Genomic DNA, 72,089 nt, shown 5'->3' with positions numbered 1-72,089 from the left:
TTCTTTTACAATCTTTCTCCAAAAAAATATGACAAAATGTGTTTTTCTTACCCCGATGATAGCCATGGCGTTTTAACGAAACTGAAATGCAAGCTAATCGGTTGAGAAAGGTTTGCCAGATTGCTTCCTTCCCTTGAACAAAAGTTTTCTGCTGTGTACCACGTGACTGCTTCAGTGTACAGCGTAGCGTTCAGAGCTTCTGTTTTAATTATAAAATGAACAGTTTTTAGATATTGTAATAAGCAAGTAAAGTAGACTTTTTTAATTCATCTAACAATAATATTTATTGCTGTGTATCTAAATGATACAAAATATACAATAACTGCAAGAACTACAAATCCATCCTGTCCGAACCGCATAACTTGTCTCATTGTAGCATGATCGTATCGAACGAGAGATCGGGGGTCCGAACCCCGGACATGTCAAACCAAAACTTTAAATTAAGTAGTTAATGCTTCTCCGTTTAGCACGCAGGATAAAGAGTCAGATTAGATTGGAGTAGGGAAAATGCCCCCGTGTAGGTTTAATGTCTTCCAGCGGATAGTTATCTTGTGAACAAGCACGTTAAACATCCGGCTCAGCGTGTCGGTCTTGTTCAAAGCAGTATTAATAATCCTATGACATTAACAAGATCTCGTTTTCAATATGCATTTAATTGTCCGCTGGATGTTAAACAGCCATCCACATCATAATCAACATACTGTCAGAAAATCGAGAAATAAATTCAACAAATTGTCAATGAATTCTTTTAGTTTCAAAGATCGAGGTATGTGTGATATCCGATAACCATTCAATTGTTTACTTTTTTCTGCTCTTCAATTTCGTACTTTATATGACCTTTTAGCTTTTTTGATTCAAGTCTTTTGTAGACGAAACGTGCGTCTGGCGAACACAATTTGAATCCTAGTTTATTTACTTATAATAAGAGTTGATTCGTCGTATCACAGTTTATTGATATACTGTAATAATTTTGGATGAAACTCGTCTTCTGATTGGCTGACGTTATTTTGTTATCAGCCCATAGACATAATTTAGTCATGTGACCGTGACGTCATCAACGTATTTATATGGTTTTGTACGGTTGACAATGGAATTTAGAATTTAAATTATAAGAAATGACTGTAATATTTTTTCTGTCTATTCGAAATAACATAAAAAATGTAGTAACACTGTTAAAAAACTCGTTACGCACTTTATTCAGTGTGCACCAAAGTTTTTATGTTATTTCTTCATAGACAGAAAAATTACTACAATCATTACTTAAATGTTGTAAACGTTAACGGTAAAATGAATACTTGAATACTAGATTTTTTCACGATCCGATTCATATAACGATCTCATTTCATAAATCATATAAAAAAAGATCTGGTATGATTGGCTATGAGACAACTATCCACAAAAGTCTAAATGTCATGGATTTCTGGATGCATCTTTTTGATTATCGTATGACAATACTCAAATAGTAATAAACCTAATTCAGCTATATATAAGGCCTGATTTATGACAAACAAACAATAAACGAGACATCAATAGTAGTTTGACAGACAGAACCAACGACAACTACTAAATTCAAGTTTACAGACTAAAACCACTGCAGGTAATGGTCCGAGAACACAATTAATTCGTATTGCATTTCTTTTAGAACATAAATGAAAATTAAGAAAATCCCACCTGCGCTTTCTCAATGAAATATTCACAATGTGTTGTACTATTTTTGGGACAAATTATATCAAAATTATAGAAAACTTTATCGCCTCTAACTCAAAATATGAATAATTTTGTGTTTAGGGTGTCTTGAAATCTTTTGACAGCTTCTGAAGTGCTAATGTTTAACCTTTTTCAGCTGGGTCAAATCACTACTTTCCTGTAAAATTCTGGACCCAATTTTTTTTACAGTGTAATTTCACCCCCCTTCTTACAATTTGAGGCATTAAACATGGAGAAATAAATTTAAAAAGGATATAAAAATTGTTGGCAAGTAAAACGAAAATCAAGGGACGACAATGATTAGTTCAGTAATAAAAAGTGACAGGAGATAATGAAATGTTTTAGAATAAAAATAGATAGTTACCTATATTCGCTTTTGCAATATAACAACAATCAACGGATTTTATGTAGTTGTCATTGCAGTCTGACGGAACCCATCCAACAGTATCATTGTTAAGATAAAAAATAGCATAAATACAGAAGATAGACTCTTCATAAAAAGGAACTTCATCACTGAAAGGAAATTCGCTGAAGTATATGTTCCCTTCATCAAAGAACTCTCTTTTGACATGATGATTTGTCCATGATGACACTTGGCTAAAAAATAAACATTTTAGAAAGTTTATTCGTTCTTGAGGTGTATTCTTTTTTTTATTTTGAAATTATGGCATATTTATTCTTGAGATCACTTCTCTTAAAGCTTATTAGTGCCACATCATTTCTCTCAAATTAAGGCCAGTGTGTGTACTAAAATTCTAAGAACACGCACACCACCTTTATCCGACCTTACTGGTTACTGGAACTTTGAATACACCAAACCAGGTACTTCATATCTGAGAAACAGGCTATAGATGCCCTCTATTTTATAATTAATTTATAATTACAGTTATAATCCATAACGTTAAAACACAAAATCCCTGATGTTAGTTCTTAAAATATCTATCCGAATTATTTTTGCAAAGAATTCCGCTCAAGCCGGTGCTAGGGTCCATTTCAAACTTGCATTGAGATGAGAATTGATTTGCTCCGTGTTGAAGGTCTCGCTATGATTTTAAAATGAAGAACAGAAAGTTTGTTTGTGTGTTATTTTGTGGTACATGTACCAATGTTGTGTCATGGATGAATACTCATATCCATTGTTTTTCTATTTTATTTGTGTGAACAATTTTTGATTTACCGAAGTAAAGATACACGTACCTTTTAAAAGTAACAGATAATTAATAACATGCAAGTGAATAGCTTTCGGACAAAATCAAGTTCTTATCATTTACTCTTTTATTTCAAATGTATGGATATCAATTTTAAGTTTTACAACTACGCATCGTAAAGGGAGGCGGTATGTGGCGATGCACATGTCATTATGTAGGTCTGCTTGTCACACAAGTATTGTTTCCGATGATAATTGGGTACACCTTGACCAAATCCTTTAATTTAAAAAAAATGTTTTGAAAAACAAGATTCAGGTCAAGTTTGAAGTTGATGGCTTTGATATCTATCATTAAAGAGCTAAAGTTTAATTTTAGTTACTTTAAAAATTGGGTTGTCTTCGATTCCCACACAATACTGATAATATTGCTGGACCTTATGTTTTATATCTTGTCCATCATCTTTTCAGATGAAAATTAAAGTACCGCTTCATCAAACCTTTCTATATTTCAAAACAGATCAAGATCATAAAATGAACAGAATACAGGTGTGATTTCGGTTTGGTTGGTTCAGACATTTACGGTTCTAGAGTTGTACATTGTATTCCTAAGTTCCATTCATCATTTGACTTTATCAATTTTTGGCAGATTACCACGCAACCAAATCTTTTGAAATTTGAATAAAAAGGCCTAAAGTACAGGTCAACTTCAATTTTGGAAAATTAATGTTTTGACTTTTTACCGTTCAAGTGTTATTCCCTTAGTTTGGTTTATTTTATTTCCAGATAATAATGATAGTAAAATTATCATCTTTCAAAACTTTTGGAAATTTCAACACAAAGTGTTTAAACAAAAATGCAGGTCATAATTATTCATAATTACGGATTTTGCATTTATGATTTGAGAGTGTATATTTTAAACATTTAATATAGTTTCTTGTTCAATACTTTCAATTGTACTCAAAGTATTTGACTTATAAAAGAAAGCAAAATATGAAAAAGTTTCAATAAATTCAAATAAACATTATCATTTCCTTTTCGGTAAATGATTTTAAACTGATTTGTAGCATATGTTTAAAAAACATAATTAAGAAAATAATAAAACATCAAATTGATAATAAACTTATAATTACTCATTTTCTGAAAGGCTTTTGGTTTGAAAGTGATTCGAAAGGGTCTTCTGCATACCAACTGTCATATAAAGTAAAGAGCTGTTTATTGCAGAGCAAAACTGTCGTGTCTCTTCACCTGATGTCGGGTCCTCTGGCCAACATAGAATGTTCCCGTTGACATCTAAAAAAAAAAATGGGAGAATCAAAAGATGACAAAAAAATACAAAATAATCGTTCATCGAAATTCCTTGACGAAAAACGCAAATATAAGTTTTCAAAATAATCTAACAAAGAACTAGCATTTAAGGAACCCGTGCACACAAAACAAGTACAACACATGTGCTATGGAAGGTAAATTAGTTATAGTTCCTGTAGCAGTCAGTAATGGTATAAGTAAAACCTTTTTCAAAGGTACACTTATATAATACAAGTGGTCTCATAAGATATGTGTCTTTTAAAACAAGTTCAATCTATATGAAAAACGCTACGTCTTATACGTTTTTGTTGCTAAATATAGTATACAGTCTTAAGGTTCATCATAACAAACGAACAAATATGGCTGTATTTACATGCCAAAACTTACTCTGAGTACAGTCTTACCTGTGAAGTTGGAAAAGTTTTAATGCCTGGCATCCACTAGATATTAAAAAGTTAATTGCATTTTGTGTTTCAGAAAGATGAAATATCTTTTGGATTTTGATGGGCATTTTTTTTCCCTTTCACGCAAAAGGTGTGAAAATCAACTAAGTTGTGGTATAACTATGAGATGCTCCCTCAGATAAAATAAAACAGGTTTGTATTGTTTTGATTGTCATTAATTGACATGAACAAGAGGTACCTTCACAACTATAGGTGAGTTAAAGAGTGTATCTGAGTCAGTGAGTGAACAGTTTCAAAGTAATACAGGTATTTCTTTATTTTTACATCTTCTGCAGAAAGGGAAAAAAATGCCCATCAAAAACAAAGAAAGAATATATCTTTCTTAAACACAAAAAGCATTTAACTTTTTTTTATATCTAGTGGATGTTAGGCATTAAAACTTTCAAAACAGCACAGGTAAGTCTGTACACAGAGACGTTTTTCTAGGTTAAAATATGGCCATATTTGTCCATTTGTTATGATGAACCTTAAATTATTACAAAAAATAGTTATAAAGGTATAAGAAGATGTTATATGGAGGACAAGTCACAATTTGTAAAAGACGTAAAAGATCCTGCATAATATTTTTAGGTTTATTATATCATATTAATTCATAAATTTACCATAACAATGTTATGTGCACCTGGGATGAAAAGGAACATAACTGTGATGTTACACTTTTATTTCAGATACGGGTGAAAGTTAGATGCCTGTTAAAACACTTAACCTCGCTTCATTTGTTGTTGGTTCATGTCTGGCATATGGGTTTTTCGTAAATTGTTATGTTATAAAATAGGCCGTATATTTTTTTCATCTGAATTGTTTCACATTTTTCATTTCGATGCCTTTTACAGCTGACCATTGCTTTGTTGGTTATTCTCATTGTTGAATGCCGTACTGGGGACTATATAATTACTTACTGCCACTTCATTTTAACTAGAATAGTTGTCTCATTTTAGTCATGCCACATTTTTCTTATTAAGCTAGTTATATAAAGTAGAAAAATCAAATGCAAACGCAAAGCCGGCGATACACGCCAATTGTTGTTATCAAATTAGTGGCAACGGTAGTTAACTGACATTCACATGTCAGTTATCTATTCAGAAGATATGAACAGAAAAAGTAAAAAACCAGAAATGAGAAAACTCAAAAACGAACAAGACTGTTTGCGTCAATATTAACACAGACATGCCTTTGGGTCCAGCGAGCCAACAAAACTGTACATTGGTTCCATTTTGAAAATTGTTTGCTTTTAAAACACCCTCAGTCAAATAGAAAGTGACCGAAACTGATATTAAATACAAGATTTGATTATTGACAATGTATTTGTTACGGTTCGAATCATGTTTTAAACTGAAGATCGGTATGCCTATAGGAGTGAACTGTGTCGACTTGTTTCGATATTATTATGAGGCTTACAGAACCGTGTAAAGATCGATAAAAAGAAGCATGCACTATTTCTTAATGTCCTCTTTCTCTATATAGATAATGTCATTTTGTTGTATTCTTCAAAGTTTTATGTTTATGTTTTATTTATTCAACTAATTGAACTTAACATAAAGGATACATGAAATACAGTTAAATCTACCTTAAATCTGACTTTTATCTACAACTTGACAATGCGGATCGGTTAACAACTATAATAAACTTTCATATAGTTGTTAACTCCGTTTTCATTTGGTCTACGGTAGAGAGTTGCCTCATCATACTACATCTACTTATTTTTATATTTAAGACAAAAGAAGTGATTCAATTTTTTGCAACTATAAACTTTTCATTTTTTTTGTGAAAGAACATTCCAGTAGCGCTAGAATATAAATATATATTCGGGGGGCTACTAATGAACAATTGCATCAAGGGTTCATATATAATAAGTTGAAGTCATTTCGTCTGATATATGTCGTAAACGGGTAACATCCGACCACGGATATTGTACGGTTTCACAATGGATGTCACATTTCGAGCAATAACCGAGTTTAACAGTGTTTTTTTCTGATGGGTTCGAATTGCTCAGTTTCTAGTCTTTTATTAAGGTTTTCTAAGTGTTGTTTGTTTTTTCGTCGTTTTTGTTCATGGTATGTTATTGTTTCTTGTTTGTTAAACTTCTGATTTGCGACTATCCCCTGTGTTCTACAGTAACCCAAATATAAAAAAAAAAAATTAAAAAAAATAGTCAGTATTATTGTTATTATTATATGAGATGAAGCTCTTTCACTGGCAATTCCTAATTAAGCTAGGCGTACTTTTTTCTTTTTTTTTCTTTTTTAAAGTTCACGAATGAATAATAATTCTTCAAAATCTAAATGATAAACTATAATAATGATATATTACCGATAACAATACAAAGAAGGAATAGAAGTATTAACCAAGTATGTGTAACCTGCAAATAAAGAAAAAAAACATATGTTGATGACTTTAGCCTTAACTGCAAATAAATCGAACGGACGAAATTAAGTAAAATACAATTGAATCTTACTCTTTGAAATAAATATATTTATAAAATTTTCCTTTTTCATGAGTGATGCCTGTTTAGCAGAGAATGCTTATCTTGAAGACACACATCGTCCAGCTCCTTACATTACTTCGCTAAGTTGTTTTCATTTTGTTTGTATATGTTGTAAATTAGATTGAACACCTTCTGGTGGTGTTGGCTGAATGTTTAGGAATATGTTAGAAATGCGCATATAAAACATAGAGATGTTAGAAAAGACACAAGGACAAAAACAAACGTTACATATATTATATAGTTGGAGGGTGTCTGTTCTAAAAATAATTAATCACCAACTTACAAACTTTTAGGCAATCTGATGTTTCTTAAGAAGGTTTATGTTATTTTACAGTTGTTATTTTTCAGACCAACGATTTGTAGTTGAAGGTTTGTTAGGTTTATGATTAAGATGAAGATTTGTTCCATGAAAAGTTAAAAAAAACTTTGTTTTGTTGGTAACAACCTCTAGATATTAGAGATCAAAATTAGAATACCTGATAATAACATAACCAAAAACATATTTTGTATTTGGTTGCGAGTAATAAACCTGGTAAAGATTTTGAAAGACATCAAAGTAAAAATATTTTAGTAGAAATTTACCAAATACCTAATTGAAATAAAAACAATTGAGCTATCAATTCTCATTAATGTCTGTTTTTTTTTATCATCTATATACGTTTAGTTGTAAAAACAACTCCAAGGAAAAAAACAAACGGGAAGTCTATTGTTAAATGGCACTTCAAACAAATTGAATAGCAACTGCCATATTTCTGTTTTGGTACAGGCATTTCCTTATGTGGAAAATGGGTGATTAAACCTGGTTTTATAGGCAGCCAAACCTCTCATTTGTATAACAGTCGCTTCGATTTCCATTATATTGACAACAATGTGTGACTTGCATACGTTTAATTGATCAATAGTTGTTTGTGTAAAAATCTAAGATAAATATGTCATGTATTTTCAGTACAAAAATAAATTAAAAGTTAATTCAGTTTGAAGGTTCACCAAATGGTTTGTTTAGAATTCGGATCTACCCTGCAAAACAGAGAACAGGTTGGATACTAACAAAAAATGCAAGACATTTTCTGTTTGTGATATAGTTGACAGATGTAAAAGCTTTATTGTATTTCGTTAATATGTTTATAAACGATTACAACAAAAACACCGAATTACACCTAAAATCTAAACTTTTCAATAGACGTTTAAGTACATGTAACATCCGAATCCACGAGTACTCGCGAGTATCATGACCGAGTATCCAAGTATTAAATTTCAGTTATTTTAACATCCCTGTCATATACATATATACATACAATAATAAACCGTAAACCATCCTTTATTTAATATAAATAACACTTACGAAAGCAGTCGAAATTTTACTGTTCTGTTCCATATTTCTTTTAGAGTTGTAAAAAAAATTGTATTATCTGCAGAGTTAATGTGAATAATAAATGTGTATTGTGGTCTCTTTTGTATGATGTTTCATCACATGGTTTACAAAAAATATCGAATTGATTTCATTGTTATCGTACTTTGATGAAAATGTATATTTTCATCTCCCCAAAAAAATTGTTCAAGGTTAAATGGATTGATCAATTATTCAATAAACATGTTTTTTCTGTGTTTTCTCTTTTGTTTTGTTAATCTGATCAATGCATAAAAAGCTAAGTCATAAAAACGGTATTATAAAACTGAATAAGGTTTAAAACAAAATTCCTCAAAACATTTTCCAGTACATAACTGTTATTGGGTATTATAGTACGTTTAACTGACACTTATTGGTTTAAAGTATGCATCTACTTTAGACGCATCAAATATCGGAAACTCGGGCCCATTATCATCTGAATTGAGTTAAAACCGGAGTCTTGATACATATACGGTCCTTTAATGATTGCATAAAACATCATTAATTTACAAGGCTAACAATTTAATACGCTGGACGCGGGTTTCGATCCATGAGACTCACCATTGATGCTCAAATCAAAACATTTGGAATGGATAAATCACAGACAACGTTTGAAAGTATAACACAACCTAAAAGTTAAAATCAAATGTTCTATCTTAGACGATCATTATGCATAGGGTAAACCATCTTAGTGTTTCAAACTATTTTAACAATTTATGAACATTAAATGAACATTAAATGAAAACAAGACCGTGATATTCTGTAGCACGAAACATCCATTAGCAGTGGCATCTACCCAGTGATTAACAAAGCCCTTCACATATGTTTCCTCCAAGGCATAGTTGAACTTGTCAATTGTAATTTTTTTTATAAAATTCTGCAGTTTTAATGCTCTTTGACTTTGTTATTGATTTTCCTCTCAACTGCTATGATTTGAGTACTACTGTGAGGACTACTGAAGACGAAAAGTGCATATTAAATTATAAGACTGGTATATTTGAGAACTATTTAAAATAGCTAATTCTTATTTTCTATATAGGATTTCGTTAAAAAAGAAAATCTCTACATGAACTTAATCATATAATTAATAGGGGAAAAATGGGTCGCCTCTATTTCTCCTATTAGTTCAACAGAAAAAAAGTACCTTAACAAAGCTCACAATCTTCCTTAAAAAGAAGCATGTATTTTTGTTAAGGTACTTTTTTCTGATAAACTAATAGGAGAAATAGAGGTAATATCGAAATGAAAAAGAACTTTATTACAGAAATTGCTTGAATTTGACAATTGTTTAGCTAAAGTACAGCTCATTATTTGAAAAAGGGAATAAACAATTTAGGTCACCAAAGAGTTAAAAAGATATTTCAATTTGAATGCCAAAAAAATGGCATTTTGCTCCAAAGGGAGATAATTTGGAGCTTTTTCTATGATATTAACATTTTAAAAGTCACTTTTGGCCCAAAAAGGAATTGACTTTTTGGTTGATTTTTGTACCATATCATTAAGTATCAACTAAATAATAGGGTGAAAAACTAAAATTTTGCTGACATTTGTGTACCCTCCAGCCCCTCTTAATAAGACCTGAAGAACAAAAACTCAGTATCTTCAAAGATCGATGGGGATAATGGACGTTATCGAATTTAATGAATCTTCTGAATAGTTGTAAATCTCGATCTTTTTCTGACATAAGTTCTATCAAAACTTTTAATTTTTCAACCCTACATACCCCCATTCCCCATGAGAAATAAACAAAATCGAATAAGGCAGCAACCATTTGATTTTCTGGGGGGGCAATGTTTTTTTTGGAAAAAAAAGTTTGTTTCCAGTTTTTGGTGAAAAAAATAATTTGTTTTGGACCCTCAGAAGGCGAAACAAAAAGTTTGCACAGAAAAAAAATCATAGCCCCCCCCCCCCCCCCCCCATCCCCCCCCCCTGAAAATCAAATGTTTGCTGCCTAAACAGTCCTCAATGCTTCGGTTATCAACACAAACATTGTAGCATACGCTATATATTTATTCCTTTGGGACACCATATTTTGTTAACTAAACGTCAACAGTGTCTAAGCAGAAAGTTGATGAACCAGGGATATGTCAAAGAACGTCTCGTCCTTTTTTCTAAAAAGTTCATTGGAAGATGACAAGAACTTGTTTATAAATACCTCGTGTCAATTTCACAAATGATACACGACGGACTTGAAGTTTAGATTCCGGGAACAGACGTTGGTTATCATCTTAATAACATGTTAAAGTATTATTTTATGTGTCTTTTTGAATATTACTTTTACTGTTTCAATAGTGCATGTTTTGTGATATTCATTTGACGTGGTTCAGAACTTGTACATCTCGTCATTGTGTTATTGAGCTATGGTAAAACTTTGCTTTTTTGTCTTTCATTTCTGCTTACTAGTACGGGCTTTGTTTATATACACTTTTTTACAGAAGTTCCTACAAAGGATGTCAACCTCTCATTGAAAGGTAGAGACAATATTTGCCATCAATTCTTTCATAAAAATCATACAGTTTCTTCGTTTATTTGTAAAGCAAAGTTTGTCCCACAAGAAATCGTTTAAAAGTAAATATTATCAATTGATTTACCATAGACAGAATGTGTAAAGTGAAATTCAAAATGACGTTACAATCTTAACACTGGTCCGAAAGGTTCCAAATTTGCAGTGTGTTGTTTTCATATCCAAAAAAAATGATTTGATTTTGAAGATTTAAAAAAAAACCACTTTTTTACCAAAAACTTGAAAAAAAATTATTTCAACCCATTATTTGCAACATGAACATAACTTGATTATCATATTGATTATTTCTAAACACATTTGAAAATTCCTTTTGTACTTAGAAAATTGTGCGTCGATTTTTTATCGAACTTTCCGCATAAATAATTTGCACCCTATGATTGTTAAGTGCCAGTTTGCCTAAGAATCAGGCAGTGGTGAAAACATGACAAAAAAAAACACACCCAAATTGCCATTGATTTCAGTTCATAAGATGTAGTTATGCACAAAAATAACATTCATTTCCATTTTCTGTTCTGGTAATAGAAGATACAAGTTAGTTGAAATTCACTAAAAATTAACGAATGAGGGGAGATAACTTTGTAATTCGCTATCATTCTAACTAAGTTATTTGATATTACCAGACACACACAAACGAAAGACTAATACTGTTTAACTCAGGATGAAGGTTAGTATTAAATAGCATGATTTGCTCGGTGGATTTTTGTTTTATTATCGTGTTTTCATTTTTACCTACATTGCCTGATTCGTACAAATGGAACTTAACACGGAATTTAGTTACTTTTCGACAGGTTTTGATTTTGATTTTCATAAGTGCATACCTTCATTGCAAATGAAAGCTTTTTAAAATAGTGTATCTCTTTTTGTTTTATATTTAATACTTCTTGATAAATTTTATTCCAAAGTCGTGGATCGTTTCTTTAGTTGACTAGTAGACATAAACTTATAAACCGTAAATCATCTTGTAATCAATATAAAACATACTTACGAAAGCAGTCGAAATTTGACCGTTCTGTTCCATATTTCTTTTAGAGTGAGGTTGTATTGTAGAAGGTAAAATAGAAGTAGGTTTTATATATCGGGTATAAAAAAAACCATTGTATTATCTGCAGTGTTAATGTGAATAATAAATGTGTATTGTGGTCTTTTTTTATGATATTTCATCACACGATTTACAAAAAATATCGAATTGATTTCATTGTTATCTTATCCTAATGACAAATGTATATTGCATCTCCCTAAAAAAATGTTCAAGGTTAAATGAATTGATCAATTATTCAATGTACAAGTTTTTTTGGTGGTTTTTTTTTCTTTCTTTTTAAATCTGATCAATTCATAAAAAGCTAAGTCACACAAATGGTATTATAAAACTGAATTTAGTTTAAAACAAAGTTCCCGGTCAAAACATTTTCAATTCAAAATTGTTATACCGGTAATTGTTATCGGATATTATATATATAGGAAACTGAGGTTTAACTGGAAGATGTGAAAGATACCAGAGGAACTGTACAGTCAAACTCATAAATTATAAATAAACTGACAACGCCATGGCTAAAAATGAAACAAGACAAACAGACAAATAATAGTACACAAGAAACAACATAGAAAACTAAAGACTGAGCAACACGAACCCGACCAAAATCTGGGGGTGATCTCAAGTTCTCCGAAAGGGTAAACAGATCCTGCTCAAACGTATTGGTTTAAAGTGTGCATCTACTTTAGAAGCATCAAATATGTGAACACAGAAGGAACTATCGGAAACTTGGGACACACTATTACCTGAATGGAGTTAAAACCGGCGTCTTGATACATTTACGGTCCTTTAATGATTGCATAAAACATCATTAATTTACCAGGTATACAATTTAGTACGCTAGACGCGGGTTTTGTTTGCATGAGAATCACCATTGAAGCTCAAATGAAAAAAGTTTGAGAGTATAACGCAACCTTAAAGTATAAAAAGGCACCTTCTATCTAAGACAACCATTATGCATACTAGGGTCTACCATCTTAGTGTTGAACCATTTTAACAATTTATGAACATTTTATGAACATAAATGTACATTAAATGTAAATCAACTTGGTGATAATCTGTAGCACGAAACGTGCATTAGCAGTTTCGAATTACTACCTCATACTTTAACTTATTAAAGATCCCCCCAAAAAATGTGTGAAGATAAATTTGTATCACTGAAAGTTAGCCGCCTCCATCGATTACATTTGAATTGTTGTTTAGCATGGAAGTGAATGTTGAAATAAAATAATAATACATTAATAAAATATTCACGAATTAATTCGGTTTATTTGTTACTTTCAAATTGCAAAGAATATTATTAATGGATGACTAATAACGCTATTTATAAGGGGGTTCATGTTAATAAAGTATAAATAAAGCGCTATGCAATCGGAAAATTCATCTAGAATCGTTGCTGTCGAGGAATATTAAAATGAAGCCACCCTGTTAAAAGCATTTCGTTTTCGTAGTTCATTTCTTAGGTTCGTGTTACTTTTGTTAAGTCTTCTGTACATGTGTTATTATTTTTTATTCGTTTGGTGTGTTTGAGCGTTTTATTTTACCATTTGATAAGGGAATTTCCGTTTTGAATTTTCCTTGGAGTTAGGTGTATCTGTTATTTTACTTTTGTTGTTATAACAATGTATCAAAATTTTAAAAATTCTGCTTTGTTTTTATCCATCTAAATCGAATTCATTGGGTTTTTTTTATACAATTTGTTTTCTTTCTTACTATTTCACACTCGGTCATTTTATGAGGGGTCGAAATTACATGTAAAAGTAAATAATTATAGTAAAATGTTATGATCATGTAAACTTTACCAGTCCTCTATTTTTTAATGCTTTACGACTTATTATAAATAGACGTTGCATATTTTTTTTAAATACATGAGTGTAAAGTTGGATGACTATCGATGCTGGAACTGCTTCCCTTCAAGATCACTTTCATCATTCCAGTTTCAAAGGCAATCTAATTTTACTGTTTTGAAGACATGTTGGTCTTTCCACTATTTTCCCCTCAGAATGCCCCTTTTCGATTCATGAGTTTTTATGGCTTCCGTGGTATCTTTGATTTTTTAGCAATATCCATCAGTGTTTTTTTTTTTCTCATAAATTATAGATGAACCTCTCCAGCTGTGAAGTTTGTCTCTTTTGTGTTATATTCTTCACGTGGTCAAAAATTAATTAAAAAAAAAGAATGACTATTTTCCCTTTAAAGAAGTTTGTCTAATAAATTATAAATAATAAATTAAAATGTTTAACCATCTAATTAACGTATTCAACAACCTCTTCAAAATAACCCTGCTGAGAAATAATTACATTCAATTTGATTATAATTGCCCACCTCTTTCTTTTGACCACATGAATCATGATTTTTAAAACGTCAATGAGCATCTGTAACACTGAACAGTACAGTATATGTAAATGTACAAAAGATAAATAATTTTTCTTCACGCAAACTACAACTGATATCTATCATTGTTGTATCCAGTTTGTTTTGCGGATAAAAAACCATGACCAAATAAGCTATACATTATATTTATTTACTTTATATGATATCTGTACAAAGTATAAGAATTTAGACATTTAAATTTGTAACCAAGACTCGCTGTTCGTTAACCCAAACACATTTAAATTTGATAACAATCAAGAAAATATATTGCACATTTTATAAATTCTTTCCCCGGTACATATGATATATCTATCGATCATTAGATACAAATTAACAAAGATAAGCAGTGAACAATCAATGTCAAATATAGCCCTGAATTCTGCGGTAAAGATGGCGCAGACGATATGGAGTTTGATGTCAGCTGACTGGCCGATCGGTCGTCTGTTGGGATGTGCTTGTTACAATATGACTCAGTACAACAGGAGGTACATTCCTAAAAAAAAAAAACAGCATTGAATTATGTTTACATCTCCTTTATAAATGCTCACTCGTTATATTATGTTAGTTGGATCTTCCCGTGGGAGAGGGATTGTGTTCTCTGTTAGTGTTCCCTGATCTGACCATATTCGCTGCGGAGCCCGAATAACATTTATATTGTATTGGAGTAACCCGATTTCAAGATTAATTACCTTAAAGTTTGTAACCGTCGTTGTTGTTCACAGAGGATATGGACTGTGATATACCCTATCAAAGTAACCAATATAATAACATGCCAGTTCGAAAAAAGAGAGCTATGCAAATGCTTATATAATTATGGCCAAAAAAACACCAAGAGACTTATTTACTTTGAATATAATGAAAATAAGTGAATATTTAAACTTTAAAACGACTTTACATTTTTGCCAACAAGTAAATGTATGTATTAAATTCGATTGTCCTTTCCTATTGTTAGTGAACAAATACAGAACTTATAGGATTGTATGGGGGGAAATAAGGAAATACAACAATGACAACAAAGAGTTGATTCTTTTTTTGGAACACCGATATTATACGAAAAAATATGTTTATATAAAAAGCAACACGAATATTTAAAAGAAACAATATACAAGATCTGAAATTCAAAAAATCAAACTTCTATTGCCATAACCAAATACCTTTCACGACATGTCACCGGCGCTGCAACATTATTCAAAAAGACCATGAGCTATAAAACCATTTAACATAATGTATATCAAATGTGTGCGTGCACTTGGTAACAGTTGACTCAGGTGAGCATAAAGTGCTTACCCTGTCGGAGAATCTGAGTTTAACCGCGGATTTGGTGTGGTCCGTCTTGCCAAATCTTTCATTTTCTTTGCATGTTTTTGTCTGTTGTTGGAATTTTTGTTTTTGCTATCTGTTTTTATAAAACGTAAGGTTTGTGGTTCCTCCTTTCTCTTTTATACTTATGTTTTGTAGTTCCTCTCTCTGTCTCTTAATTTAGATAGTATTGTAAGCGTTTAATTTAGTATTATTGAATGCCATGCATTTCTGACATATTGACTGTACCAGATTTCCAAAAAAGATTATTTTGATTTAGTACGTTTTTTTCTACCATGACAAGTCATGTATCCCAACACACATTTCGAACTATTTGAGTATAATAAACCAGGGTCACATAAAAAGTTCCAATTTCAATTAAATAATGATTTATTGTTGAAATATCAATCGATCAAATGTAACATACAATATTTTGTCAATCAACAAATCCAGCAAAAAGATGTGGTATGAGTGCCAATGACCCAACTGTCCATCCACTTTATAATGTATAAAAAAATAACAGTTATAGGTCAAAGAACATGTAAGGCCTTCAATACAAAGTCTTGACTCACACCGAACAGAACGCTATAAATAGGGCCAAAAAATTACTAGTGTAAAACAAGACGAAAAGGAAAACAAATGGTTTAATCTATAAAACAAAAAAGAGAAACGAGAAACATAAGCAGACGACAACTACTGAACAATAGTCTTCTGACTTAGGACCAATAGGATACACAAACGCAGTGTGTTTAAACGTTTAAACAGGTGACAGCCATTTCCCATGAAAGAAGTGTAGCATTCAATCTACATCATGAAAAGTTATACAATGTACTATAAAATATCAATTGTAATGGCATAACTCGTTCTACAAGACATTTTATACACAAAAAAAAAGTAAACATTCATACACTGAACGAATAAGTTTAATATATGATTGACACCTTTGAATTCATTTATTGTAAAACTAGACATATACATTACCACCCGTTATAATGTATCATAAATTTATAGATGCCGAATTTATGTTATTTACATGATGCCAATTTTGTTCAAGTGAACGTTTGATTGTTGTTTACGGCTACACATTTAAGTGTTACTAGAACTTACCCATGGTATCGCAGGTCCGTGACTGAATTAAAGTATATAACTATGCGCAAGCCTTATTTTAATATTAGTTTTGTCTTCTGATAAAGTCGTGCCGATTATAAGATACACAGTTTTCTCTGCTTTCAAATCTTTCTGTTTTTACCCGTCGAACTGGAACTTATCAATTATTGGTAATATAAATTATTTGGAAAACAAAAGGTCCTGGAACGAAGTATTTTTCCATCAAAACCATTGTCCTATATTTGTTATAAATAAATTTGAATTCTTTGATTCGCTGTTTTACGCCATGGCCTCTTACAAATTGAAAACTGTACCTATACGCCTTATTTCTAGTCAAGATTTTTAGTATTCGTATTGTTATCTTAGAGAGTCTTGCTGATTAAAATACTACAATAGGTAACAATTTGACAATTTAGTAGTGTCAACCCTGTGATTATGACCCGTGTATATAGCATATTAATCCTGAATACACCGTTTGGTGGTGCGCCTGTCAGATGCGGAACGTACAGATAAGGTATTAGGTAACATGTGAATATACTATTGGTATCGGTATCGGACTCGACCCGGAACTTCTTAATTATTGTCAATATAAGTTACCTGGAAAACAAAAGGGCCTGGAGTGGTGTAATTTTTAATCTACACCTTTGTACTATATTAGTTATGTATAAAGTTGAATTCTTTGATTCGTTGTTTTTAAGTGATGACGGCTGACAAATTGGACCTCGTCATTTTAGTATTATAGAAGATATGTAGCATTCATCCTAAAACAATTGACCCTAAGGGAGTTTGCTTCTCAGTTTCAAAATAACTTACTTTTCAAATGACTAGTTGATATTGATAGGGGATTTATAAAGTAGTAGAAAGAGCAAAAAAGTATATAGGCCAATTTGCTTGTTTTCGAGATATTAGTCATTGACATTTTGGCGGGAAAATATTCTCTCTTGACTTTTCATGGCTTTATAATCGACAAGTTTATGTTCTCAAAAACTATAAAATAATCAAATTTTTATAAGACTTTTAGATATTGCTTATCATTATAGATGTAAAAGATTTATAAAAAGAAAAATGGAAGTCAATGGTTCAATTTTTTAAAGGCATTTAAATGGATAAAACCAGAGGACTCCGAAAAATCTGACAAAAATCCCAAAACATGACAAGCGAACTTCTTAAGGCTAGGTGGCAAATGTTTATAATATATGTCTTTCTTGATGTATTCTTAGAAGAGAGAGTGGTGAATTTTTATGGCGGTTAGAATATGAAACTAAAATTCTTACAGATTATTATAAATCAATGCCTCGATATATATTTGACCTAGTATTATAAGACAGCTAGATCGCGGGCAACGATTAAAGTCTACATTATTAGACAGGAATCAATCGTTGATTATAATTTATTAATTATTAATTAATTTATCCTTAATATTGTTTATGTCGTACCGTGGCGCCATCTCTTGTGATGCATCCAACAACCGACTCATCACAATCCAATGGAAACACACATGATTTGGTTACTCTTATGCTGACTTTGCTACTTGTATTAAATCTATGAAGTGTTGCACATGTTGTTTTATCTACAAATAAATAAACATAAATAAAAAGTAAAATAAAATGCTGTAACAAATGTGAAGAAAACAATTAACAATTCGTTCAATCGTTTTCGTAAAACTTTAGTCTCAGACTTTTATGATACAAGGGGTTTCCGCATTAAATAGAATATTTCAGGTTTTATATCAGAAGTAGAATTATAATAATTTATTGTGTAAATCAAACATAACACCATACTCTAATGAAAAACTTGTACATATAATATATCTGAAAATATTTGAATTTGACTGAACAAAATTATATTAACCACAGAGGAATTTGATATAAAGTGCTGACAATATTTACTATACTATATATAAAAATATTAATTTTCGCGAACCATTTAGGTCACGGAAATTCCAAAATATGGCATCAGTAAGGAGAGTTGTGCAAATAATGTGAATACACAGAACCCCCATCCAAATTATCTTTAGCTAAAAGTATTCATCATTTTCTATTTTATATGTACCAGCAACATTCCATTTTTCTATAATTTCGATTGAAATATTCCAAAATCTGAGTTAAAATCGATCGAATGCCCCAAATAAACATTGTCTGATTGGTTGAAGTACTGTTGCGTCAATCATTAGCATAATATAAGCCTCGATGTAAAGAATAAGCCTCGATGTAAAGAATAAGCCTCGATGTAAAGCACACGCTTCACATGAATAAGGAGAGTTTTACAAATTATGTGAATACACAGATCCTCCATCCTATTTATATTTTGCTGGAAATGTTGCAGTGTTCATCATTTCTGTTTTGATTCTGCTCACAACATTCCATTTTTTCTATAATTCCGATTTGAATATGTGGAACCCGCAATAAAAATAGATGGCCTCAATGATCTAATAGCAACGCAAAAAAATTCCGTTAACCTGAGTTCTACGATGTTACATTAGCCTGGGATCCGGCCCAATCTAGCTGCGCGTCGTAAGGTCAAGATAAGCCAGGATCCCAGTATAAATTATGTTACATAAACCAACCAAATCACACATGCATACAGAACTTTGCGTTCAAATGTAATTCTTGGTGAAGTATACGGGGCGGGTAACTTCGTTTACGAAAAATTATACACACTTTATCATTAACATATTACCTGGCTTTTGCATATTCACGTTTTTTTTATTCTGAACTGTCGAATTCAATTCTATACATTTTTTTTTACATGAAGCAATAGGAGTAAGGATATTTATTTAGCGCCAATTTAACCAGCATCACAACAAAATTATTTACCGGTATTTTTGTGAAATTTCAGTTCTATAGGTTATCAATTAGAGAAATGTTGGTAAGTATTACTTATTTAAGGTTCTACTGATGTGCTTCTCTAGACCTTTTTGACGGTCCGTTTTATCCCATTTTTCTCAATACTATCTCCGATGACAGGAATGTCAACTCGACCTATTCGTGTCGAAAGTGAAAATCCAATCTGTTTGATGAAATAATTTCTTCTTCAACGGTTCATGCATTATTTTTGTATTAATTGATAACCAATCACATTCACGTTGCATGTTTGCATGAAAATGGTTATGTACATGTATTATTGAATTGTAAGGGCGATGCAGCATGCGAGGTCAGTACGCGATCACGTGACATTATTATTTGTAAACAAACATGCTCCCCGTGTAACACGTGTCTGAATTATCCTTTGAAAGTGTTATGAATCTTTCAATCACTATTTTATGATATTTTTCTTTTTGTTTTTAGGTTTGCATATCAGTAGTCCAAGTGAATTAGAAATAGTTCCGCGTTGTGTGTGGTTTTTTTTTTAATAGTCTATAGTCTACAGAATTAATAGAAGGTAAGTCTACATAAGTTATATTTACATGTAACTAAAGTCCAAAAAGATGACTCCACTTTCCCTCTATATTTAAAACCCGCTTCCCAATTTAAACAGCATTTGCTCCCCTTGAAAGCTAATTTGCCCCTTCCCCGTCATTTCCCTTTAAATTTGCTCAAAAGTCATACTTATAGTCCATTTACCTTAACGGCTGATTTGTGATTTTACCATCTTAACTGAAATTTTCATATTGAACACATTTGACCATTCAGTATGAGTTCCCATGTTTTTTGTCTTATATGAAGGAGGTTTTAGGTCATGTTTTCCTAAACACCTTATTGCTATTTGTCTGTCTGGATTGTTAAAACCACAAAATCAGATAGTGATGAATATGCAAGTTTTCAACAATCCCGGAAATTACACTTTATTTAATTTATATCGCTATTTAGTCCAATCTGGGAAAAACAGTCATACACTGTATGTACAACTTTCTGTTTGGGTCATGCGACTGAAAATAAAGGTTTTTTACTAGAGAGCTGAGGGAGGAAAAACTTTAGAAAGCGATCATCAAGAAACTTGAATAGAGTATGATCCACTATTTTTCGAAATTGAAAATTGAAGTAAAAAATTATTTTGTTTAAAGTATTTACAATAAGTTAAAACGGGTCTCATTAAAAAGTATTGTGCATGGTGAATTGTTTCAACGGCCCCCAGATAGCTTCAACTGTATGAAAAAGTTGTGTAATTTTAGAATTTATCCGGTATGGAATAAATAGGGATTAGGTGTATTGACATCCATGAAAAAATATAGGAAGTAAGATACATGTAACTCCCCTTTAGGTTTTGATAAATATTGGATATGACATTAAGAAGTTATAAAACTTTATTCTTTGAATATGTTTCTAGCGTAACATGCACGCTTAGTACTGCTTTTTATACGTCCGTCAAAGACGGGACGTATTATGGTATACAAATGTCAGGTGTCCGTCTGTCTGTCCAGCGTAAACATGTGGCACCGTAACTTGAGAACGACTTATCCAAATTTCATAAAACTTAATATAGTTGTTTCTTATGATGGTCACATGATCTGTATACTTTTTGGTGAAAATAAGATTAAAACTTTTTGAGTTACGGTACATTGTAACTTAAACAGGGGGGTGTTTTTTTCATATGTCACACCGTATCTCAAAAACAATTCTTGATTATGGCTTAAAACTTTAAACACGTCTTAGTTACATTGTTCTTAATATCTGTATACTTTTTGGTGATGATTCAAAATTTCATATTTGAGTTATTGGGTATTTATCATGTTTTTTCCAAGTCCGGATCCATAATTAGTTTCAAAAACAGGAAGTGTGCCATTTGGCCACAGACCACAATTAATTTCTCTATCATTTCTTAAGAACATTTTGTATCATTAAAAAAATTGCACCATACACTTTTGTCAAATTTTTTGTGTGTCTTATGTATAGCACTAGTCCAAAAATACATCCAAAATTCAGAAAGATTGAAGCAATCACTTTTACAAATTTAGCCAATATACATCCATACCCCTATGGACAAGTCAAGAGATGTTCCGAAAACTGTAAATATGACCTTTTTGCACTTGGCCTAATCACTCATTCCATATCAAAATGAGTTTAAATACAACATCCAAAAAATTATTTTACCTCTCATCTTTCATTTCCACCCAATAAAATCTAAGAAATGAGTGGGGAAGGGAAAGAAAAAAAATGAAGGAAAAATACACTCTAATTAAAAGGAACTACATTCGTCCATTTGCAATGTTTTTGAAGCACCTGCTGTGCAAATTTCTTAGATTTTAACCTATTTGGAATACCTTTTGACATTAATAAAATGTTTTACTGGCTTTCTATGCAAGAGGAAGCAAGAGAGAAAAAAATATTATGTCATTTATCAGAAGCCGTGTCAAAAACAGGGTCGGTTGATAATTATTATTTTTTTTTTTTTTTGAAAGATCCAATAAAAAAGTTAGGGTCGGGGCTAAAAAACAGGGTCGGTCAGGTTACCTGAAACACGAATCTTTTTTTTCTCGGCCCAAGGAGAGTTGTTCAAATAATGTGAATACACAGAACCCCCATCCAATTACGGTTATTTTTGGAAAACAAATAGTGTGATTTGTCAAATTCAGCTGATTTTTTAATCGTCTTGAAAAAAGTGTACATTTTATGAGGGGGGATAATCCCGAGCTTAAAAACACCCGATGCCGGAGTCCCGATAAAGGTCCTATCCCCCCTCTTTATGGTCATGTCTAAGAATTACTGTTTAATCTTCATTTGGCAAGAATACTTCAATAAGATACCCCCATTTCTACCCTCATACATGTATATATTTAGAGATCATATGTTATCCTATGTCATTTGAAATTGTGACGCCAGAATGCATCCCCCCCTTCTTCATAACCAGAATGCACCCCCCCCCCCCTTCTTCATAACCACCATCTTGACCATCTTTTCTTGACCATCTTAAATGAAAAAAAAGTTGAGACGTAAAACTATGCTTGAAACACGTGTCACTCAAACGACTTTAAAGTAGTCTCCCTGATCAATTACTTACATCAAAGTCAAAGGATAATTCAAGTTTTAAATCCGAGATTTTTCTTGCCCTTTAACATTTATTGTCACAACAACAGCTTTCTTTTCTAAACTATCTTTACATGGAGAGGAGACGTCAAAAGAGTTCTTCAAACACGCGAGTCGAAAAGTGGTAAATAACTCCTGTATGTGACATTTAGTGGAAGCCATTCAACCATATCATTTTGTCAAACAATTCAATCAACACCTTTATTAATTAGTCCTTTGTTGTCGATAGTTGTAAATTGCAATCAGCTGATAATTGATTTTCTGTCAAAATCTTAATGAGGTCAAGGTGAATTCCGAATATTGTCTGATACATGTAAGTTAAAGTCCGAGAAACTCGAAAAAAGTAAATAAACAAGAAGGAGGAAAATAAATCTTTCTATATAATTCTTTCGCCAAATTCTTTAGCAACTGACGAATTTTTATCACCACAAGTATTATTTTTTCGCAAATTGGGAAAATGGGGACTGCCAGCTGAAACCCTGTGTGGGGACACCCTATCAAGCTTGTGCTCGTGTTGTGTTATAGCGAACCCTATTGAACCTTTCTATAGATTCACCTGCAAGTTACCTGTCCATTTAAACTTTTGGCAGTTCTATTGTCCCATCTAACAAATACAACAGGTATTGTTCTCTGTATAGTTTATTCACTCAGACCTTTAAATTTCTTTTAAGAGAAATATATCACTCATTGATTAATCTACCTCAGTAGAAAATTTATCTGCTAAATTGATAGAAATTACATGTTTCACATAAAAAAAAATGCCTGTGATTTCGTGTTTATTAAACATTTATAATATTTTTTTCAATATGTTCAAAATAAATAATAACTTAATCATAAACAGTTTGTTTTTAAAATAAAAAGTATTGTTCGTATGAAAATTTGCATTTTTTAGTTTTTGTTTAGTTATAGAATACTTTTAAGAAGGCCTTAATATGTAAACATCAACATTTTTAGGTTTTTTTTATCAATTTGTTTTTTGAAATAGGAATAATGTTAATTTTTTTTAGGAATCAACTTTTATTAATGTTTGAATCAGTGTTTACATTCAACAGATTGAAAATATAATACATTTAAACTCATATACAGTTTTTTAAAGGCAGTGCTTTAAGGCCTGACTTTTAAGTCATGAGGTTCATCTTTTCATACGCAATCTTTGCAGGGGGTCTTTTGGCCAGAAATAGACCCGGAAATGTTCGAATTTCTCCTCTTCTTTTTATGGTATAATATGGTTTTTGTTTCTTTCATTTACATTGGGGACTAAAGAAACGATCAGTGTGTATTGTTCGTTTTATAGAAATTGTTATTAGTGTGTATTTTGCATTATAAACAGTCAACCTGACTACAAACTATCATTATGTGTATTCCGTGTGGAAAGAGGTCGGGTCAATTTCGAGTGTTATCTGACATCTAAAGATTCTTTAATTAGTTCAGACGTTGATATAACAATGAAAAGTCGACTGAACATGATTAATATTGCATCTTCTATAATTCAAAGCGGAATTCGGTTTATGAACGAGAAACCGTAAAAGCGTTTCTAGTTATGTATGTTGTCTACGTATTATCCTGGTTCCCCGTACTACGTTCCGGGTATTAGCTATTTGATATATGTGATGTGTAATATTACGATCGGGTACCAGCCAATCTACGTGTGTATGTGTATATGATTTCCCGCCAAAATGGCCGATTTACAGCTAAAAAAATAGTCCATAAACGTTCCGTATAATGATATGCAAATTCATGATTAATCGTAACTTTTTTTTTATCTTTGTATAATAAATATAACAAAATGGAAACCACAAAATTGAAAATAACATTATTTTACGAGGATTTCTCATATTTTTCTCACTTCCGGCGCAGTAATACGTATGTTTTGAAGAAGCTCGAAGGATTTGACAAAGTGAATTGAGAAGGAAACGGATAGATATACGTCCTTGCTATCAGGTAAAACAATTTAAATGTACAGAACAAAACATTTACTTCACGTAAATAGTACATGCTTAAGCTTTTTACTGTCTTACACGACTGTAGTCGAGTGTTTAAACGACGGCGGTGACCTACAAGGTACGGGTCATACTGGGTCAAGTCTAAATATGTAAACATCTCCACGTGCTATTAGGTAGAAACATCGTAATGCAATGTCTACAATTTTTCCTCCTTTATACATCGTTTAACCAGATATATTTCTCTTTCAAATACTCTTTAACACGGATTGAATGTACGTATATTTTCTAGTGTTTTCTTGTCCTTATTAAAGTTCATTTGTTGATGTTTAAATATTTTTGAACGACTGAACACAGGAGTGAATGAATGCAACAATTATATATACTGAAGACTTGGGCTGTAAAATGATAGTGTACGTATATCATACTGATAATTATTCTAGCAGTAATTATGTTAATTTAGGATGTAATGACAGGAATTCACGAGTTATGCCTTAGGCTTTCTGAAAAAATATCAATGACAATGTAAAAAGGAACAAAACATTGACACGAATGATGCTCTCTTCTATGTTATAGTTATTTAGGTATGTGTGTTGCACAAGTTTTAAAAAAACTTAAGTTATAAAACTTTTTTTCAGGGCACAAACCCACTTTAAAGAGACTTGTCTACTGCCATACCCATCCTATTTTCATGCTCCATTTGCAAGCAAGAGACTGAATGGTTTACAAAATTAAAAATCAGGACGGTGTCCAATTAAAACAAAAGAGTCCAATTAAAACAAAAGAACTAAACTGGATGAATATTGTAGGAGAAATCTAGAGGAAAGTTTTGATTTGTGAAATTGGTTTTCCTGAAAAGTCATTCATCCTAGCCTGCAGAAAGGAACTATAACTGTCCACCACCAACTGACGAGCTAATGTTGAGCTTCACATATGGAATTACTCAAATACCATCAATGTCTATGTTTTCAGCACAGATTTCACAAGTTATGACAAAGCTGTGCTTTTTTTTATACCTGTTAAAGAGTTGTATACTAAATTTAATTTTTTTATCAATAAATATATATTGTGTCATTTAAGAACTTGTATTTTGTCAAAAAATGCATACTAATGAATGAAAGAGGTGCAGTTCATTTTGCTTTGGTATATAGAATTGAATTACAATTGTTCATGTTATTGGAATGCTTATAAAAATAAGGAGATGTGGTACAATGTATATGATATTTAGTGAGTTTATCAAGCAAAAGTGAATAAGAAATAGGTATAAGCAGTTACAGGTACATGTACTACTGTACAATCTCAAACTATGAGAAAAACTCATACCGTAAAGAGAATTTCATATTTACAAGTTTTGTTTTTGTGTTGAATAATTTTCTTCTATTGTTTTAATTGCAAATATGGGAAGTGGTTAAATGCTAATGAGACAGCTGTTATGGCCACAGAGCTTTAATTGAAAACTTCTTTTTCATTCATACCGGTAGATTTTGCCTGGAGTTAGAAACATATCTGCCAACTTCATATTGCACATGGGGGTTTTACGTGAAAGATGGTCAATATAGTCTTACAAAACCTTCAAGGGAGCCTTCAAATGGAAGCAGGACAAGTTGCCCCACTGGCTAATCGCCCCACTTTTTTAAAAACTGCCACAAACTGATTTATCAAATCGCCCCACATGTGAAATTGGTTAAATCATGTTTAATATTACTCCTGTCAACTCGCCCTACTTAAAAAAACGGTAATATTTAGATTAATATATACAATTAAAAATAAAAACTCGCACCACTTTAACGAAAACTAATCTACACAGAATACAAACAAACCAAAAATTAATTTAATTACTACATGTATTATTGATATATACTGAAATTATAATTCTAAAAATAAAACTGATTGTTGAAGAATAACTGTAAGTTTTGAAGCTTAGTTATTTGCATAACAGTTGAAAAGAAACCAGTTAAATGTATCAAAATGCAATATAAGGAATTTAACTTATATTTAATGGAATAACATCTTTTTCCATAAGTGGGGCGAGTTGGCATTACTAAATTCATCCTGGTTAATAATATATTTATCTAGATTTCACCCATTTCCATTAGGTGGGACCAGTTGGCAGGAGAAATATTAACGGGATTTATCACAGTTCACAAGTGGGGCGATTTGGTAATTCAGGTTGGGGCAGTTTTTTTGTCGAGCCTGCGACTTTTGTCGCAGAAAGCTCAACATACATTGTAGGGATAGTGATACGGCGGCGGCGATGTTAGCTCAGTTCTTAATAGATTTATATTTTAGAAGGTCCGAGACCTGGATGCTTCATACTTTGTATATGGTTGCCTCATGTTATGAAGATTCCGTCGGTCACATGTCCAATGTCCTTGATTTCATTTTCATGGTTCAGTTACTACTTGAAAAAAAAGTTAAAAATTTTTGTAATGTTAAATTCTCTCTTATTATAAGTAATAGGATAACTATATTTGGTATGTGCGTACCTTGCAAGGTCCTCTTGCCCGTCAGACAGTTTTCACTTGACCTCGACCTCATTTCATGGATCAGCGAAACAAGGTTAAGTTGGTGGTCAAGTCCATATCTGAGATACTATAAGCAATAGGTCTAGTATATTCGGTGTATGGAAGCACTGTAAGGTGTACATGTCCAACTGGCAGGTGTCATCTGACCTTGACCTCATTTTCATGGTTTAGTGGTTATAGTTAAGTTTTGTGTTTTGGTCTGTTTTTCTTATACTGTTTGCAATAGGTCTTCTATATTTTGTGTATGGAAGGGTTGTAAGGTGTACAGGTCTACCTGGCCGGTGTTATATGACCTTGACCTTATTTTCATGGTTCAGTGGTCAAAGTTAAGTTTTTGAGATTTGGCCTTTTTTTCTAATACTATATGCAATAGGTCAACTATATTTGGTGTATGGAAATATTTCATGATCTATATGTCAGTCGCACAGGTTTTATTTGACCTTGATCTCATTTTTTACGGTTCATTGCTCAGTGTTAAGCTTTTGTGTTTTGGTCTGTTTTTCTTAAACTATAAGCAATAAGTCAATTTTATTTGTTGTATGGAAGAATTGTAAGCTGTACATGTCTACCTGGCATGGTTTATCTGACCTTGACCTCATTTTCATGGTTCAAAGGTCAATGTTTAGTTTTCTTGGTTTATGTTAAGATTATGTGACAGTTGTAATAACGCTTTATTATTAGGACTATCAACATAATATCAATGATTAGTAAAGAAGAATAGACATTTCAGTGTGTGCACCCTTGTTTTTAAAGTGGGGCGATTTGTCATGGATTCCCTTCAAATATATTCTAATGTGGATTTTGGCTTCTTCGTACAAAATTTCCATTTGGGAGCCTTGAGCTCGATTGGGGAAATACTCTGCAAAAACTGACAGTTGACAGGTATGGTCATCAAAAAAGTTGACATGTTACTATGTACATTTACCATTATGTTACTTGATGTCCTTGCTATACACACAGTACAGAGACTAGTCAATCTTTGTGAACTTTTTTTTATGGGAGTCATAGAATATGTGTATACAATCAATAATTAAAAATAGTCTATTTATATTGAAAAGGAAAAGTTCTTATATGTCTAAAGAAAAGGGACGGAAGACACCAAAGGGACAGTCAAACTCATAAATTTAAAGCAAACTGACAAGGCCATGGCTAAAAATGCATTTCATGGGAGGCACAGAAAATATACTGTAAACAGTAGACTAGATATAGGTGAACTAGGTACAAAAGAACTCTAAATCTTAAATTCTACAAACCACCTCTGTTCTATCCATGGAAGATAATGATATAACTGGACTAGAAATACACACAACCTGTAATTAACTGCCTTTACAGCGCTTTCGCGCTTTGATTATAAATAGTACACATGTTATTTCCATCTAATTTAGCAGATAAATTTTTTACTCAGGTAAATTAATCAATGAGTGATATATTTCTCTTAGAAGAAATTTAAAGGTCTGAGTGAATAAACTATACAGAGAACAATACCTGTTGTATTTGTTAGATGGGACAATAGAACTTACAAAAGTTTAAATGGACAGGTAACTTGCATGTGAATCTATAGAAAGGTTCAATAGGGTTCGCTATAAAACATTTTTAGTATGCTGAAAAATACCAACATTAGAAAAATAAACAAATAATCGATATTGTAAAATATCATTGGTTGAAGAGCCAATGATTTACATACATGTATATACATAAATATATCATCCATAAAATACTACTAATTTAATTTACACCACAACTGTTGGAAAAAACCTTTATGTCTATCATGTATATAACTTATCTCATTCTAGTCCATTCAACTGACAGAATCAGTGTAAATTTCATGAATTCTTTAATATCATGTACATGTATAATCAAGGACTATTCTTTTATATAGCAATATTTGTTAGCCATTTAGAGGTCTTTTGCATTTAAAGTTCAGTTTAAGTGGGCTTATTTTGGGAAAACGAAGTCAATTTCCAGATCATAGTTTACATTTTCTTTATATTTTGCTGTGTCAAAATAACCTCAATATCAAGGACAATATATAGACCCAAAAAACGTTTATCACATTCTACACATGAGATTTTAGCAGGAAAGACTGTGATTGGAGTATTTAACCATTGCAACTTTTTAATTTGATCTCCTCCACTAATTGAAGTAGAATATTTAATGAAGGTGTGTCCACAATTTAGAATATGTTTATATATTTAAAGAAATGATGTTGAACCTGTTTTATAAATTGAAAAGGTTACATTTTCCCCCTTATTTCAAAATCTAAGCTTGAACCTCTGCGGTCTTACAAAGTTGCCCCCTGCCGGGAATCTGGTTGTAACATGTACAACAATCAAAGATCAACCCACACTAAACTGAATGTAATTGAAAGACATCTAGAGGTTGATATCAGAGGCGGATTTAGGGGGGGGGGGGGGCTGCTTTTTGAGAAAAAATTTGGTTGCTTATATAGGGAATCACTGAATCATGACTTGAGCGAGCCCCCTCTTAGGTCAGCCAGTGGGCCCCCACTTAAGAAAATATCTGGATCCGCCACTGGATATACAGTATCTAACAGAAGATGAAAAGGGAACAATATGGTGAATTTTAGAGATTTATATTATTTCATGTACATGCATTTGAAATATTTTGATTTCTTTTTTTTAGTTCTAAGTTCCAAGGTGACCTAGCTTCCATTTTAGAAATCGGATTTAAATGCTAGTCTATCAGAGGGATTTTTCCTTTTAATTGGTTGTAGATATATGGAATCTTATTTTACCATGAAGTCAGATTTGAAAATGACTTTGGGTATGAAGATGTTGTAAAGACTGAATGTCAGTTTTAGTCTTATATACAAACATGTATGTACTTTATAATTTTAGTCTTGCATGTATATAATTATGTGTACAATACATATATCACTGATTCAGTGGCAATGGTAAATAGACACTGACAAGTCTTAGATCTATAATATTTTATAGTTTTTAATGTTTTGTCCATTGACTAAAACTAGGTGGAGGTTTGTGTGTTCTTATTTCCAACAGAGGTACACTCAACATATATCAATATGTGCATTAAGCAAATTGATAGTTGCTAGATACGGAATGATTATACAACAAGAAAGTTTTAACCTGTGTATATATATATACTTAAAATATGTTTAAAAAAATCATGTCTTTTTCAGGACTTCCGAATCCAACCATGTAGTATGGAATGTCGTTGAGATATGGTTTTGGTCAATGGATGTTAATGAAGGACCTGTAGTACAAAGTATATCACTGGATTTAGCTCTTTGTCTAAGTGTATTATTAAAGTACTTTGCTTTGAGCTCAGTTCATTGTTATGCAATTCATTCTTTGTGAAATAAAGATTTGACAGAAAACTCATGTACAAGGATTTGTCAAAGAAGTACCACCTCTATTTACAATGTAAGTACTAAGGGAGATAAAAGCATTCTATTTTGATTTGAACCAAACATATTATAAAAAAAAAGAACAAATTTACCCGAGAATGCTACTCCCACTACTAGCAATATGATGCTAGGTTGTTTTAATACATCTGTAGACTACTGCCTACTTATGACTCGGTCCTGAGTGTAAATGGTCCTTCAACTATGTGGGGAAAAAATTATAAGGCCTATCTAGGCTTATCAATTTTGAAACTATATTTCATTGTACATATTTGAAATTTTTATACAACCACAGAAATTTTTGCAGTTGAAATACATGTAGGTATCCTGTCGTCGTCTTCCCAAGACGGATGGTTTCCAGATAATAACTTCAGTATAAGTAAAAAGGAAGCCATTAAATTATAACATAATATTTATAATCATAAAAGGAAGCTTGGGATTGTTTTGGCCAACTTTTGGGGCGGTTATATATATAGTCCCTAAGGTTTATGAATAAGGGTTCTAAAGGTGCCCAAAACAAGCATTAATCTTGTGTCAGTACAAAAAGTTGTGTATAAGTATTTCAATTGTTCTGAAACTGTACCATAATATTTAATACCATAAGTAGAAGTTTGGGGTCTATTTTGTGGGTTATGGGGCAAACAGTTGAGGAATTGAGGGCCAAAAACAAACATTTTTGTAGATTCAAGACAATAAATTGGAGTTATCTTTCTTTGTCCAGAATGGTTGTTGAATTAATATTACCTAAAACCATTGCTTTATGAAATCTTCTTTGAAAATTGGAGTTATCTTTCTCTGTCCAGAATAGTAGTTGAATCGACTTAAAATAATGCTACATGTATATATACAATATACAATGCAAAATTCACTTTACTACCAACTGATAAATTTAAGCAGTCTTTAATAGCCATTCAGTGATTACAAGCACTTTGATTATCATTCTAGGGTTATCCCCTTTCACAAATGGAAAAATTTCTCAAGTTTGTCTCAACTAAATTTAGTGAAATGTGTATACAATGCTTATTACCGGTACCTCTAAACTTGGTTTAAGTTCAATTTTTAGCAGCTTCACTTTTACAGTTCTTGATTTATGTACCTTTATACGTTATATGCTAGCGGAGGCATCATCACCATGACTGTATGACATTTACACTTTAATACTTTATGATGTATTAAAATGAGTAGTTGAATAATTACTGTTGCAAACTCCATTAAAAATTTGAAACTTTTTGGTTGTACATTGGTATCACGTTGGCATCATCGTCTTCATCCAAAGATATTCGGTTTTCGCACTCTAACTTCAGTAAAAGTAAAATGGAAATATATGAAATTTAGACACAAGATTTATGACCATGAAAGGAAGGGTGGGATTGATTTGGGGTATTTTGGTCTCAACAGTTTAGGAATAATGGGCCAAATTAGCATTGTTTTTGGTTTTTGCTCTATAACTTAAGTATTGGTAAACAGAAATCTATGATATTTTAACATAAGGTCTATGGCCACATAAGGAGGGATGGGATAGATTTTGGTAATTTTAGTTCCAACAGTGAAGGATTTAGGGGCCAAAAACAGGCCCCAAATAAGCATTTTTCTTGGTTTTTGAACAATAACTTTAGTATAAGTTAATAGAAATCTATAAAGGTTTATGACCACAAAAGGTAGGTTTGGATTAATTTTGGAGTTTTGGTCCCAAGGAATAAGGGGCCAAAATTAAACTTTGTTTGATTTCATCAAAAAAATGAATTACGGTATTGTGCTTCTTTGATATGCCAAATCTAACCATGTCCAAATTCTTAATTTTAGGTCCTGTTTTCTAATTGGTCTACATTAAAGTCCAAAGGGTCCAAAATTAAAATAAGCTTGATTTTAATAAAAATTGAATTCTTGGGGTTCTTTGATATGGTGAGTCTTAACATGTACTTAGATTTTTGATTATGGGCCCAGTTTTCAAGTTGGTCCAAATCGGGGTCAAAAATTATTATACTAAGTATTGTGCAATAGCAAGAAATTTTCAATTGCGCAGTATTCTGCAATAGCAAGAAATCTTCAATTGCTCAGTATTGTTCAATAGCAAGAAATGTTCAATTGCACAGTATTGCACAATAGCAAGAAATCTCCAATTTCACAGTATTGTGCAATAGCAAGAAATTTTTAATTGCACAGTATTGCACAATAGCAAGAAATATTCAATTGCACAGGATTGTCCCTTTTTCAAATTGGTCTACATTAAGATCCAAAGGGTCAAAAATTGAACTTTGTTTCATTTCAACAAAAATTGAATTCTTAGGATTCAAACACATTGATCTCAGGAATTTCTTCACTGTCGTTCCCTCAATAACTGCATTAAACAGTTTCTAAATATTATTCATTCAAAACCATTTTATTATACCAATGTCTCACACACAACATATTATAGTATACTGTTGTCTATCAGTCCATCATCCACACTTCAGACAATAACTAGAAAACACTTCCCCCTACTTTCAAGAAAATTTGTTGAAATGTTTATATCTATTGACATAAGCTCCACATGGATTTTATAAATTTTAGAATTTTCATTTCCATGTTATGAAGAGAGATTTTATCCTTAAAAAAGAGAGAATTTTCCAATTTTGAACAATAACACAAAAATGCATCCATCACCTTTAATTAAACTTTGGTGAATTGTTTACACTATTGACCTAAGGTCCCTTTTGATTGTAATAAATTTCAGATTATACATTTCTGTGTTATGAATTTTTATATATGCTAAAAAAAAGAAGGGATTTTATAGTTTTTGGACACCTATAAGTGCAGGAGTTTCTGGCTACATTGAAAACCCATTGGAGGCCTTCAGCTGTTGTCTACTCTATGGTTGGGTTGTTGTCACTTTGACACTTTCCTCATTTCCCATCTCAATTATTCACATAAACACTTCCACATCATTTTATAAAACTTGGGTGAATTGTCTATGACTGTTGACTTCAGCTACATTCCAAAATTTAAAACAAGATTAACAACTACAGGTCCCCAAATAGCCTTCAACAATGACAAAAGCTCATACAGCACAGTCAGCTATAAAAGACCTTAAAATGACAAATATAAAACAAATGAAATGAGAAAACAAATAGACTAATAATTGTACAAAACAAAATAGTTCAACCTTTAAGCAAGCTTAAAAGGAATCAAGACATAGCATGCGCTTACAGTGCAGCTATTTATTAACAAACTCCATATTCAAACACTCAAACAACTAATTCACAGAGAGGGGTGGAAGTTGAAGTTTTTTTTTTTATCAGTCAATGCATTTGAATGAAGACATGTACACATCAACTCAATCAACTCAATTTGTTAATACACATTTCCAGTCTAGCTTTCAATACATTTGTAACGACCTTTAACCCCACTGACAATATGCGTCTGTGTCCATACTTGTTTTCCTTTACATAAAATATAGTCTCAAAAAGTTTGTTTTTTTATTTACGATTTTTTTAGTTTCATAAATTATTAATCAAAATATTGGGTTTTTCTTTTATTTCATCGTGTTTGCAAAATATAACATTCTGTCAATTTTATCTCCATTTGAGAAATGATTTATTCAGAATGTTTGATTCGATACAATGCATTTGTTAAGTTAAAAAAAAGCAGTGACCTACATGTACATTGTCATTATCAGTTTCAACATAGTAAGAGAATAAAGGTATTAATTTTGCATGCACAATCTGAACGTAGCATTTGCTATTTTATTACACTCAATAAGTAATATGCTGGTTGGGCTTATTGATCTGTGAATACCTACTTTGTGGACAGGGAATATCTGGTGCCCAATCATTGCATTCTTGATTACTGTACATCTCTGGACATGTCCAGCATGTTAGACCTGTGAAGAAAAAAAAGTTTATATTGATCAAATTAAAGTGAACTATAAAAACTAAGTTTGAAAATTGTTTTATTTGTAATTTTGTAAACTTAAATTTTGCAGAATTTGTTTCATTTAAATTTGATTGAATTTGTTGGTTAAATTCTTAGTGCTATGTGTGACAAAGACTAGGTTTTGGGTATATGCCAATGCGACCTAAACTCTTTTTCAACCAACAACATTGAAAAAATATCAAAAAGACATCTTATTTTGAGTTCAGGGTCCTTATTCCTAAGCCTAAGCTATCTTAAAACTATACAATATATAAAACATGGTGTTAGATGGTCTATATATGTTGATATCTTACTCCCAAAGTACCACAAATTAGATTAAATCCTTAAATCTTTTGTTAATCTAGGACATACAAGTTAGTATAAGTGAATAAAAAGCAAAGCACCACATATATGAAGACGTAGGCGTCGCCTATGATGATCATAAAATAAACCTATATTCTAACACAAGATATGTATCTTAGGTTACTTACGCAAACCCTTTCTATTTGCTTACCAAACAATCCTTTATAATGTATTTTGCATATAACACATAGTTTATACTACATAGTGCAATCATTGAAATTTGACAAGCCTACCTTCCTTTTTCATATATAAGTGCTTAATCTTATGCAGTAACAGATTCAGTAAACAAATAAAATATAACTTAAGAAATCAGTATCTTTAATTCTTTAGAAGATTATAATTTTGTATTACCATGATTGGTTTTCTGTGTCGCTGTGACAACAAAGTGACTGGAAACTTTACATGCATACATTCCCATCACTAAGGCAACAAAAAGGAAGATGTCAGAAAGTAAACTGGCATTCATTGTTTTGAATCACTGCATTGTAGTCCGTAGAATTCAGTAAGGCAACACAAGGATATTGTCCAAAAGTCTATTATAACTCATAATTTTGAATCATTGCATTGATTCCCGTATAATTTAGTAAAGCAACACAAGTAACATGTCACAAAGAAAATGGACACAACTAATTTTGAATCATGATTAGCATTCTATTCCGTATTATTTCAATTAGCACTATTAATACCATTTTTCTTCTGAAATAGTTTGTTGAATATCCTGTTTTACTTTGAGTGTGTGCATATTATGCCGTTTTCCATCCTTATTTCGTTTAAATATGCGCAGTCGGCTTTTTCAAGTCTTTCAAAATTCTCAAAATTATTCTTTTTTATATGATCTGTATGTAAACTACAAGGTCACTTCGTGTAGCATCATTTAAAAAATCTACAAGAAAAAAGTTCAAGTTAAGTTGTAAAACATTGCATGTTAACAAGCACTTGGAAGGTCATGTGACATAATTTGACACGAAATGAGTTAAATATTTGTGGATACAAAAACTAAACAAATTTGGGAAAAGCATATAAATTAACTATAAATCTTTGTATACTTAGCGTGAGAATTAGCATTAACATTTGACACGTTTTGCTCAAATTGCCGTATTATCTTTGTTTTATTTATTCATATTAGTTTTTCTTTATTACTATTATTAACTGGCTTTTAACTAAATAGAGTTTTATATGTTTGTTTATTAACTAGATGATTTTTAATTGACTTGTTAAGACCTCTTTTAAAAATTTGTTTATTTCATTCATTGCGAGAGGAAGCGAGACGAGCTATTATAATTTAGCACGACATTTTTAACGTATGACATAATATTGTATACGGATTATGCTTTATATTTAAGTGTGTATATATAAATATAAATATAAATGTATATACCATTTCTATAGTCTCTCATAACTCTTTTTAGAGTGGCTCTTGTTCTATATATGAAATTGTAATATTATGTAAATGTTTTATAAGAGGTGATTGACAGAAACTCAAATAAAACATTGTCTTGTCTTGTCTTGTCTTGCGACAAAAAAAAATCCATAATAATGAATAATTAATTTTTAATTAGAAATTTTGTAACAATATTTCATCACTGATAAAATCACAAATTCTCTGAACATTTGAATATTGTTTTTGTTTACTTTAATTATACCGACACACTTTTTGATGCTACTGATATAAAATGTCTTTAACAAACGTATTACAATTTTATCTCAGAATCTCAGATTAGCCTCCCCCTTTTAAAAAAAAGAATAATCTTAGATAACCCCCATCCCCTCCCCAAATTTGACACAATTTTTACGGGGGGGGGGGGGTACTATTATCCAGAATACAACATACTCTATCTTTAGTCAGTGTTACGCCATATTTCACAGCCCTCAGACCAGACTGAGTCTACTTTGACCAACTATGCCTACTATGGAACACCTAACAAATTGCTTTTATATTACAATGAAAAATTGCTGCACTTCTTAACATTCCTGAAAAACTTTCCACTGGTTATAACTAACCAACTGATCAAGTTATGAAACTGTCTGCCGATTGCTTTAATTCATATTAACAGAATTGAAACAAGTTTCACACCTTGGTTTTCACTAAACTGGGTGTATCGATGTATTGAAAGTTTAGAAATTGATTAAGCATCTATATGTTTTTATTTAGAGAAAACACTTTTCAATGGTGTATGTATAGATGTATATGTATCCAATTTCCTAGGCTATCGATACACCGCTCTAGGTTTGTGTTGCTAGATTTTTCCCTATGCATTTTTACGTTACAGCTAAATCTACAGTATTTGATACATTCGAACACAATAAAATAAGGAATACGCATAAAAATATGCATAACTATTTTAAAAAACGTGTGGTTTATGAAATCATCTTTTTGTAAATATGTTTTTTTTAAAGCAAGTTCAAGCAAACGGCATGAATACAAGAACATTCAGTCTACATTTTACTCGCACACTATTTTACTAAATAAAGAAAAAGGCTTACCCGGCTGATTAAGATGTCAGACCAAACCAAAGTTTTAAAATGTTGAATGTAATAATGAATCAGCTTTAAATTGCTTTTTGACACGAAGATTTTGTCATTATTTATCGTAAATTTCACCGAATGAAATTATAAATTAAACCACTTTAATTGCAATCATTAAATATTTTGACTTTTGAATATTTTAAAGGACCGCGACCTTAACCAAAATTGAAAAGATTTTTTTTATTTATCAGTTATAAATTCAAACAGAAAATTATTTTATTTCTTTTAATTATATACACCACACGCAGAAAAACACTTTCACAAAGAAACACTTATATATCACCATATTGCAAATCTACACCCTGTTAAGTTTTAATTATGAAAAATAAATAATTTGTATGTGATGATGTTTATAAACAATTTCAAAATAAAAAGGTTAACTGCTTTCTTCGTGAGAATGGTATTTTTATATGAGTTGACACTGAAATTTAAAACCCAGTTATTTTCATGGTTCTTTACATTAAATTAGAAAGACTTTTCTGTTTCTATAGTATTGAGATACATATGATATTGAATATCATGTTTTGTAGCAAATTAATTTTTAAATGAAAATGTCTAACAACAAATTTAATCAGTACAAAGAAAACAAACACCAGCAAAACTAGCATATACATTAAGATCCAAGTATATCATTTTCATATTGTGTAATGCATGTTAAGGAATATATTTCTCGCATATTATATTTGGCTTAATCCGAAATTCGTATCCATGCAGAAGTCTGCCATTGATATTAATTCCTGCTCCTACAGATCCCGAGAATACGTCTAAGGCATTTAGATTTGCTTGACTATTCCACCTTTTAGAAATGTTTTGGTACTCAAAAAATTCCATACTATCATCATTATTTAGTTGAGACTCGACGATTAAAGTAAAAACAAACCGTTTCTGTATAAAAAAAAATCCGTTAGTTAAACTATCATTGGACATAACTATAAAAGGATACATACCAAAATAGACTTTTAACTCTTTTTTTTACAGTCTTTTGTATTGCGCTTACAAATTATGTCATTGAACATCGTGAACCATTTGAATGAAATGGACGCGGCACCCTTTTCGTGAATGTTAAACAGAAGACTTAGTGTTCAAATTGTGACATCAATTTTTTTTGTTATCGCTTAAAACTCACTAAATCGGCATTATTCAAATATTATGGGTACATGAACAGCTATATCTAAAAAAAAACCATTCTCATTGTTTGCCATGTTCATTGTATATAATGCCAGGAACTGAGTATGGAATTTTGCCACAAAATCTGTTTAGAAAACCAGAATATGAAATGCAAACAAACTTATTATATAATTTTCATTTATAAACGAGTGAATGCCTGTAAAGTAAAGTTAATTTAGGAAATTTTAACTCGAGAGGAAGAAGGAACTTATCATTATAATTTATATACATTATGTATATATTTTATCATCGTCCAGTGGGATTTTATTCATAATTATTCGGGACAAATTCAGGTCAGACAGCATGAAATGCATTCCCATATTTAAACAATTTACTCGGGTCTTATTGTATGTAGCTAGTTTGTCTGACGTAATAAAATCTTTGTTGAAAATATACTGATTTTATTGAAAACTTAAAGTTGTCCAAATGATTTGGCCGTGATAAAATTCGATAAGTACAGAATTTGTTCATTGACAAGTAAATGCATGTTTGACATGCCAGTGCAGACAAACAGGAATAAAGTTTCCGAAGGCAAACGCATATTAATATTTGCAAGACTAAATCAATTTGCAAACGGATCAAGGTCACCACAAATATCATATACTATATATTAAGATCAATATTGTTATATAACAGCCTTGAATTGATTCACTCAAGACTATTGGTTTTTTTTTTACAAATCGCTTCCTAAACTTTAAGTTTAGATCGTTCATGATCAGAACTCTGGTACATGTTCGAGTTAAGAACACTGCAGACTGCGATTATGATAGCACCAAATTATAAAAATATCTATTCACATTACTGATAAATTAAATGGTATAGTTAAAAGTTACAAAACTATAATTGCTTAAATCGATAGAAAGAGAACGAGAAAAAACAAACCTGTTTGCAAATTTAAATATCCAAAAAGACCATGCAACTGTCCAGTCCATTTTCTTTCGATATTTTGAAGTATAGAATCTACTATGATTATAGATTAGAAAACATATAGAGTAATCGATGACTGAAATGACTCACTGTGTATTGCAATGTTTATATTATGATTAATTGTTTATTAATAGTTGATGCTGAATATGTGTTTTTTTTTAGCATGGTCAGGAATCGTGTCTCATGTCATAAATTAGTATACATGTATCTTAATTGTTTTTTTCGAATAGTTTTGTGTTAATGACAGATCTTTGATTGTTTTTGTAAACACACACAACTGGGTTGCTACATGTATCTCATTTACTTATACCTCGCACCTTCTTTTCTTTTATGAAAACAGGATCATGAAAGAGCATAAACAGAAAATAGTTAAGTACTAAAATGAAGTTTTTTAACTGATAACATTCTTTGATTTGATATAGTACAAGTATTATTCAACTAGGTGTGTTCCTTTAGGCGGCATATACTGCCATGTCTTTGGTGTTCTAGGTTTCTTCAGTTTTGAGAACAGTAACTGTTACTAGTATTTGTTTTTTTGACTTTTACTTTCTGTTATCTTAGCTGTATTGTAATTGCTATACTTTTACTGCACACCTTGTATATCGTATTACTTTTTTTTTATAGAACTTTTATAGCATCATTGCTAGTTTTCTTTTCGATTTGAAAATGCAATATTTTAATAAGCTGTCGTGCTCCTCTGTTTTCATATGCATGTTCGAAATATTTTTACTTTGAAAACTGGCTTGCCGTGATGCCGCCGGAAAATATATGAGGAAATATCCGACATATATCTAGTCGTACCAAAGCATTAAACGGGTAGTAACATTGGTAACAGGAATGCATTTTGGCACCAGTGGATGATGGTTTTATGATATAACAGAACGTTTTCATTTATGTATCATCACAAGAGAAAAAGAAACTGTTTTCAGTGTCATATGTATGTCCAAATTTTAAATGTAGTGGAATATATTTAATTTATTACATATTTTTAAGTAAAATATTCTCTAAGTTCAGTGGTTATCGTTGGTTCATGTCTGTCATATTATTTTGTTTCGTAAATTGTTTTGTTATAAATTAAGCTGAAAGTATTCTCAATTTTATTGTTTCATATGTTTTATTCATGTCTGGGCCTTCAAGTTATAGCCGAATATACAGTATGGGTTTTTCTAATTGTAGAATGGTTGCTTATGATTGTTTACATCCACTTTACTTGAACTTTGGTGGCTTCTCGTCTTATTTGCACTCATACTGTAACTCTTTCTTTTCCTATTCAACCATTATTTTACTCTACATGTATAGTTTGTCTTGAAAGTACTTGAAGTACTTGAAGTACATTTAACCATATGATATATTTTTCTGCTGTGTCAGGACCTTCAATTGATCATCTACCAGTCTAGTTGTAAATAACGATGTGAAGATAAGCTAGAAAGTCAAGTTCTTCTCATCAACATCTAACCTTGAGTAACCGCCTTTCAAATTGAAGATTATTACAGGATGATAACATAAAACCAGACATAGATTAATATATATACAAATAACTTGAAAATAGCTGCGAAATCGGAAAATTACAATTTTACCGGCCAATTAGTTTAATTTGATGGCACTAGTTTAATTTGAAAATTGTTTTGAGATTGGTAATCGATTTGAGTCTACTGATGTGAATGGTGATGGTGGCATGGTGGCTAGTTTGTTCCAGTCGGCTATTGTTCTAAAAAAAACTTTAAAAAAAAACTTAGTCTGACTCTTTTCTGTGCAATGTTTTGCAAGATGATATTTTGAAATTTTTTAAATTTAAATGTCTTGTTTTGTATCTTTTGTGGATTTAATTTTTTTTTTTATGTATTGCAACCTTTGAGAGTTCTATTTTATAGTAGCATTACCAATCATGCATCTTTTCCAAGTAACATTTTATTAAGTTCAAATTTTCGATAAATTTTTGTGGTAGTCCTTAAAACCATAAAACTTATTAGATTTGTTTATTGGTATGCTATATATTAAAAAAAGATAGTTACAAATATCAATAAAAGGGGGACGAAAGATACCAAAGGGACAGTCAAACTCGTAAATCTAATAAAAGTGTCAATCAATATCGTCTAGGGTTCACGATTGCTTTTCTTTTTGAAAGAAACGTTAAAAAAAACGCGGGAAAAGATTCCGAATAGATTTACTCGGAACTTGTCATGAAACAGGACTTCCTACTAGATATCAAACTCTAGCCGGATATTTCTTTAAAATGCAGTACAATTCAATAATAACTATTGTTTTCACGTTATCTAGATGAAAGACAATTTTTTGAAGTTGACAGATCAACATGGCATTTTTAGAGACAGTTCGTTGTTGGAACGAAGGCGTTGTTGCTTTCCAAGAGGACCGATGCAAGGACTCCCTACTTAGTTTTAACAGCATACTTGAACCCAGTGCTCGTATCCAGTTCAATATCGCCTGTGTATTGAAAAGTCTTAGCAGAGAGAATGATTGTATTGTGGTATGAATTCTTAATCATTCCTTAGTCTCAGATACATGGACACAGTCACAAATGAAGGGGGAGGGACATAATATTGTAGTTGGGTTGCTTATCGTGAATTCTGGCCTTAAGAAACATGAAATCCTGATGTCTCGATCTTTAAGAAATTTAACTCTGACATCCCAAAAATTGAAAGAAGAATTCCCGATCCCGAAAGCACCAATCATGAAATCCCGAGCTAAAAAAACACCCAATCTGGAGAGTCCTGATAAAGGTCCTACCATCTCTTAAATGATTGAATTTATGAGACATATTCAGTAACTGAAGCACAGGCACTTAATTGGTTCTATCTATGGGAAGGTTGACTATCAATACTAATTTTATATGGATAGTTGATCTTCCCAAGGATTATAGAAACAAGTGCCTTAGATCTGAATTTATCAATGCCCTTTTTTCGTCGTGTGTTAAACTGTCAGTTTTGGATACCGTTATAGTATCAAATTGGTTGAAATTTAACCCTGACTCTTCAAAATATCTTTATGGTGATTCTTTAGAAGTCTCAAATAATTATCATTACCATGATTACCAACATGTTTCATTATTATGAATCATATTTTTTTTTATTGTCTAAAATAAAGTGTTACATTTTATTGTCATGCACCAAAAGTTAACATTAACTTCATTCAGCAAGAATTTTAATGTTACTCTTCAAGAACATGAAGAAGGTACCCTCATTTCCACCCTCGTAAGTTTATCATGTTTTTAACATGTGAACATTAAAAAGACACCATAAACTATTGAGCAACATACAAATGTACATGTACACACACATTGTTTATTGTATGAATTACATTTGTATATATCCTGTATAAGATATTTCCTCTGAAGTAGTGCAATAATTACAATTAAAATAGAATAACAGGAATGATAAGTACATTGTTCATTGTATGAATATATCCTGTAAATTTCCTCTGAAGTTATACATTTGTACATGTTGTATGTACATGTAACAATTAAACTGAACAATCATTGAACAATAATCTTATTAGAATGATATTATAGTGTTGTTGAACTAAGTGATTGATTTTATTTGTAAACTAAATGCTTTACGCCACATTATCACAATATACTTTAGTATGAAGAAAAAAAAAACTAAATGAGAGAGATGCATATATATATATTGTATAAATCAAAGAGGGACCAAAGATACCAAAGGGACAGTCAAACTCGTAAATCTAAAACAAACTGACAAGGCCATGGCTAAAAATGAAAAAGGCAAACAGAAAAACAATAGTACACATGACACAACATAGAAAACTAATGAATAAACAACACAAACCCCACCAAAAACTAGGGGTGATCTCAGGTGCTCCGGAAGAGTAAGCAGATCCTGCTCCACATGCGGCACATTAACCCGTCGTGTTGCTTATGTGATTACAAATCCGGTAAAAAGTCTAATTCGGTAGACATGATCCAGTTTTGAGATTTAAATTTATGCCTTTAATGATTTTTCCCAGGTTTGCTAATTTTTTTTTTATTTCATCTCATTAATGCAACAAAGAAACTGATTGCACAAAGATCTGAAGTATTTGTGCAAGGCCTTCAAAAATTACTCCTTGGGGACTTGTAAATGAGCAGTGTTCTGAAGATAACAGACAAATGGGTATTTTCATTGTCCATGAATTTATACTTAAATGATTAGTGAAGACATCTGCACAGGGCAGATAATTTAAAATTCTATTAGAGCAAAGAAATCATTAGAATTCAATAAAAGAAGATAGGATGACTTTTTACTTCTACAAGTAAAAAAATCTGAATGTCTAAGGGACATAACTCGGCCAATATTCTTGTTTATCTATACAAGTAAAATAAATCACTTGTATAAGTATCCTACAAATTAACTTATATATTACCATGTGTACAAACAGGGATAGGGTTCATCCCAGATTTGGTCACATAATTTCCATAATCAATGAGCATGATTTTAAAAACTTTCTTAATATTTGTAGTAGGATCTAGGTTATCACGATAATAACCCTGTCACATTTTTCGCAATAATAAAAACATTGCAATAATTACTCATTTTACAGTACTATATTTTTATAATGCTAGAATTGAATTATAAACATTTTTTTTTTATTTTACTTGCAGCACCTCGGAGAAGCAATCAAAAAGGATCCTCATTTAGCTGTGGCTTTTTATCATAGAGCAGTGCAGTATCTTAAATTAAAAAAGTATGATTCTTTAACATTACAAGTACTTCATGACAGTATCTTCGTAGTAGTCATGGTAGTTGAACTCACTATTTATTCTTTCATTTTGTTTGGGATATAAGTTTTGAAGCTAAACAATACAATTTAGTCTCCATATTTTGTAAGTTGTATGGTTGCTTAATCATTGCATAATTGTAGGAATGAATAGAGACATTTTTAGAGTGCAACACAATGAAACAAATATCTATCAAGGACATTGAGATGTCAGCATACTTCCTTCAATAAAAGTCATGGGTCTACTCACATAATGCACATTAACCCAAGCATGCCTGAATTAATTTCCTCATAACTGGAATTTATAATAGGAAACTACCTTTAGACTTTTTCTATTTATTGGTTTGTTGATACAGTGTAAAAGGACTTTGATTGTAAGATTTCAATAAATTTTTCACATGTTCTAGCAATACGTGCGGCTGCTTGGATTGATTTACTTGAAATTTTACATTATTATTGGAATTGGTGACAGAACAAACCATTTGATTAAAAAAACTATCCTTTTAGAGTTATGGGACTTTGACCCTAAGATAAATAAGAAGTGATTTTAGAAATGTTGTACACAACCACTCCAGTATTCGTGGATCAAATCACTTCAAACTTACTGTTACACTGTTGTTAAGATTAGTGAACAAATTGAATGTAAACTCTCTTTCTAATTTGAAAAAAAATTGTGTTTTGTCATTCCAGAGTTATTGGACATTTCACAATCATAATTGACAAAATATTCATACTCCAAAGGATATGCGCATACATGACTTTCTGCAGAGCCTTTTCATCTAACATTCTGATTTAAATGCAATCTGGATATCCTATTGTATTCTTGCATTCATTTCAACTTGTATAATAAAGGTGTATCTTACTTTCTTGGCACATCTTTTCTTTTCATTCTTTCTGTGATAAATATGTTTTGTAATTTTAGATACAATGAGGCACTTGATGATTTAGATAGAGCAGAACAAAGTTTACGAGGATCTTCTTTTATAAAGTATAGTCAGCTTGGATTGAATTTCACTTTATATAAGTTTGAGGTTTGTAGAAAAAAAAATACATCCACCTAATTTTCTATTTGCTATTAGAAGAATACAGCTAATTACCAAAACTCTGAAAGACCTCGCCATATTTTACAAAATCTATCATAATAAAAGTTATATTGTACTTGCTTTATTATCTATGTAATTTTATAAAAGAGAAATGCTTTAAGTGATCAAATACACTTTTTGTATCAAAGAAAAGAGGATCTTATTAACCAAATTTAAAGGTATTTGGATATTTCATTCTTATTCTTGTAGATACAGTTTAATAGAGCAGTATGCTTTGCCAGGCAAGGAGATATAAGAACAGCCGTACATATGTTAATAGATGCTGGCAAAATAGCTGAAGAAGAAGTCCATAGTAGAATCAGTGTGAAAACTATACAGGACTTGACACTTGTTAAGCAGGAAGGTTATAAGGTAAACATTATAGAGGATTGTTAGCTAAGGCAAAAACACAAAAATCATTTCTTTAGCCATTACATATTATAAACAAATGACATATTTCCACCCATAGTGATATCACTGACAATGCAGGTCAACAACACATATTTAGATAGTCGGTAAGATAAATTTAAGGTAGGCATAGTAACTGATTGTTATAGTTAAGGCAAAACACACAGAAAACTGTTCAGCCATTACATTTTATAAACAAATGACATATTTCCACCTAAAGTGAATTCACTGACAATGTAGCGTCAACAAATTACTAATAAACAAATGACATATTTCCACTCAAAGTGAATTCACTGACAATGTGGTGTCAACAAATTACTAATAACAAATGACACATTTCCACCCAAAGTGAATTCAATGACAATGTGGCGTCAACAAATTACTTATAAACAAATGACATATTTCCACTCAAAGCAAATTCACTGACAATGTGGCGTCAACAAATTACTAATAAACAAATGACATATTTCCACCCAAAGTGAATTCACTGACATAGTGATGTCAACAATGGACTTATACTGTAAATTAAGAAGTTATTGCATGTTTTTATAATTGCGAATAATGTGACTGGGTGAATATCCCAATAATAAGAACTCACATTCTGAAATCTGACACAAGCATCTATATGCAGATTTTCCCGCAATAATTCTTCTCACATTTTGGTCTATTGCTCTACTCAGAAGAAAGTGTTAAAGGACTGACTAAATTTTTATAAAAAATTTGTCTGTGTTTTAAAGATTGTATGTGATTTGTAAGTCTGGTCTAGTATATTAATTATGAAATTATCATTGAAATATCAACATGGCTAAAGAATAACAGCTCTCTGTGTATTTATACTCTAATAATGAATTATATTTCCTTAAGGTGGTACCCAACACTTTCACTAAATTTAATTTGGCTCGTTTAATTTTCATAAAATTTTGTCAAAGTATTTACTTTGACCCTTTATAAACAAAAATATAAAAATTTCAAAAATTTTGAAGCAACTGTTTTGTCAGAAAAAATACTCTCAGTCTGGTTATATAGCAGTTTGACAAGGCCGGTTTGACAAACATCAATTTTGATCATTGAGAAGCTTAATATTCCTTTTACAACATAATGTAATTAAAACGTTTAGCTGACTTTACAGAGTTATCTGCCTGTAGTGTAAGGTACCACTTATACAATACATATGTATATACTTTAGCTCCTGTTTTATACAAAGCTTCATCTGTGTTATAAATAAAGTTGTTTATACATATTTTATTTTACAGGGAAATCTTCCGAGTTCATTTAACGAATTTGAAGTACCAGGTGAATGTTTATTTCAACCACCAAAAGATATGGTAGCAAATTTAGGGAGGAAGGAATATGTAGCCAAATCAAAGGTCTGTTACAGAGTTTGTAAAGTTTAAAGTTCACTTTATAATCTGGCACATAAGCTGAACATCATCACTCAGTATCATTCATATGTCTGCTGTAAACATTTGTCACATCTCACATTGTTACATAGATTACATGACACTATAGTTCAGATGGATTTTATCTTTTCCATCTGCTGAGACTGCTCACTGGGAAAGTTGCTCAAACATATTTTTGGTTAAACTTTTGTATAGAATTCCTTTTCTTTTAGCAAGGTATTGTATAATCATTTCGCATGATACAAAAAACTGAAAAGACATTCCCACTACCAAGGGTGATTAAGGATGTTTGCTTGTCATGTTTTGGAGTTTTTGTCAGATTTTCGAAATCCTCTGGTTTTATCCATATCAATGCCTTAAACAATTTTGCCCATGAACCCCCATATTTTTTTTTATAAATCTTTTCAATGTATAATTATAAGCAATTTGTGTTATTTTTATAAATTTTTATTTATTTTTTGATAGTTTTTGAGAACTTTAACTGGTCAATGATAAAGCTATGAAAAGTCAAGAGAGATAATTTTCCCGCCAAAATTTGAATGGCTAATATCTCGAAAACAAGCACATGGACCCCTATATTTTTTTTGCTTTTTTTATTCCTAAATTCATCTTCTATCAATATACACTAGTGTTATGAAAAGTTATTTATTTTGAAACTGAGCAGCGAACATCCTTAAAGGGATATCTAAAAATTTATCCAACTACCACCAAAGTCAGATGAGCTATACTGTACCTCTATACAAATCAGATAATACATGTCAAATATAAAAATAAGATGTGGTATGATTGCCAATGAGACAAATATAAAAATAAAATGTGGTGTGATTGCCAATGAGACAAATATAAAAATAAGATGTGGTATGATTGCCAATGAGACAAGTCTCCAACAGAGAGCATATGATGTAGAAGGTAAATACTGTACTATAGGTTACTGTACTGCTTTCAACAATGAGCAAAATCAATAAATCAATACATTGTAAACACATTTACCTAGTGGATCCTTTGTTGTTGATTTGCCTAGGACTTTCTGTCTATCTCCAGCTGACACTTCCAGTGGTCCTTGTTTAAAACATATCTTTATGGGGGTTGATTTATGCAGCTTAATGTTCAACTTTTAGTTTTCAACACAGAGGTTTTAGGAATTGATGTTTGTCTGTTTTTGGAAAATGACGCGTCAGCAGCATTGTTCCAATACCATTGATTAGAACAACAGGCAGTTGATTATTGCCTCTGCCTACCGCACTCGATTTCATATTTACTATTTTACAAAATAACTGGTTTCTGCTTGTATTCCACTACACTCGAACTAAGTGTTGTAGTCTGACGGGAACCAGTTTAGAATTTGTAAACTACAAAACGTAATCAGTTATTGTTCATTCCGTTTTGGTGTTTCATACCAACTTAGATGGTTTGAATAAGCTTAAGACCCTTCAAACATTAATGTGATAGGTATATTAAAGACTGTTTTACAAAAGGATGGAACTGTATTACTTTCAAAGTTGTACTATAGTGATATCTGTCATGTACGGATTTCCACTTTCACCGGTTAATTTCTTTTTTTACACAGGCTTTTGAAATTTCCTGTTTAATAAACATCGCAAGTTTCAAATTTGTATTTGAGTGAATTAAGCTTATTTCAACAATCATGAAGCATTCCAGAATCATTTTCAAGCGTTCTTCTTCTGTTTGATGATGGAAAACAGGTTTTCTCTAGATAATACAGCAAACGATCGCAGAGGATTTGAAATGTACAAGTCAACTCGGCACTTGGTTAAATTGGCATCTAGTCAAATCGGCACCTATTTGAAGTTGATTCGGCATCCAATAAAATTTGTTATAATATTTTCTATTCAAGTAATTAATAACTGTTACCAAGTTCATAGTGAATATGTTGTTGTGTATAAAGGTAAACAACGAAGCCAAAATGAATATGTTGTTGTGTATAAAGGTAAACAATGAAGCCCTACCCAAGCTGTTGTTTTAACAATTTGACAATTATAAAAATAAAATGGAAAACTATGAGTCCCTTTCAATAAATCAAACTTTCATGCCAAATAATTAGCAAATTTAAGGTATTTTTTTCAGTAAAGTTTAAACAGCATTAAACCAACAATCCTGTAAAATTCTCAACTGGTTAAAATAATGCATAAAAAATATCCAATATCTCATATATTAGTCCAAATAATTATGACGTCTGGCAAGGCTATTTTATTTTTTTTCTGCGAAGCCTTCCTACGACATAGGAAGGCGTCCCAGAAAAAAATTAACATAGCCTTGCGGTCATAGGAAGGTGTCCCAGAATAAAATTAAAATAGCCTTGCCAGACGTAATAATTATTTGGACTACTCATATATATGATTGAAAATACACCAAAAAAGTAATTTAGTTAAGTAAAATTAATTTCTCTTATGGTCTGGGCCTGTTATCTATTTCTCGCATGAATAGATAATTCTTGTATCACACTGTCCAGAGTGTGATACGAAAAAGTGATACGAAAAATGCGTTAATTTGATTGGCCAACGAAACCTCCCGAAACGATATTGCGGCATTTTCATTGGCTATTCTTTGGGTCAGTTAAAGGTCACAATGATGTACATTTCCTCCATTGCAACGGAGATAAGCGATTTCTTCAATAATATAGAAAATACGCACACTTTTCACCTTATTATATATTCTTATTCAAATATTATTACATTCTGAAGCGTACAAAATGTTTAAAATAGTCTTATGTTGAAGATTGACGATGAACAGGACATATGACGTCACAATGCAGTTATGTTCAAGCGACTGGGTCGACGTTTCGCGGATTTTTTTTATTAAGCACAAAAAGCATGTTTACCATAAGAGAAATAGGTTTCACAACTCGGGAGAATTAGATATCGTTTGATATCAACTCTCTTTATTTAATTTAAATAGTAATAACAAACTCGCCACAGGCTCGTTTATTATTATATTGAAATTAAATAACTCGAGTTGATATCAAACGATATCTAATTCTCACTCGTTATGAAACCTATAATTATACAAAATGTACATGAACACCCGAGAATGTGAAAGTTAGTATTTAACTCTTTTTGCTTAAATACTGAAAAAAATTCTGGCAACCCCTTTCTTATTTTTACTCTTTAAATTTTTGCTTAAAATACTGTTAAAAGTATGTATTTAACATAGGTGACGAATTGACTATATCAGGTGTTGGTTTGACTAGAATTCTTTGACAAATGTTTAGAAATTACCTGAGTTTCATTAGACCTTTGATAATAGTAACAAAAAGATTATTTACTAAAAATTTTGTGGGAGAAGGGGGTTCAGACTATGTACCAGTGAGAAATATACAAGCCTTTCTACGGTATTTATTTGTACAATTCAGATAGTCTTGACCTATTCATTTGTCTTTAAAAAAAACAGCCAGTTGTCACCTTCTGTTCACACACACACATATATACGAATATCTATTTACTATATGATATGATCTTTCTTATTCCTATGCCACATTAGAGTTTTTACCCCAATTTCACAAACCATTGAACATAGACAATGATAGTCCCAGTGGGGCATCCGTGTACTGGGGACACATTCTTGTTTCTTTTACCATTTAGTTGTATGGCTTAAATTGGATATTGATTACCCCACAGTACATATATCTTGATTCCTTTTTGAAGGAAACCTGTTTTTGTTGGAGATAATTGAGATCATTATACAAGTTTAGTTTAGATATGAGAAATATTCCTTGTTGAGGATCTACATTGTACAAATCTTCTAACTAAAAGTGACATGTTTAACCATAATAAACTTGATTTTGGCTATTTAAGTCATATCCCTATTTAGTTTAAATGTGCTATTACAGCAATATGAATAACTTTAAGGACCTTCATTGAATGTTTGTGGAACAAGAAAAATACAGTTAGTATTTCTAAAAGAAACATTTTTTAATGATCTTCTACACATTTAAAGCACATTGGTTTTGTTGTTGCTATTTTTAGATTTTATAATTTTTAACACCATTTACTAAATTATTGATTCATATCATGATTTCATCATAACATATATATTAATATAATGAATGCTGTTCTTTACTGCATGATATAATATATAGATTTTTGGCCTGTCAGGTTATTGCTAGGTATGGTGATGGTAAAATTCCTGAGGAAACCAATGAAAAGGTCAAATGTGTTCTGTTGTGTGTCTTATAAACTGCACAGGATTCTGGGATATGTTAATAGCACTTCTGATACACTAAATTATGTAGTTTAACACTCCTGTAAAATCTCAAAACTCGTTACCTTTCAATTTCAGAATAGAAGTTTGACTTGAAAATTATTTGCTACTCTGTGACTTGACTGTAAGAGTTTCTCTCCACCTATTGTAGTTCAATAAAAGTTCTGACCAAATTGAATTTGTTTTATTATAGTCTTCTGTATTGACAGCAGTTTTCTAGAGCAGTTCTTTTAAATTTCTGACCAGTTCAACAGTTTGGTTAGATAAAACATGTTTCAATTTGGTCAGCATTTTGAATGATTTGTGATAGGTGGGGAGGTACAATTACTTTGAAGTTAATTTTTTTTATTTAAAAGCCATTCTGAACATTGTAAGATATGTACAAAAATTGTAAGTTATACATTTGTTTGTCATAGAATAGAAATGACAAAAGTTTAATGTCCTAGAAGTGTTGCATACTTTTTAACAGGAAGTGATTAACATTAAGAATTGTGTGTTTAACCTTGCAGTATCCTCAATGCTTATTGTGTTGTGTCTAATACATTCGGCTTGCTTTTATGTCATGACAATGTTCTATTAAGCTGATCCAAGAACTGACAATGTTTTATTTATTTGAAAAAGTAGTTGATACATGTACCTTTTATATCATGAATACCGTAAATATAAATAAATGTTATAAAAAAGTTTATATTTGTAAAAATGAATAAATTGTGTGAAAATGTAACAATAAATAATATTCCAATGATATAATGTAAATTTAGGATAATTGAAATTTGATAATATTTTTATGAGTTATCTGCTTTAGAATCAACTTCTATTTTGCCAATTTCCGCTAAATGATGGTTAATAGATATCATGTGGTCTGATACTGCTTTCGTCTCACTAAAACATTACTGCTTAATTGTGTCTTTAAAGATTAACTTCCAGATTTAAAATGTTGATAATATGATATATATATTATTTATTGAAAATATTTGTAGATAAATGATTTGAACATTGTGTTTTTGAAAGTTTGTAAGAAATGACAGCAAGTGATGATAATGTAGAAATGGTTATTAAAAATACCTGCATTTTGTCTCAATTTGAAGGGAAAAAAGAAGCATTTTATTTGAAAATAAAGTTATAGTAGAAAGCTAGTTCAGCACAAGAATACCTTTCCCATGTACTGTTGTACAATCACTTTAACAATATGCTAGCTAGATTTGTAAACAATATTTGTCAATTGTGGACAATATAGGTAAAAATAACAGTGCACTTTAATGATTGTATTACTTAGTGTTTCCCAAACTATATTAGTTATTTTAACAAAAATGTAATCCTGATTCATAATAATCTACTTACCCTGTTATACCATTTTGTTGACCGTTTTGTATCAAAATAAGCATTTCTTATCTACTTTTATTCAGATTAATAGAAGTAAATTCAGATGCTATAATAGTTTATTTAATTAAAAAATTGTGATAGTAATTGGGTGAACAGAAATTTTAGGGTGCATTAAGTTGCAAACTAATCAACAATAGGACATGCATTATGAAGTCAACGATAAAGAAGTTCAGAGTGAGTTATTTAGTTGGAGTGAAGCTTTTTTTTGTTTCTTGAAGACATAAAGTATTTACCACGAATGCATGGAATGTATATGAATACTTTTGATCAACCTTAACATGGGACTCTAAAATGAGTAATATTGACAAAGTTCTTCATACTGGTACATGCATTTATTGCACTATTAAAATTATTGGAAACGTGATCTTTGGCTATACTTGTTTCATGCATAATTTGCTCTTAGTATAATGTTGAGATCATTCTTTTCCCTTTAGATGAATGGATGTGCAGTTATTATGTAATAAAATTTATTTATCTCAATTTTTTTAAGAAAAAAAACCATGAGCTTATGTAATTCCATCTTATGACAATGGCATGGATCCTGAGTTGAAATTATGCAATACAGTTGGTAAATAATATCAAAATATTCAGTAGACACTAAATTATTACATTATTCATTATGCACATGTGTTGTCTATTTCTCGAGTTTGTCATTTTAGCTAGTATATTTATCAATATTAAACATTATATTTAAATATTGTTTTAGGTCATTAAAGGATCAGTAAGAGGACAGTCTAAGTCCACTTCTAATACTGAAACTGGAGAAAAACCAAATTATCGTTCACTAGCACCAAGAACACCACCTCTGCCACGACGGCCGCTGCCACCACAACCTTCAGAATTGCGGACATCAAGATCAATGGGAAGCATAGTTGAAGAATTAAAGAAAGAGGAAGCATCAAGTCAGAGTTGGCAATTTTCCAAAAACAATGAACTCACAAATGCACTTAATGCTCAGTTTAAAAACAAGAACATGCCTTCAAAACCTCCTTCTAAGCCCCCTCATACACCCACAAGACCCCCAAGAAGACCTCCTCCTCCTGGTTCAACATCTTGTCCCCGTAATATAAGTCCATCAACAAATTCAAACTTTGATTCACCTCCATTACCAGTAAAAGCTACAACCAAAACACTACCATCACAAAATCTGTCCTCACCCCCTGCCAGATCTGGTTCCAATGGTACAACTCGAAACATTCCTCCCCCTCCTTCCTATAAACCTCCTCCTCCACCACCCTCTTTTAGAGCCCCACCCCCTCCATTGAAACAAAACAATTTGCCTCCTTTACCCCCCAAAAAGAGAACTTAGGTAATTATTATTTGAAAAATGTTGGTAATATTTGTTAGGATCTTCAATATTTTATGCCAAAAGAAAAAAAATGAATCATTTGTCTTCAAAAGGAAGATGTACAGATCAGTTCAAGACTCCACAAATAAGGATATTTTTACATTTGTTTTAAAAACTGAAGAAAATTCATAATGATTTCATTTTGACTAATCCAGACAATAAAAAAATTCCAAAAGGTCACAAGAAATTTAATTGATCTATGTTGATTAAGTTAATAAGAATAGCATTTAGTAAATTTTAATTAGTTTTATTCATTTATAGTTTAAGTATAACACCACTTTTTGTGTAATACTTGACATTTTTCTATGTTGATTAATGTACATGTATTTCAAAGTTGATCTCAGTTTTGATATTTTGACAAATTTGATATCAGCACTAGTACTCTTAACTGCCACATTTTGTGCCTTTGACAATGCTGACTTTTATTACATCACAATCTTTATGATTATTATACGAATTTTATTTTAATATTTCATTATCAGTCCCCTACTTGCAAAGCTGAATGGGACTTTAGTTTTGCTCTCAGTCCGTCAGTCTGGACAACACTTTTTTCTCCATGCTTGATGATATTGATTTGATAATTGGTATATTGTTTTATCATGTTTGTAGATATTAATTTGATATTTATTGTAAAGTTTACCTTTGACAAGGTATAGATCAAGTTTATTTTACATGCTGTGATTCAATATTTATGTAATAAGACTTTGTTTAATTTTGCCAGTATATTTATATTAAACAGGGCTATACTAATGAAAGGTCACACAGGGTCATACTACTTAGAGGTTACAAAGGTTCATACTAATAAAATATTAAACTGTACATGTGGTACTAACAAATTGTGCAAGATATGTAATATAGTACTGTAAAGTCAGCAATTTTTGCATGCACATGTTATTGCAATGATTTAAAAGAAACAAATATTAGAGATTAATTATAACAATTATTAGGAATACTACACATACATAATTCTTTCAAAAGTTTAGATGTAAGTTTTAATTTTTGCATATCAACATATTCTGTCACAATTTAAATTTTAAAAAAATTCTTCATTTACTGTAGTTTTATTATATAGTTCAACAGATACTTTTTTGTGTAACACAGTATAGTTCCTTCAGAGTTTGTTAATTTTAGCTTGCCATATTAAAAAACCAAAACCCACATTTAACCCAACTAATAATTTTGTCTAGAAAAAAAATGTTTTAGAATGATCATATCAATATTTATAATAATAATCAGGTTCTTTGTAGAATTCATCTAGTCTTCATCATTATATATTTTTATTGTATATTTTTAAAAGGTTTAATGGTAAATGAAGATTACTGTTGCCTTTGTTTATTACACTTTATAGTTTTCATTCATGTTTTTTTTATAGTTTAAAATATTTTTGTAGGGCATTGAAAATTAAAAAAATATGACCTTTTATTTGAAAATACTGTATTGTGAAATTATAATATTTTAATATGTTCGTGCTTTATATAATAGTGGATTGAAAAAAAAGATTGTATACTTTGTTGATTAATTTTGTGATTCTTATATATAACAATCAAGTCTATAGACAATTTGCATTTGATTGAACAATTTGACTTTGTTGTTCATCTATAGTATACCCATACAATTAGCATCCTACGAATAGTTTTAAATCCATGGAACTCTTTATATGTTACTATATGGTATATGTTTAGCACACAATTCCATAGAACCAACTTTTGACTTCAGATTTTTTGTAGACTTCAGTTGTCCTACTTTTGGTAGGACAACCTGTTACTCGTTAAGGTAAAAGCAACGTAAAGAAGTAATATCAAACATATATAAATATAATTGGTGCAATTTGAGGGAAAAGTTTACTGTTTTCCAGTTGTTGTCCTTTATAGAAAATATATAGAAGTTAATATTTCCCCTGAATTGTACCAATTGTGAGCTTGACTTTATTTCTTAAAATTGCTCTTAATTAATAAATTAACATACCATCCTGCCTCAGACATTGTCAGAGTAGGTAATTACATGTTGAAAAAATATAAACTCTGACGTCAAAAGTCGGTAATATCAAAATAGTCTATTATACATGTTATAGGAAAAATATAATTACTCTGACTAGTAACTTATAAAATTTAAATATTATCTATATTGTACACTGACTTAAGTTCTTATCTGTCTTATTGTTATATTGGGTAACAGCATAAAGATAAGGTTACCTTTAGATCTTTATTTGTTGACAAGTGTCTATCTATTATGTATTGGGTAACAGCCTACAAATAAGGTTACCATCAGATATTTATTCGTTGACAAGTGTCTATCTAATATACTAAACTGTAGATTACTCAGGGTTTAGAAAATTTGTTATTTCCAAATATTGTACAAAAAGGTTAAACTGTAAGTGAATAATGCTGAACAATTCATCAATCAAATCATAAGAAAATCAAATGTTAAATATCTTAATTAACTGCTCAATGATTGTAAATAATTAATGGCAGCTCTTTATGATTTCTTTATACCTTATTACTTTATTTTCTATGTTTTAACGTTTTTCCCCTAACTATCAAAACTATGTCTTCGTTTTGGATTAAGTTTACTGATTTTAAGTCTAAATTAAGTACAGTATATGGAGCCCCGTTTTGATATACAATCTGTAGGAGAAAAAAACTGTCATGTTGTCTAGACACCAAATCTAAGTATTATAAAATTATTGAAATTTCTTCAGAATATAGTCATAAATAATTGATTTCCTGCCATTGTTTTTTAAATGAAGCATTGGAACTATATTCGTTCAATATCAAAACAAAAGAGTTTCACAATTAAAGACAATAAAGATATGGTAGTGTATAACTGTCACAGTCAATGTTGTATTTCCAACTTATATTATATTAGTCATAATTATTTTAATTGTTTATTCATGGTGTATTTTGTATTATGGTATTTGTATGAGTAATAGTTTGTATTTGTTTTGTCTGTTTTTACTGGGAATGAGTAAGAGATTGTATTTGTTTTGTCTGTTTTTAGTGGGAATAATAGATTTTTAGGGACAAACTGGTGATGAAATAGTGCCTTTGAAGTAAGATAAGATTATAAATTGAACTCTGCTGTTGATGATTGACAGCAAATAATTGTTATAGTTTAAATTGTTGATGCCAAACAACGAAGTGCAATAAATGTTTCTTATATATATACGATTCTCTTATATTTTTATATCACTTACTTTATTCCAACTTTGTTATGAAGGAGATGAGGTAAAACTCCATTAAATGAATCAAACCCCCCTATTTGGAGTTATTGCGTCTGATTTGCCCCTGATATACACAATGGAAGTTATGATTCAGCCAATTTTGAAGATGAACATCCTTTCAATAATTAAAGTCATTTTCATTTCTAAACTATCACTGTAAAATTCCTATTCTATTGCCAAAAGATGGAGAAGTGTTCAGTATTGGTAGGGTTCATGTGAAGACACTGTTAGTTTTTTATTTTTAGAAATATTTGGAAATCAATGATTTGCTGAATTTTAAACCCATTTTTAAAGTTCAGAAATAAGCAATTCAAACAAATTTATTAACAAGTACTTGTGTTTTACCCCTTTTGAGCCCTTAATTCCGCAGCTTTGACCAGAACGCTCCAATTCAATCCAAACTTTGTTGGTGATATGGAATATTATTATACAAATCCACACACTTTTACCTAGTTATTGTCTAGAGAACAGATAAATGTTTGCTTTTGCCCCTTTTTTGAACCAACTTCTCCAGTCGTTAAGGAATAACCCCCTAAAATAAATACCAACATTCATTTTGTGAATTGGAACTCTTTGGTACTATTTCATATTGAGCTATAAACTCAAGTTTTTGCCTGGAAAACAAATGATTTTGGAGGACAAAACGGCCATACTAATTTACATCTGCAAAATTTTAAGGTCATATAAAAACTTCAACTTCATAAAAATTACTATGCTTTGGTTCATTGATGATGTTTATCGTGTTAATGGATTAATGGGTGTTTAAGACCGGTAAACTAATGTTGACCTAAAACCTTCTTTTTTGTCACATTTTCTCACTCATTTTAAGTAACATTTTAACTATATTTGGTGTATGGGATCTTTAAAATGTTTTTATATTCCATAGATAGGTCTCTCTGACTTTTACTTCATTTTCATGCATCAGACATCAAGTTTTCTTGATAAGTGTATTTCTGAAATATGAATAAGCAGTAAGTCAAATCAGATACATATATATGTGTATATATGTCTCTGGTCAAATATTTTGATGACTGGAATGATTGTTAGGTGTAAATGTCCTTATAGCAGGTTCATCTGATGGTTGATTTATAATAGTAAAGATTTTGTGGTTAGGTTTATTTTGCATCTTGGATCCGAGACTACTATACCAGAATTTTGTGTATTGAATGATTACACGCTGTATATGTCCGTCTGGCAGGGTTTATCTGGGCTTCATTGTCATGGTTCATTTTAAAAACATTATTTTATTAGTTTATATGGTTCAGTCTATTTCTCAGATACTGTAAGGTCAAATAGATTTGACATGTGGAGTTATTGCATTGTATATGTTCCAGACCGTATGAGTATTTGAACCGTATTTTTTAAATGTTTTTAAAATACCCATACGGTCGGACCGTACGCGTACAGAAATACATGTACCGGTAAACGAAATTGAATATTGCTCACTGAATTGGTTATTGATTTGGGGATGTACGGCGGTCGGGCAGTCGGGTGGGCGCCAATCAAATGTTGTCCGTGCATATCTCATGAACCGTTCAACCAAAGCTTTTTAATCATTTTAATTTTAATTTTAATATGTTGTTTCTGACAACTAAATGAAGTTTAAGTTCAATAATGGCGATTTTGACTTTTACCGTTCATGAGTTATGGTTCTTGAAAGTTTGAAAAATGGAGTTTCCAGTCGTGTCCGTGCATTTACGCATGAACTGTTCTACCAAAGCTTCCCAAATTTTAATATGTTGTTACTGATGACAAAATGGAGGTCAAGTTCAATAATGAAGATTTTGACTTTTACCGTTCAGGAGTAGTGGTTCTTGGAAGATTGAAAAATGGTGTTTCCAGTCGTGTCCGTGCATTTACTCATGAACCATTCGACCAAAGCTTTTGAAATTTTAATATGTTGTTACTGATGACAAAATAGAGGTCAAGTTCAATAATGACGATTTTGACTTTTACCGTGCAGGAGTTATGGTTCTTGAAAGAATGAAAAATGGACTTTCCAGTCGTGTCCGTGCATTTACTCATGAACTGTTCTACCAAAGCTTCCCAACTTTTAATATGTTGTTACTGATCACAAAATAGAGGTCAAGTTCAATAATGACGATTTTGACTTTTACCGTTCAGGAGTTATGGTTCTTGAAAGATTGTAAACTGTCGTTTCCATTCCCGTTGTTGCATTTACTCATGAACCATTCAATCTAAGCTTTTCAAATTTTAATATGTTGATACTGATGACAAAATGGAGGTCAAATTTGATATTGACGATTTTCACTTTCACCATTCTTCAGTAATGGTTCTTGTGATGTTGCCAGGACACAAATAAATATAAATAAATCCGGTTTGCTGTCGTTGTGACCAGCCTCTTGTTGGTTATTATCTTGAATATTATTATAGATACAGATAAACTGTTAATAGCAAAAATGTTAAGCAAAGTAAGATCTACAATAAGTCAATTTGACCAAAATTGTCAATAGACCCCTTAAGGAACTATTGCCATTTAAAGACTTTTTTCACAATTTGTTTATCATGTTGACTTACTTTAAAAAATCTTCTCCTTAGAAACTGCTGTATTAATTTCAGCCAAACTTATGCTAAATGAGTTTCAGAGTATCTAGTATAAATTTTATATTTTATATCCTTGTATGTCAAGAAACATAGCTCCTATGGCTAAAATAGAACATAGGAGAAAATGATTTTTTTTGCTTTTGAAGAAAATAGGATGATTCAAAGAACATTTAAATAAATTGAAAAGCCAAAATAATCATTGCTGAGAGATTTAACCCAAAATATAAGGTGAGCGATTCAGGCTCTTGAGAGCCTCTTGTTTTTATATAATTTAAGATTTTCTTTTCACCGTCAGTTTCCCTTTTTAAATTGAGTTTTTTTTTCTGTAGGAATCTAGAAGAATGGGAATTCTCGCCAATTGGAAAAAAGTTGTTACAGTTGATAAGATATTTGAAGTACTTAAGTCTGTACACGAGGGAACTAGGGATCATACAGGATACCATAAATTGTACAAGGACGTTGAACAAACGTTTTATGGGATTCCCAGAAAAGCTTGCATGGAATTCATCAAAGAATGTGTTCAGTGTGCATGTAAAAAGCCACAAAGAAAAGTTGCTCCATTGACGCCTATCACATCCAAATATTTTATGCACATGGGGCAGTTAGACTTAGTTGACAAACGTGCTGACCCAGACGGGCAATACTGTTGGATCGGTCACTACATTGACCATTATACAAAATTTAATTTCTTCTGGCCTCAGATGAATAAGTCTGCAGATGAAGTAGCACACAATTTATCAGTGCATGTGTTTTCTGTTGTTGGTCTTCCGTCTATCATTCAGCATGACAACGGAAGAGAGTTTTGCAACGCAGCAATAAGAGAAACTTTAAAACTTTGGCCCGGCGACGGATATGTTAAGATAATAACAGGAAGACCTAGGCATCCAAGAAAATTTTCCCAGATTATTATGTAGGGTTGATGATATCATCGGAAAAGATGCAAGTTTGTACAAGCTATCATGCGAATTTGGTATATTGAATTCATGTTATGATATGGGTGATATTGAACTTTTGACAAGGAAAATTGAAACTGAACATTAGAGTACAAACGGAAATTCCTTGAATGCGGCCGCAAAACAAGCAAGTTTTTCTCTTGCAAGTAAGAGATGCAAATGTAAAGGAACATGCCTGACAAAGACATGCAAATGTAAGAAATCAGACGTTCCTTGTGGCAGCAAGTGTCACCCGGGCCGAGAGTGCCAAAACAGGATTTCGATAGACAATTAATTTCAGAACTATTCAATTCAATTAAATGTTCACTAGTTCACTTTATTTATTTAATTGTAATAAATTATTAAATGTTGATTTGTAAAACTCAATAAAAGTTTGTTGATAAATGTTTGTCTAAAATATACCCATGCATACGGTCCAAATACCGGTATGGTCCAGCTCGTACTAGACCGTATGAGTATACTCGTACGGTCCAAATACTCATACGGTCTGGAACATATACATATCAGTCAGATAGTGTTCATCTCCCCTTTAATGATTAATTTTAATGAATCATTTAGTCCAGATAAGATAAAATTTGTTTCTCATAGTGCTATTGGCAATAGTTTAACTTTATTCTATCACTAAACAAATATTTGTACTAAACAACTAGCTCCTTAAGGCCGTGTTCACACCAAACGCTGTGTACAGTAAACATGTTTACATTTAGTTTAATGTAATGCACACTAGTTTCACATTAAATTTGTTCACATTTATACACCTTGTGTAGCTACCTGTACGTAAGTTTTGTTCACACTTGTAAACTATATGTCATTTAAATGTTCATTACGTAGAACATAATTCAAATTTTCGAGCAACTTTTCTAGCAGTTAGGGAATGACCATTTGACTTTAAAAAAAGGGGGGGGGGGGGATTTACCACAATTAGATTTTTTTTTAAATCGGGTCATACAGATGATTAGAATGAACAAATATTCTGAATCCAAAGTTTGCCAATACATTAAAGATTCAAATATTGAATTGGTACCATAGAAAAAATAAATAAATATAAACTTTTGCCTGAGAAAAAATTCTGACTCATATGTCTCGATTATGCATTAAAAACGTAGGCTGCATCAGCTTGCTTACAGATCAGACGAAGAAATAGAATCGCGATGTTAAGGATCACTACATTTCTATCTTTTCTGTTTGTTTCAAATGGTATTTTTTCTCCAAGGAGTATTTAACAAAAGGAGGGGGTTATGGTTTTTTTCTAACTGTATTTTAACGGACTTGAGATACTGCACAAACAAAAAATTAGCCTCACCCTTTTTCAGTGATGCATTTATGAATGAATCGTTGTTTGAGTAAAGACCAGTGGCAAATATTTCTGTCAGTGTGTACGTTCAGTCGATTCGGGAAGACCTTTTCAAATGAATAATGTGTTCGGCAATAATGATGGATGAGTCTTGTTTGTCTTGATAAGGGGTTAATAAGGCTACGTAATTTTTTTTTATAACAAATAAATATATTTAGTTTAGACAAATATTTCTGCAAAGAACTTTATTAATAAGTGTCAATTGTATATAAAAATCGCTTCTTTTTTAAATATAAATGGGAAAACTAAAGTTCTGAATGTCTTGTTTTGTGAACACTTAACCTACACAAGGCCTACATCGACTATCGACTGCATGTAGACAAAACATGATTTACACTACATGTAAACATTGAGTTTTATCAATGAGAACGTAATGATGTTTAGTTTATGTGTGAGTTACATTAACACAACACCGAGTTTAGGTCAATGTGAACACGGCCTAAGAAAGGTCACATTAGTAAAATGTATACCCCTGTTCAAATGTTTTTAGTCAAATCGATCGAGAGGAAACACACCCGGGTAACAAACACAACCCGAGGGAATCACATCAACTGGTAGAGGAAGACAACGAAACAACAGAAACAATTAAACATCAGAAACATTGAAGTTAGTTTCTTAGATTATATAAGCCAAAATTATTGTACTGTGCAATATGTCCATCTTTTGGGATTTATTTTACCTTTAAATTACCTCCTTTGATTTCTATTTTTAATACATCGTGTCTAAATATTTCCAAATGTGTAGGATAAGCTATAAGTATAATCATTCAAATCAACTTTTAAAATCTATTCAACATTTTGATCGTCTGTTTTTAATGCAGAAAAAAATAACTCTGTCATTTAAACCAAGTCACGATTACACTGCAAACATCACGATTAAGTATAATGTCTAAAACAAAATGGAAATTTACTGACAAAATACAGTAGTTTCATTCTAATTTATTAAATTATCAAAGTGCTATTTTGTACATTCATGTTTAATATCACCAATCACTCATATCCGTTCAGTTATCTAATCAGATGTTTGCTTGTTACAGATGTCACAACGGGCTAAATAGTGTTTCCAAGGACAGATATAACAACTTCGAAATAGGTTTTTAATACTAAAACTATGATATGTTGAGATAAAACCAAGTTATGACACTTCTCTTCCATGGAGGAGTGCCAAATGATAAATACACTAATACTTTAGAATCTGCGTTACTATTTTTGAAGGTGTGCATTATTATGACAAAACCAATAAGACTTTAGTGCTTTTAAAATAGTCACGGAACACAAAAACGCAACTAAAATAATGACAAAAGACACAAAGTAAGAGTTCGCAGTTACTGAAAGCTATTAACTACATATGAATAAATCATGTTTCCCCGAATAAACTATCAATCAGTACGTCCAAAAGATTTGTCATAAACAGTTTGAGAAAAGTAGGACTATGTGAAACGACATCATAGAAGTGGCGGATATCGACAATATCAAAGACCATATGCTGTCATGAATGTATATCAGTACATGGTTATGTTTCAATTTATCATAAATGATTGGTTATCTTTACCTTAACTCAGGACTACCTTCAGACATATTGTTTTTTTTGTCAGCCGTTGTTAGGTTGTTTTTACCTGGACCCTGCAATACCTTTTTTACATATCGTTTTTTTTCAGTCCTTTTTCCCTCGACTGTTGACTATTATTTTTACATATTGTGTGTTTTGCTGCCATTGATTGTCCGTTGTACCTGCACCCAGGACTCACTCTAACTTCTTACATATTGTTTGGTTTTTATCTGCCGCTGTTTGGCCGTCTTTACCTAGACCCAGTACTACCTTCTTAAATATGTTTCAACTGCCATTGTTTGTCCGTTGTACATGCACACAGGACTACCTTCGTATATGTTGTTTGTTTTTGTGCCTTTTTTGTCCGTTTCTATGTGTACACATGAATACATTCATACATATAGTGTGGTTTTGCTGCCATTGTATGTATATTGTTCCTGAACTTATAAGTTGTCTGATTGTTGATTTATATTTTCGAATGATGTCCTTATACCGATGATGAAATTTACTAGACTTCATGACTAGTTTGTGATATTGAAAACCCTTGTTTGATAATTTTTCAGTTATACTATAAGTTACATAGTGTGTTAGTGACCTAATATGATATATACAGGGTCAGTAAATTCCATATGGGGTGAGAGTGAAGCTCGAACCCCATATGGAATTTATTTACCCTCTATATATCATATTAGGTCACTAGCACACTATGTAACGAATTTATCTTACCGACCATCTTTATTTGTGGAATTTAGACTAAAGTTGTCTTATTTGCTATCATAACACATCTTATAAAAAGTTTTCAAGTGTTCAATTTTGAGAACCTTCTTCAATTGGTCTGCACTTAATTCATAATGTAAACGACAAATATCTATTATCAATAACCTTGATATAACAATATTAAACAGATCGTTCAATATTTTTAATAATCAAACAATGCCTAAGTTGTACATCCACTACTAACCTCATATTGAATATATACGGTCTCCACGAGGTTACTATTAACCAATCATGTTCCTATAAATGTATAGGAGGTAAGATAAAGATATTTCTCTCGTTGAAATCAAATTCATTGTCACATACATGAGCGAACCGAACCAGTTGAGATATATAATCACCATAAGATGGTGACAAAGAAACGTTGAAAATGTATAATTACCAATTCATTTTTCATGAATTTTATATTGAGCTTCCCGTTAAAGATATAGATATCAAGACCTTGGATATCCATTTGACGTTACTCTGTACTTTTACATCCCTTCAATGTGTTATTGCTTATGGTAACTTTTGTATTCTTGTCTTTAATTTTTGCTTACTATATTTGCTTTGTCTGTATGCCTTTTTATGTTTTTTGTATACCTATGACGTGCAGGGTTTCCCCTGGGTCAATTATTTTTTTCGCCACCTCTTTCGCCAAAACAATATATTTTTCGTCAAGTAACACAAATATATTTTTCTTTTAAAATTTTCCTATTCTGAAAATTCCACACTACTCAATTGAAGTTTACAATAAATCAAAAGGTCATCAAAATTACACAGAATATAAAAACAACGATAGCATACTATGGAACCAAATTGATACCATAAATCAAGAAATTGACAGTATAAACTCTGCTATAGGGAGCCATTCTCCATTCTTCTCACTGGACCTATACAGAAACTCAAAATATAAGAAAGGCAAGCACAGAGATAGTTCTCGAAGGCACATATACAATTTCAACTTCTACACTGACGGCATTCATCCTAATCATCTCTTATCAAAAGTTTGGCCAAAACGAACGACAAATCAAATTTCACGAGACTGTTGGTACTGAAATACACCTTTGGAGTAAGTGTGGGCTTTCTACGCTAAACTCCTCGCAACAACCTATTAACTAGTCATCAAAACAACTACTCATCAATTTTTGGTCAGTCGTGGGCTTTCCACGCTAAACCACTCACTGAAAAATCAATTCATAAAGATAAACAAAAAGGATGGCGACGGGAGGTTCTCCAAATATTTCACAGACCATGGTACCATCCTCTACTTCAACTCTACGTAGAAGCAATAGATCAAAGTCAAACATATCTCTGATCCAAAAGTCAAAAAAATATGAACTTAATAAACAAAAGGCCATTGACAAAAAGAGAAATGATTGTAACTCACCACATATAAGATATGAAATGAAACAGAGAAACAATTTCTGCATAAGTTTTAGTACTGCAGCATATGAATTGGTTAAAGAATTTCTACATAAATATTTTGACAAACAACAATGTCAAGAGGAGTATGCAATAGCAGTCGAAAATGGTTTAGACAAATCCAACGCCATTGTTGAGACAAGATTTAGGTTATACAACAAAAATCGGCAATCAACACAAGTATACAGTAAATTGCTATAATACAACATCTAGAGTCTTGGTCAATGGGGTCAAAATGGATAAATTTTTTGACAATGTTCTACCAATCATACTAGAACTAATTACAAGTAATGAATCAGAACTAGACTCTGTAAACAATGACATTCAAAGAACACTACAACCAATCGAGGTAAACCACTGGAGTAATATCTCACAAAATAAAGATATTCCATATACAACTGAGCAAAGCAGTATAGAGTATACCCGAATCTCTCAAACCGAGGACCAACAGAATGTCACAATTTACTTCTGTCCTATGTGCAATGAAAGAGCAGGCGAACGTACTGTTGGTTGTGAGCAATGTGATGAATGGATACATTTCAACTGTGCTGGACTAAAAGACAGTGATATTGATAAGATCAAGGATAATCCATTTGTATGTCGACTATGTATTGAAAACAACCTATATAGTACTGAAATTGTCCATAACAAAACTTCTGTAAACAACGCAGTCATTGATATACTTCATTTAGATCAACAAGAACCAGCAACTGAACTCTCAAAAGACAAAGACCAATCCACGCAACCAATAGAAGATGAGACGAAAATAATCCAACAAAATATCCAGATTGGTGAAACAAACAATAGCATAGTTATAACAGAAGAAACGCAACCTAAAGACCAATATATGCTATCAACCTCCAATTCTGTACAGACATTGGCGCAAAATAAAACGGCGATAGAATTAGAACAAAGACCAACTGTAAAGGAGAAAAAGACCAACAATCCTAATAGTCTAACCCAGAGTAAAGGCCAACAAAGAAAATCTAAAGATGTTGAAGAGTTCAAAAAATACATATATGAGCTGGAAAACAGACTTAAAGATAGAGACCAGACAATAAACCTCTTGGAACGAAAAATGGCACTTTTAGAAGGTAACATACTAATAGCAAATCAACAGATAAGAAATAGTGAACAGACTTATCACATGTTCAATCAACAACCAAACAACCAAGCAAATCAAAGTGGATGCCAATCTCAATGTCAATATCAGCACCTCTCCAACAACATGCGTGCATTAGAACAACAGATGTCTCAGCATATGTGTATTACTACTGCCCTGACAACACAGCTTGCAATACAATTGCAACAGTCTCTTTCATCAACAAGGAAACAAATACCACCAGTAAATATCAATATGGTACCACAACCAGCTCCGTACATACAAGGACAACCGCATATATACCACCAATATCCGATGTATAATCATGCTTCTCAACCAAATATGCAGGCAGGACTATTCAATCAATATCATGTTCCGCAAGCTACTAACTTTGCATTCCATCCTAGTCAAGGAATCAACAACTTGAATGCAGCCCACTATAATCAGTACATACATCAAAGTACTCATGGTCATCCAAGTAGAAATCATGTTAGACCAACACAGGCTTCATATCAGAACCAAAATAGACAATCAAATGGGCAAATTCCACCACCGCCAACATACCATCAAGCCAATCTACAAAGATCATCTCATTACCATCAAAATAGAAACAACAACCAAACAATGATGACTCAACATACCAACACAAACGCTAAAGCATCAAGCAATATATTGGAAAAACAACAAGCTAATACTACACATGTATTACATGCTGACAATTCAACAGAAGGCGTTGCTCAAGTTCCAACAATTATATGCTCCGATGGACAAAACAAAATGGTGCATAGAAATAACATAAAAACTCAGCACATCACAGTTAGACAACCAAAAACAGAAAGCAAGCATCCAGAAGTAACAATAACTGAGAACTTTCAAGTGTCAGCTTCATTAGTACAATCAGAAGTAGCTTCTATGCCTGGTGAAACGATCAAGGAATCAAATCAAATAGTTCATCAGGAAGAAAATTCAATCAAACAAATGACGGGAAACAATCAAGATGCAATGGATGAAGGAAGACAGAACCAATCAAACTCTTTTTTAGAAATTCCGAGCCTCAAGAACAAACCACCAGACATCATCAGAATGGGCATGGCAACAGAAACACTCAACAGTCACGGCAGAGATTAAATATAATTACCTGCAACATAGAGAGGGTAAAGGGAAATGCAGCCTATCTTTCAGATCTAAGTAAAGAACAAGATATTATCTGTTTACAAGAACACTGGTTATGGTCTTTTGAACTTCAAAAACTGGACGAAAAATTGGCAGACTATAAGATATTTGGCCGGAGTCACGATTGTAATGAACCAATAACTAACTACCAAATTCCAAGGGGAAGAGCAGGCGTAGCTATTGCCTGGCCGCAAAAATTTGACAAAGTGATTTCAAAATTGGATGACGGGAATGAAAGAATTATAGCAATAGAGATCATGTCAGTACCTAAACCAACATGCCTCATAAATGCCTACATGCCAACAAATGCAGCACAATCTTTGGATGAATATAAGGAATGCCTTGACATCATATTTAACATCAAGAGCAAATATGATCAGTCACACAACATCATCTTATGTGGAGATCTAAATGGAACATTGATATCAACAAGAAACAACAAGCATGATATTAGTCTCAAACAATTTACTTCCGATAATGGATTAAAACCAACTCGAGACATCCTATCAAAACCTACATATTTTCACACAGATGGAAAGGCTACTTCTCAAATTGACTATATTCTGTCTAACAATGACATCCTACTATCAACCAGTATTTACTGTCAAGATCCAGTAAACACATCAACCCACGTACCAGTAAAAGCTTGTACAAATGTGTATCTAGAAATAAAGAAGAACAGTAAATCTAAAGCAAATTCAGTAGCATATAAATTGATATGGGAAGAAATGGATAAAGACATATACATAAATGAGATTGATAAACATCTTCAATACCTTCCATCCGATGTAACTACAGTTGATGATAAGATAAAATGTGTCATGGGAATTCTACACAAAGCTACCAAACTAGCAGTACCATCAAGAATTATCAAATTAAATGGACCCAAAAGAAAAGCTTCCCCTGATGTTAAAAGACTTATAGGAATCAGCAAAAACAAACATAGGCTCTGGAACGATGCAGGAAGACCACGAGAAGACCATCCTCTCTTTAAAGACAAAAAGGAAGCCAAAAGAAATTTCAGAAAACAACAAAGAAAAGAAACTGCACTAGAAAAAGAACAATTCATTCAAAAACTTGAAGAAAATCCAAATGACCTAATATTCCACCAACTTATCCGAAGAAATAGATCAGAAACTTCAAAATCTGACACTGATTTAATTTTCTAAAGATGGGAGAAGAAGAAGCTATATCCAAAAAAGAACAATGCGAATTGCTAGCAAAATACTTTGAAGATTTGGCCCAACCAAAAGACAACGTTAACTTCAACAACGAAAAACTTCTGAACTATGAGAAAAGATGTAAGATCATAAAAGAAATCGCAAAGGCTTCAACCGACGCAGAAGTTACCATAACTAAGGAAGACATCAGGAAAGCTATAAATCAACTCAATGCTAAGAAAGCAGCAGACGAATATGACTTAGCCTCAGAACATTTGAAACACTCAGGGGAAAGCTTGCATGAAATACTACAAGAAACATTTAACCAAATTCTATTAGAGGAAAAAGTACCATCAACGTTTAAAACCGGAACAGTATCTCCGATTCTGAAGAAAGGAAAGGCATTCTATGAGGTAGAAAATTACCGTGGTATAACAGTCACATCAATTATTGGAAAAGTATTTGAATATATCATTTTGGATAAAGCTAATTTAATGAAATCAGGTCAATCTCCTTTACAGTTTGGTTTTACACAAGGACTGTCGCCAAACATGGCAGCCCTAATACTTTCGGAGGCATGCTCAGAGATAACAGGAAAACAAACCATTTTCGTCACAACGATCGACAGTCAAAAGGCATTCGATGTTGTAAGTCACGTAATACTGATGGACAGACTATATCACTACGGACTAAATCTGAATTTGTGGAACATTATCGAGGAGCTATATAGCGGCGTAACATCAACAGTAAAATGGAAAGGAGAAACAAGTACAAGCTTTGAAATACACCAGGGCGTGCGTCAAGGAGGTGTCCTATCTACTCACCTATATAAGGCCTACATAAACGAACTGCTTCTTGATTTGCAAAAACGAAATCTAGGTTCTCATATAGGCAACAATTATGTTGGATGTCCTACTTGTGCAGATGACATCGTACTTTTATCCCTCAATAGAGAAGAAATGCAAGAAATGCTGAACATTGTCGATAACTACTCAAAAGACCATCGATTTAACATCCATCCTCAAAAGAGTAATGTTATAATAAAGACTGGAAATAAACGTAAAGATCCTGAAGATAGCGATGCTTTTAAAATGGGGAACAATGATTTAAATTATACGGATCGTACAACCCACCTAGGGCTTACAAGATCAATAAAAGATGAAACCCGAATAAATGTAGATGATAGCATCAGTTTAGCCAGAAGAACATTATACTCGCTCATAAAGACTGGTGTACATGGCTCAAATGGTTTAAATCCTAAATCTTCATATAGGATCTATCAAGCATACGTCCTACCAAGGCTACTGTACGGGCTTGAAACACTACATGTGAATTCTAAAGAAATGTCGCTTCTTTCAAGCTTCCACCTCGATACCTTGAGAAAACTTCAGTCTCTTCCGAAAAGGACAGCATTTGCATCAGTATACCTACTTCTGGGAGCTCTACCGCTTATTGCTGAAATTCACAAAAGACAACTTAGCCTCTTATTTGGTGTTCTCAATAGCGACAATGAAACTATTAGATCACTAGCTATGCGTCAATATATGTCCGGAAGATCAACAAGCTTCTTCACCAAAACAGCAGAAATTTTAGAGATGTACAATCTACCTTTCTTTCTGGAAGTATGCGAAAAGAAGTATTCAAAAATAGAATGGAAAAATGGACAAAATCAGCAATAAACGGTCATTGGACAAACAAACTACGCCTAGAATGTGAAGAAAAATCAACTCTACAAAATTTAGCAATTTCGAACTTAACAATAGGTGTCACACATCCTGTTTGGGCTACAGTTTCTTCATCAGTTTCAGATATTAGAAAAGCAATTACAAAAAGCCGCATGTTAATGGGAACCTATCTATTACAAGCTCATAGACAAAGATTTAATCAGGCCGAAGTAGACCCGATTTGTCCAAACTGTAGAACTGAAAACGAAGACCTATGTCATGTGTTAACAACTTGTCCATTGTATATGAACATCAGGATAGCATTATACACTCCAATTAAGAACTTTATAATGAGTATTATATCTGAATCAACATGGGCAACTCACTTCAGTAACCGTGAGGCAATATGTACACTTATAGTAGACTGTCAAAGCTTCGCAAATCTGAACATTATACCGAACAACCCAGAAATACTTGGAAAGATTGAAAATATGTCCAGAATATACTGCTATGAAATTCACAAAAAGAGACTATCAGCCGAGATATAACACTTCCCTAGGTATCACAGCTCCCCATAAAGACACTATTGACAATATATACCACCATGTGTCTATATCTGATATATATATCATAAATAGTAAAATAGTTGCCGTTAAAATACTTTAGTGTGATGTTTATGCATAACTATTTAGAACGTTAATATCTGCTTGCTTAACTATAATATACACCATATATACAAGCCTGTGTACTGCAAGACTTTAATATTTGAGTACAATGTAGAACTAACTCTTATAACGCAAAAAAATAAATCATTGCTTATTAACAGAGATATCAACATTAGTTAGACAATAACCATCTGTAGCATCTTCTAAATGCATAGTATTTTGGCTTGCTCTTCTTGGCTCCCATATGAATGAAGACCTTTTAATTCATAAACTCTATCATGGCCAGTGAATTCAACAGCCAAAATAATTCGTAATCTACATCCTGGATAACGAATGGGTAATCCGTGTATATAATATGTACATTTCTGTAAATAAATTTTGTGCCTGTGCAACGTTCTGGTGGAGGATTTCATTACAATTTG

The 72,089-nt window shown here is 31.7% G+C and overlaps 3 protein-coding genes and 1 long non-coding RNA gene across 6 annotated transcripts; 3 read left to right on the top strand and 1 right to left on the bottom strand.

Annotated features, from left to right (window-relative positions):
• Positions 1 to 14,591: 14,591 nt before the first annotated feature.
• On the bottom strand, positions 14,592 to 39,581 carry LOC134705181 (ly6/PLAUR domain-containing protein 6-like). 2 transcript variants are annotated; one of them, XM_063563939.1, is made up of 5 exons: positions 39,471 to 39,581; positions 35,247 to 35,778; positions 34,420 to 34,500; positions 18,265 to 18,398; positions 14,592 to 14,915 (listed from the first exon to the last, which is right to left on the bottom strand). In XM_063563939.1, the coding sequence occupies exons 2-5, from the start codon at positions 35,359 to 35,361 to the stop codon at positions 14,742 to 14,744; spliced, it is 504 nt and encodes a 167-aa protein (XP_063420009.1). In that variant the 5' UTR covers positions 35,362 to 35,778; positions 39,471 to 39,581; the 3' UTR covers positions 14,592 to 14,741. The 2 variants fall into 2 exon arrangements, with proteins under 2 accessions (XP_063420009.1, XP_063420010.1); XM_063563940.1 differs by lacking the exon at positions 39,471 to 39,581 and adding an exon at positions 37,380 to 37,491.
• Positions 23,881 to 25,805, top strand: LOC134705180 (uncharacterized). Its single transcript, XR_010105497.1, has 2 exons — positions 23,881 to 24,732; positions 25,370 to 25,805. It is a non-coding gene; the product is annotated as an uncharacterized LOC134705180 (long non-coding RNA).
• Positions 39,582 to 41,672: 2,091 nt separating the features above from the next.
• Positions 41,673 to 55,747, top strand: LOC134707364 (neutrophil cytosol factor 2-like). 2 transcript variants are annotated; one of them, XM_063567067.1, is made up of 7 exons: positions 41,673 to 42,000; positions 44,131 to 44,213; positions 45,169 to 45,277; positions 45,539 to 45,700; positions 46,990 to 47,103; positions 51,249 to 51,299; positions 53,444 to 55,747. In XM_063567067.1, the coding sequence occupies exons 1-7, from the start codon at positions 41,827 to 41,829 to the stop codon at positions 54,044 to 54,046; spliced, it is 1,296 nt and encodes a 431-aa protein (XP_063423137.1). In that variant the 5' UTR covers positions 41,673 to 41,826; the 3' UTR covers positions 54,047 to 55,747. The 2 variants fall into 2 exon arrangements, with proteins under 2 accessions (XP_063423137.1, XP_063423139.1); XM_063567069.1 differs by lacking the exon at positions 51,249 to 51,299.
• Positions 55,748 to 60,211: 4,464 nt separating this feature from the next.
• LOC134705800 (SCAN domain-containing protein 3-like) lies at positions 60,212 to 60,784 on the top strand. The gene has a single exon (XM_063564517.1). The coding sequence runs from the start codon at positions 60,212 to 60,214 to the stop codon at positions 60,782 to 60,784; it is 573 nt and encodes a 190-aa protein (XP_063420587.1).
• Positions 60,785 to 72,089: the final 11,305 nt, after the last annotated feature.

Source organism: Mytilus trossulus, chromosome 2 (assembly GCF_036588685.1).
Source record: "Mytilus trossulus isolate FHL-02 chromosome 2, PNRI_Mtr1.1.1.hap1, whole genome shotgun sequence".
NCBI lineage: Eukaryota > Metazoa > Mollusca > Bivalvia > Mytilida > Mytilidae > Mytilus > Mytilus trossulus.
Note: the sequence above shows the minus strand (reverse complement) of the source record. Positions and strands in the feature narration are given on the sequence as shown.

Excerpts from the sequence above, each read along its gene's own strand:
- LOC134705181 (XM_063563939.1), bottom strand. The coding sequence starts at position 35,361 with ATGAATGCCAGTTTACTTTCTGACATCTTCCTTTTTGTTGCCTTAGTG. Across the intron at positions 34,501-35,246 it reads GACACAGAAAACCAATCATG|GTCTAACATGCTGGACATGT; the intron begins GTAATACAAAAT and ends TTTTCTTCACAG. Across the intron at positions 14,916-18,264 it reads TCACAAGAGATGGCGCCACG|GAATGTACCTCCTGTTGTAC; the intron begins GTACGACATAAA and ends TTTTTTTTTTAG.
- LOC134707364 (XM_063567067.1), top strand. The coding sequence starts at position 41,827 with ATGGCATTTTTAGAGACAGTTCGTTGTTGGAACGAAGGCGTTGTTGCT. Across the intron at positions 44,214-45,168 it reads CAGTATCTTAAATTAAAAAA|ATACAATGAGGCACTTGATG; the intron begins GTATGATTCTTT and ends TTGTAATTTTAG. Across the intron at positions 45,278-45,538 it reads TCACTTTATATAAGTTTGAG|ATACAGTTTAATAGAGCAGT; the intron begins GTTTGTAGAAAA and ends TTATTCTTGTAG.
- LOC134705800 (XM_063564517.1), top strand. The coding sequence starts at position 60,212 with ATGGGAATTCTCGCCAATTGGAAAAAAGTTGTTACAGTTGATAAGATA.